The 65186-nt window shown below is 47.3% G+C and overlaps 1 protein-coding gene across 3 annotated transcripts; it reads right to left on the minus strand.

Moving 5' to 3' along the window:
* Window positions 1-7752: 7752 nt before the first annotated feature.
* ABHD17C (abhydrolase domain containing 17C, depalmitoylase) lies at window positions 7753-58104 on the minus strand. 3 transcript variants are annotated; one of them, XR_011438357.1, is made up of 4 exons: window positions 57438-58104; window positions 12726-12905; window positions 10925-12121; window positions 7753-9234 (listed from the first exon to the last, which is right to left on the minus strand). XR_011438357.1 is itself a non-coding variant. In XM_023649313.2 (4 exons), the coding sequence occupies exons 1-3, from the start codon at window positions 58007-58009 to the stop codon at window positions 11956-11958; spliced, it is 918 nt and encodes a 305-aa protein (XP_023505081.1). In that variant the 5' UTR covers window positions 58010-58103; the 3' UTR covers window positions 7753-9234; window positions 11954-11955. The 3 variants fall into 3 exon arrangements, 2 of the variants coding, with proteins under 2 accessions (XP_023505081.1, XP_023505080.1); XM_023649313.2 differs by having other exon boundaries at window positions 11954-12121; window positions 57438-58103; XM_023649312.2 differs by lacking the exon at window positions 10925-12121 and having other exon boundaries at window positions 57438-58090.
* Between the last annotated feature and the right edge of the window lie 7082 nt (window positions 58105-65186).

The raw sequence follows: 65186 nt of genomic DNA on the forward strand, positions 1-65186 counted from the left end.
CATGGCACTGCTTGGCAAGCCATGCTGTGGTAGGCGTCCCACGTATAAAGTAGAGGAAGATGGGCACGGATGTTAGCTCAGGGCCAGTCTTCCTCAGCAAAAAGAGGAGGATTGGCAGCAGATGTTAGCTCAGGGCTAATCTTCCTTAAAAAAAAAAAAGGCCCAGTGAAACAGGGAAATAGAAGTGGATTCTGTCTGCCTACTGGGAAGGTCGTCACTGGCTGTATCTTGTTATTTTATTCCACAGCCACGTGACTTGTTCTGAGCATATACCAAGAGTATAAGATAATTGCTCAGCTAAATGAAACAAAACAAAACAAGCTCTTAGCATTTCTAGGAACACAAATGTCTGCCTGTATGTCTGACAAGCCTTAGAAGAGATGGCGGTGGGGTGCAGCAGATGGGAGGATGACAGACCTGATTCCCTTCACAGCACCGGGTAACGCTTGGCGTGTTATACATTTATTTGATTATCGCCTCTTGTCCCACTGCCACTAGAACGTAAACTTCACCAGACGAAGGATGTAGTAAGCATGATTTATTTACAAAGTGCATGATACTTAGACCAATAGATATTTGGTGCTATTGAAATGGAGGTACTTAGCAATTTCTTCTTGTGGCTTTGAAAAAGATTTTAATGTATTTTGAGCCTACTTGTTCAAGTAGTCATGGAGCAAGAAACCCACTAATGTTGACCTGAGTAAGACGCCACGGAGAAAACACCAAGTCAAGGGGCAAACTGGGAGAAATAAAGGATTAGTATCCAGAATGTATAAACAATCCCCATGAAAAGGAAACAGTTGGAAATCTATCAGAAAAGTGGGCAAGAGTCGTGGAGAGACATTTCACCATGGAGAACTTAGGAATGGCCCATGTTTTTGAAAAGTTGCTCATTCTCATGAGTAACCAGGGATGGAACCTTTCCCATCCACTGTTGAGGCAAAAGTTCACAAGGTCACAGGAGGTCAAGTGCAGCATGTCAACTTCCGTCCATTGCTGGCGGGAGGGTAAACTGGTGCTCTTACTTTGGAAATGACTTGGCATCACCTAGTGAAGCTGAGCAGGCAGATCCCCTATCACCCAGTGATACTCAACTTGGGGCTGCGCGTCAGCATCACCTGGGAGCTTCTTGGAAATGCAGAATCCAGGCCGCCCTCTCCCCTGCCCCCTCCCACCCCCGCCACGGACCTGCTGAGTCGAAATCTGCTTTTAGATGCCCATTGGAAACCCCTGGGGAGACTTAAGAAGTCCAGGTGCCCAGGTGCACTCCAGACCAGTTAAATTGTGATCTCTGAAGGTAGGGCCCGGGCATCAGCATTTTAAAAAGCTTCACAGGTAATTCCAACATGTAACCAAGCTTAAGGAGCAGCAACCAGAAGTGTCTCGTCTCATGAGAAGGACAAAAATAGCTTTAATGGCAAAAATCTGGAAGACAATCTAAATGTCTGCCAACAGTGAATCACACACACACACACGATCTTACTGACTACACAGAAGGGGCACAGGGATGACTAACAGGAACTTCAGGACAGTGGGTACCCTGCGGGGTGGGGGAGGAAAGGGCCCATGATGGGAGGAGAATGGGGGCGAAGGTGAGTTCCTACAGTCCTGGTAATATTCTAGTTCTTAGGCTCAATACTGGCAATATAAGTGTTCATTGTTTTCCCCTTAAACTGTAAAAATATGTTTTCTCCACTGTTTTGGATAACATTTTAACATTTAAAAGACATTTTAAAAGGGCATTTATTGTATGTGTTCTTCTGATCCCCCTTCTTAAGTGCACATTAACCTCTCCCAGACATCCTTTGCTTCTCTCTTCTGAGCTGGTTTCTCTCCCGGGTTCCTGAGACATCAGAGTGGAGAGGCCCCACCTTTCTACCCATCTGGGTCTCTTTTATCCCAGAGAAAGTTCTAGATGGGCTCAGGAGCTACGCGTGCCTCACAGGTCCATCTAAGGGGCACCCGGAAGCCCAGAGAAGGGAGATTGGGGAGAATTCAGGCAGGAGACAGGCTCTGTGTATGTCTGGAGGCCCTTGGGCCCATCTCAGCCCATACCCACAGAGCCAGACAGGGCCAGTGTGAACCAGCTGGGACCAGCCAAACGGTAAATCATTTAGAGGCAGAGTAATGATTAAGTAACAATGTAGCCAGGGCAGCAACCGGGTAGACTGTCTTAACCTAGCGTTTTCAAAGTGTTTTGTTTTGTTCTAAACCCAGACCTCGCCCATCCATTTAAGGAGTGGTTCCGAGCCTGGTCACCTCTTGCAAAGCATTTCTGCCTGCAGAATTTCATCTGATCCTCCGGTGACCACGTGGTTGGTATCAGCAACACTGTAGAACAGAACAGGCTCAGAGCAGTCAAGAGAATCGCCCAAGGTCACACAGCCACCATGGCACAAACACTCACACCAGGCCTGCTGTCTCCATGCCCAGGATTCTTTGCACCGTCTCACCCGCCTCTGGGCCTGTAAACGCTTCTGCCCTCGACTCCTGCACATCCAGAGGTCCCCTCGCTATGCAGAGAGCTCTCACAAACCCACGCCCCTGCCTGGGCTTGCTTGCTGGGTAAATTCCAGCTCCTTGCCCTCTCAAAAGCTGCGCTCACAGTTCTCAGAATCCGAAAATAGCGGTTTTAAAAGAACCTGTAGATAGCATCTAGTTCAGTGTCTTTGATCTTTCAGAATCACTGACACCTTTGAGAATCTGCTGAAACCGTGGACCTTGGCATGGCATCCAATTTCAAAGGGGTCACAGACCCCAAGACTCCTGTTCAGAACTGCAGAGCAAGTAGGGTGCTTCCTCCAAAAATTAAAAATAGAATTTCCATTTGATCCAGCAATTCCACTTCTGGGTGTGTACTCAAAAGAACTGAAAGCAGGGTCTCTAACAGATATTGGCACACCCATATTCACAGCTGCATTATTCGCAAGAGTCAAGAGGTGGAAACGACCCAAATGTCCATCAATGGATGAATGGATAACAAAATGTAGCATATCCATACAATAGGAAATTATTCAGCCTTAAAAGGGAGTGAAATGTTACAACATGGATGAACCTTGAAGACATTATGCTCAATGAAATAAGCAGTCACAAAAGGACAAACACTGTATGACTCCACTTATATGAGGTCCCACAGTGGTCAGATTCATAGAGACAGAAAGAAGAATGGTGGGTACCAGGGGCTGGGGGAGGGGAATGAGGAGTTAGTGTCTATGGATAGAGTCTAGGTTTGGGATGGTGAAAAATTCTGGAGATGGATGGTGGTGACAGTTGCACAATAATGTACGTGTACTTAATACGACTGAAATGTACACCGAGAATTGGCTAAAAAGGTAAACTTTATGTTACGGACATTTTCCCCTGGCTGGGAAGGAATAGGACAGGACCAGGCCAGGCCTCCTTGTCCCAGGGCTGTGTCCCAGGCCCTCTGCCATGGAACCCACCCAGCTGGGCAAGCTCTGGCAGGAAGGGCTGTGCCTTCTCTGCGGAAATCCTGGTGGGCAAGGCCTCAGGGAGGAGGTGGCGCGGCAGAGCTGATAACGTGGGATGTGATGTTTACATGAGCTCCATCTGCGGCTTAGTAACCCTCACACACCCTCACACACAAGGGGGTGAGATCCACCCAGGATCACGAGTTTTCTCCAGTAAAAGCAGCATTTTCACGGGAGAGCAAGAGAGTGCCATCTAATGGGGTTCCAAAACAAATTTCAGTAACAAAAAGTCTTACTGATGCCATTTGGTACCCACCTCACGTGAATCCTGAAGGATGGGTCTGGACTCTCCTCCATCCACATAAAGACTTACTGACAAAACAAGTAAACCTCCACTGCAGAGACGTACAGCTGTTAACATCTGGGTGCACATTCGGCTCTTCGTTCCAGGTTGGAATGTGGGGAGGGGCAGTGGGAGAGGGGAATCATATCAGAGCAGCTATTTAGTAACCAGTTTTACCACATAACAAGAAACAATGTATCGTAAACACCTTGTCATGTCGCTAAATGTTATCCTATAGCATCATTTATGACGACTGCAGAGTAACACATTGTGTGGACATAATAACTAAATCCCTGTTGCTGGAAACTTAGCTTGTTTGCAAGTTTTCATTCTTACTAACACTGACATAAGCCCATCTCATCTTCTTGATTATTTCCTAAGAATAAATTCCCAGAAGCCAAATTGCTAGATTAGGCTTTTGATTCAAAGTATACTTTAGAATGTTTGAACCAATTTGGTGTGCAAAATTAGCAGTACAATTCTAAAGGGCACATTTATCCCCATCTTTACCACCAACGGGTATTATGCTTTAAATATTTATGCCAGTTTATAATTTAAAATGTCATTTTATTATTTAAATCTATTTATTTGGTATATTCATTAGATTATTTAAATCTGTAAGTGATTACTGTGGACAATAATCTCTTCAAATAAACGTTCCAAAGAACCTCTCCAAATAAATATTGAACAATCTCTTTAAATATTTATACTAACTTTATAATTTAAAATGGCATTTTATTATTTAAATCTATATTTATTTGATATATTCATTGGATTATCTGATTGAATCTAGATGCGATTATTACAGACAATAATCTCTTACGAATAGTTTCTTCACGTCCTGTGCTCTTTGACACTGCATCCGTTGATTATTAAGTATCTTTATACATTATCTGTCATATGCTTTATAATGTTCCCCTGCTTGTCACTAGATTATGCTTTTTTTTTTTTTTTAGAAAGATTAGCCCTGAGCTAACATCTGCTGCCAATCCTCTTTTTGCTGAGGAAGACTGACCCTGAGCTAACATCCGTGCCCATCTTCCTCTACTTTATATGTGGGACGCCTACCACAGCATGGCTTGCCAAGAGGTGCCATGTCCGCACCCGGGATCTGAACCAGCAAACCCCGGGCCACCGAAGCAGAACATGTGACCTTAACCACTGCGCCACCAGACCAGCCTTATGCTATTTTTTTTTTACTATGAGTTTTATATTTTTCATAGATCAAATCTAGTAACACATTCCTTTCTAGTTGCAAGCAGTAACGACAATGGCGCTGTCCAGGCGAGACAGAATCCTGAGCAGCCTCTGGGAGGGTCATTTAACCCAGAGTCCAGGGTCAAGAAAGGCTTTCTCGACTCCAGAACCTGGGAGGACCGGGACTTTTCACTCTTGACCTTCCTCACCTGCACTTCTTCATAGCCGGCCGAGCACCTCTCCACCTGCCGGTGCCCTGGCCATTCTTGGCCCTCCGTCCTCCTACACAGATTTCAGCATCACCTTGTCACGTTCCACACACAAAAAAACACTTTTGGGATTTTTATTGGAATCATACTGACTATAATCTGTTTTGGAAGGATATATTTAAAAAATAATGAGCCTTCTTATCCATAAACATGGTATAGATCTCATTAATTTAGGTCTTCTTTAACATCTTTATCACTTGCTCCAGAATATGCCTTGTACGTGATGTGTTGCATTATTCCCAGGTACTTAATATTTTTCAATGCTATTGTAAATGATATCTTTTTAAGTGAATTTTAAACATTTTTACTGATTTATAGACATAAGATGGATTTCTGTACGTTGATTGTGTGTCCAGCAACCTAAATTCTTGTTACATCTATTAACTTGTCGATACTTTCAGGTGGTGGTCCACACCATCGTAATCTGAGAATTACAGTTCTATTTCTTTTCCATTTCTTTTTAAAATTTTCATTGAGGTATAATCTACATATCATAAAATCTATCCCCTCAAGTGCACATTTGAAGGATTTTCAGTAAGTTTAGTGAGTTGTGTAACCACAATAATCTGGTTTTAGAACATATCCATTCCCTTTTTTCCCCCCATGTCTTCTACCCTTTTCATTTTTTTGACCCTGCTGCACTTGCTGGGGTCTTCCGTGTAATTCTGGGCAGAAGTGAGGGTAGTGGGGACTACAGCTAACTCCCAAGGTAAAGTGGAATAATTCTTCCAGTGTTTTACCACTCAGTACAATGCTTTTTGGTTGCTGTTTTGAATAATCTCTCTGTGTTGTTTCTCTCTACTCCTAGTTTGACCAAGTTTTGCCTGGTTTTCAGGTCATGAATGGGACACTGAATTCACCACATTTTGTCTGTGTCTACTGAGATGATCATATGATTTTCCCCCCAAAGAGGGCAGCTTCCGGTGAGTCTCCCCACCGCGGAGGGCGTTCTCAGATTTGTTCCCAGTCCCCTGAGCCCCATCAGACTGGAAGACCAGCGTTCAGGTCTTCAAAACCAACCCAGCTCAGTTCCTTCCAGGAGAAACGGGTTTCACTGCTCCTCTTCCCTCTTGGCTCTCGCCTTGACCTGGCATTTGACCTCCAAGGTCTTTATTTTCTTACCAGTTCATGCATTTTGAAGATTTTTTCCATTTTATTCAGTAGTGTTGCTTTTTTTTTCCCTGAGAGAGTTGGTCCACATCCCAAGTCCATCTTAGAGCAGAAAACGGAAGTGACCTAGACCTTTCAGGTTCATTACTAAGTGTGTTTTGCATCCACTACTGTTGTGAATTGGGGTCTCTCTTGGGGTTCCCACTGTGACCACACACCATCCTCAGAGGAGGGCTGTCCCTGGGTCAAACTCTGGCAGAGTCGACCAAAGCCGCCCCCCCCCCGCCCCCCCGATTCTGGAAAAGGAGTCAGAAACACGAGCTGCTTCAAATGGATATAAACCACCCCCCTTTTAAAACAAGGAACTGAAAAGGGCTTTGCCACCTCAGCTTTTGTTATTGTCAATCTTATTACGGTTTCCCATTAACACTTATGAAATCTGGCTGACAAAAGGGATTTGGGGAGGAAAAAAAGGGAGAGATGGTTACGGAATCTGCAAGCAGCAAACAGGATCAGAAGTCAGGTCTCTGTGAACCTGGGTTCGCTGCTCTCGAGACCCAAAGGCAGGCTGGTGGTTGTGCTTCTTTCCCTTCTAGGTCTCCTGGACATCCGGGACAGCGTCCCCTCTGGAGCTTCAGGTGAGCCAGCCCCACTGATTCCAGGCCAGGAAGCCACCCTCAGTGGGCTGGAACACACATTCTGTGAGCTCGCCCCGTCCTTACGCCTCCCGCGACCAGTGCCTTTTACTGCGTGCTCAGGAGGGGTGCCACGAGGTGAAACGAGCCCCCCTCAGCTGCTCTTTGTCTGGTCAGTGGTCAAAGGGCTGAAAAGCCCAGGGAACACGCCTGACAGGTTTCCAGACTCCAGCCCTGTTCTCCCTCCCAGCCCAGTTATGACAAGACTGCCTTCATCACTTTTGTTTCGTAGCCAGACTCCACGGCTCATTCGACTTGGATCCCACCTGCACTTTCCTACTCCACGGTTTGGACCTTGGGTTCTTCTGAAAGCAATCTAAGGTCTCCTATGAAACAAAGGCACACAGCTCGAGAAAGGCAGCAAAGTTTGTAAGCCCCAAGAGTTTCTTCTTAAATCAAGACAAAATGTTTTCTTTTTTTCTTTTTAAGATTTTATTTTTCCTTTTTCTCCCCAAAGCCCCCTGGTACATAGTTGTTTATTTTTAGTTGTGGGTCCTTCTAATTGTGGCATGTGGGATGCTGCCTCAACGTGGCTTGATGAGCAGTGCCATGTCTGCGCCCAGGATCCAAACCAGTGAAACCCTGGGCCACCGAAGCGGAGCATGCAAACTTAACCACTCAGCCACGGGGCCGGCCCCACAAAACGTTTTCTTATTCACTATTTCCCTGGATGGAAAGATGGAGGAAAAGACTGCAGGAGCCCACACTTTCTGATCCATGCATCCTTTATTCCACGACCCACCGCCGTGCCGCAGCTGGGCAACAGCACACAAGCTGACAATCAACCGCAGTCCAGCTGTACAACAATCTGAGGCTTACAGTACATTTAAGGCTTTGAAATTTGAAAAGAAAAAAAAATTCAAAATATAACCAAAGAATCCCCAAACCCAAACCCCCAACCGTACGAGCAGTGTAGCAATTTTAGGCATCTCACATTTTCTGATGCTTATTCGGTGCAACTCCAGTGTCAAAACCCAAATAACTCCTAAACTAAAAAGATTTAGTCAAATTCTAATTACATAAATTCTTCAAAGCATAAACTTGTTAATTTTGTTTTGTCTTGGAAATGTTATAAAATTTTTTAATAGCAAAACATAGGAATAAAAACATATTAACAAAATGTATTCAATCATTTACATTACAAGCAAGGAGTCCGCAGCTCATTGTGGTAGCCTGACGAAAGAAAATTACCCATTAAGAATCTATGCACAATGTAATTGCAACTATATACAGTACTTTAAAAAAGCCTATAAGAGGACTTTAAGAAAGAAAGTCTGCTAGGCTCTTTATTAGACCAACCAGACAATCAAAATATTAAAACTCTTGGACTAGTAATAAATTTACACTTAAAAAAAAGAAAACCCCAGATTCCTTTTGTTTAAGAATATTCCAGTTATATTTATACGGTTCCAGTTGGTGAAGCTGCTCATGAGAGTTCCACTAACCCACCCTTCCACTGATTTGTTTGGGGGGAAAGATCGGCATGTTAACGAAAATCAACAAAAGCATTTTCATCACAATAGTTTTCCAGTTACACTATCACAGCTTCACAAATGGACTGAACCCATGAATCCAGTGGCTGAAAGAGGGCTGCGGATCAAATACTGAGAACGTTGGTGGACAGAGGTCTGAGTCCTGCATAAATGAGTCATGAATGATGGGGAAGGTAGAGACGTGAGCATCCTTTATACGGCACGAGGGGACCGTCCCCCAGCCAGTCAGCTCTCACCCCCATTCCTGCAAGGAAAGGAAGCTGGAAATCATGACTGCTCAGTTGAACATGTTGTGTGAATCAGGAGACCCAGCTCTAGACAGAAAAGGCTGAGATTCCCCCAGATCTGTGAGGAGAACATCGTGCAGCCAGCACTTCCTCGTGGTGAGTGCGCCAGTGCAGCGATCCAGTTAAAGCATGTGCCAGACGGAGGACTCTTGTGTTCACAGTAAATGAGGTAAGATGGAGCGGTCTTCTTCAGGAGTTGGGAAGTTCGTGAGATATGAACTGTTTTAGTCTTTCTAGGTATTGTGCGTAAAGCTCTATGTCATTATGCCCGGCGCCTTCGACCCAAAGGGGCTCCACGGCCCGGGGACAGCGCTCATACATTGCCAGGCCGTGGGAGAAATCAATGACCTCGTCCTCTGTCCCGTGAATGACCAGCACAGGAGAGGTGACTTTAGATATCTTGTCGATGCTGCAAAACAGATGGGGGAGGGGGAGAGAGGTCTCCTTCAGTTATGCTCTCAGACAACACACATCACACTTAATGGAACCGAATCGGCAGCCAGGGGCGAGGGGGGGCAACACTGTGGGTTTTTCCCCCCCTCATTTTTATACTAATTCTTTTTTTAAAAAACAAACTTTTCATTATGGAATCATTTTGGATTTGCAGGAAAGGTGCAAAGATAATATAGAGTGCCTAAAAACCCTTAACCCGTTTCCCATATGGTTAACACTGTATACACCACCACCACGGTACATCTTCAGAAGCAAGAAACCAGCGTCAGTTCGCTGTGAGTAACTCAACTCCAGAGTTTATTTGGATTTCGTTAGTTTTTCCACTGATGTCCCTTTCCTGTTCCAGGATCCAACTGAGAATATTGCACTGCATTTCGCCATTGAATCTTTGTAAAGCAGTTTATTAAAAACAGAACTCTTCAAAACCATCAGACCAACAATCCGGTAACTAAGCTCTCTGATATATTCATGTTTTTGAGAGAGGATTTTTAAAAAAAATAAACAGGCTAGAACTTAACGGATCTGCATGAATGTCTCTTGTGAAAGCTGGACACTTAATCCAGGGCTATTCGAGTTCTCAGAAGTCTTCTTTGAGAGCTGTCTTCAGACTCGATCAACAAACTCCTCACAAGCCTCGCTCCATCAAAGCTAATGCCTCATTTTTGATAAAAACTGTAGTACTCAGCTTGAAAACGTAATGTAAGGTCGAGACTGGATTACAAATGATGTGACTGTTTACAAAAATCAAATGTACCCTTAGAGGAGGAGGAATGCGTGAGGATCTCCAGAAGAATGTGCTGCGGGCTCTGGAGGCATTTCCCAACGAGGAATTCAAACAACTCTGAGCTGGGCTGGGCTCTGCTCGGCGTAGAGGCGCCTTCTCTGAGGCCAGACAAATCTAGAGAGGGGAGTCTCTGTCCAGCCCATCCCTCCTACAGCTGATTTTCTCTCCGAATCTGATCCTAGTCAAAGTTACAAGAGGATACCAACTGGTACTACCTGTAGGGATCTCTTCGTTAAAAATAACAACTAATATTTATTGAACATTTCCCACAGCCAGGTACTTTCCATACAAAACCTCATTTAATCTTCAGAGACACAGTGAGAGAAGGAAGACCCTCTCTGTTCAACCAAGGAGGGAACTGAGGCTCAGAGAGAGGATTAAAAAACAGATATGAGGTCGAGGTGATAATAAAGAGCTCTGACACCAGTTACACGTCCCAAAGACCTACCAGCAACCATTGTATGGCCTTCATTAACAACCCACAAGCTGCCAACCACTTCAAGACATCCCGGGAGGGTGACAAACCCTCACCAGCCAAGGCACCTGCCACGATCAGAGGCACCGTGTGTGGCAGCATTCGGTCTCACAGACTGAGAGTCTTGTTTAGAAACCTGCTTTTCTCCTACGTTTATCTTTAAAGTGGACACTTCTTCTAAGAATGCTAGCAGCGCAATCATATTCAATCAAAAAGATTTTTACGGACAGTGAGAAGGGGCTCCACCCCGGAGGGCGCTCGTGAAGTGAAACGCCACGTCTGACTCTAAACGCAAAGGGACTACAAGGACATAAACTAGAAACCAAATAAGGATCAGGACTCCTTTTATTTATCTTTTTTTAACATTAAAAGGAAACGTGGACATACCTTCCTTTATAGAGAAGAACACAGACAGGACTCCTCTGTTCGGTGGCGACGGACCCCGTGAGAAAACCGTCAGCCAATTCAACTACTGATGAGTCACGCGACTGGTAACGGTCTGAAATCTGTCGTATTAGCACCGTACGGCACTGAAGAGGAGGAACGGCCTTTTTTGGCTGCCTCCACTCACCACCTCAGTCAGGCAAACTGCTTAACTCTCCACAATCTTTCTCCTGATCCACAGAAGGGGGGCTGTAACCTGACCCGCTTCTTAAGGCTGCTGCGAAGAGCCAGCGAGATGGCAAGTGTGCCACATTTAGCCCGACACCTCGTGCATCAGACCAACCCAGCAAAGATCAGTTGCTAGTTTACTATGAATTAAGAAGCTGCAATTCATCACCACGGCTGTATTTTAAGGTGATGCTGATTTAAGAGTCAGGAAATCTATTCATTCTGTTGCCAGAGTAACACCCGGCACTGCTCCCCACAAACACGCTAAGTCTCTCCCTTTCAGCACACTGGCCCCTCACTGCCAATTCGGCACAAACGAGGCCACGCTGGAGATGCACATTGGCCCTACTTAGCATTCTCAGCCACTCTGCTAGAGATGCCAGTCTTGCTCAACTTTCCCAGGAAGCTGAATTTCACCAAGCCCCGGTGCAGACCGCACAGGGCTGGGGTCCACCAAGGAGCCAACAGAGGTCTCTTCTTGGGAAACGAGACAGGCTGGGAACACACGTTTATGGAACCAAACGATGTTCTTTTTTTTCCCCCCAGCAATCGCAGAATGACTGCAATTAATGGGTCAATCAAAACCCTCAAATTGTACATTATTTCTGCTGAGGCTCTTTCTACAAAATGGCACTACCAGCCGGCCAGTCCTGTGGCCACCGGCTCAGACTATGGAAAAGTTGAGAGGGCAAATGGTTTTTATTAAAAACACTTTCCTCAGCTTAGATTAAAAAGAAAAAAAGAAAATTTTCAAACAGAAGTATTCAAGAAACAATGTGCTTGCCACATTTGCATTTTCAGCACCGTTAATCATTTCTCCTCCTTCCATCAGTGGGAACTAGAAACCAGCAGGGACTCAGTTGGCAGCGGCTCTGCCCGCTCTGGGACAGCCGGTGGGGGAGGACCCCGGCGTGGGCTCTTGTTCTTGTACCTCCGGTGGCAGGTGCAGGCCCCTCTGCAGGGAAGGAGGTCCTGGTGACAGGGGAAGGGCAGGAGGAAATGAGCGGCTCTCAGGGGTCCGGGACTACGGGTGGGGTTGGTCACTTACACTGTCCCCGTGGCCCGTTACTGCCTTGCAAGTCGCTCATGGCACCCTTCCCCTCACCTGTCCTGTCTGATGGAAAAGTAAGAGGAATATCACAGCTGTGGGTGCCCACAGTGTTAGGGGCATGCAGACCCGTCAGTTGCCTCACTGCATGTTTTGCATTTAGCTCTTTGTGATTCAACAATCACGTCCATCTGAGTGAATGAATGATGCTCCACTGTGTGCTCCTTCAGAACACATGGGGACTTTCCCCTTTATCGTGCACAGACAGCTGGATCAGTCAGTCCTGGGTATCAGGATGAGCGAGGTCCTTATAGGCCAGCTGGTGGATTTTCACAAATGAGCCAGCCCAGAGGACAAAGTCCCTCATGGGCATTTGTACCATCTTCACGTCCATGTCCCCTGAGGGGCCAGCACAGGGCCCGAAGTGCGGACGCATTCAGTGCACGTTTATCGGTGGCCCAGTTAACAGTGGCATCAGATCTGAACTCAGCTCACGGGACCCTTGGCCCTGGTGGGGTCGTGACTTACCTGGGGAACGCGTCGAAGCAGTAGGTTTTCCTGGTGTCGGGAAAAGCCACGCGCAAACCCGACATGAGAGGCGAGTGGAGGATCACGGCGGCGCACTCGTACCGTGAGGCCAGGTCAACCGTGGGCACCGTCCCAATGCTCTGACCGTACAGGATGATGTTCTCAGGGCTCACACCATACCTGGAGAGACCAGAGGTTCGAGCCATTAGCTCATGTATGGAAGGAGAAAAGGAGAGAGACCGCGATGTCTTAGACTAGCAAAACTCACACATCGACCAGTTTAAAAATCACATGATCTGACGTGTACACTTCAGCTTAAAAAGAACACGACATCATAAAAACAAACATCAGGGGCCTCGCTCAGAATTAAGGGGCTGAGATTATGTCTTCCACCACATTTTGCAAAAATAATGCACACGACTTTTTCCTGGAAAATCAACTAAATAAATGCATTATCGATGTCATTTCAGTATCTATAGTCATCTCACTTCCTGTTCTTCCCTCTTTATAGTTTGATAATCATAAATGTATTTCTGAAAGAGAAACCAAAAGCATGTGTGGTAAATTGTAATACTGTTATTAAGAACCCTCCAAGTGAAGTTTTAATAATGAAAGAGAACAGTTTTAATATGAAAGATAATAGCATTTATCAGAAACAGGCACTAGGAGATAATTAATTTGAAGACAAATGTACTTTCTCTAGCCTCTTCTCGGGGCTAAACCATCCCCAGTCTTTCAGTCCATCAGTTGTCTCCTAGTTCGTTCTCTTGCAACGTTTAGTTGGATAAACGGCTCTGCACAATAAAGACGTTTCCTGGCCTCCTCTGCAGCCTGGTGTACAGAGAACGAAGCTCTGGCCACTGGGATGTGAGCAACCTGTGGTCACAGCTTTAGAGAAAAGGCTGTGCCCCCCTTCCCCCGCCCCCCACTTGTTGGTGGGAGGCAGGCGTCGAGGTGAGCCAACCTCAGCCCCACAAGGAAGAATGTAGCACTGCAGACACAGTGATGGAACAACACAGAAGGGTCCTAGGAAAAGAGGTACTCATTAACCTACAATGGAGATCCAGAATATATAAAGAGCACCCAGAAATGAAAAAGAAAGAGACAGAAGCAATGGAGGCAGATGACAGGAGAGGAAACGTGAATGCCTGACACACATAAAAAGACGATGCCCAAACTCGTCAGCACAGGACACACAAATTAAATCCACGAGTTCTGGTTTCACACCCAAGAGAGGGGCAGGAACTAAAGTGAGACGACGTCGAGGGACAGCGAGGACAATGAGGAGGGGAGCTCTGTCACACTGCTGTGGAAGGATAAACTGGTGCAAACACTGGGGAAAATAACTTGATAGTCTCTGTAGAGGTGAAGCCTATGGTCCAACAAGTCCGCTTCTCGATGTAAACACCTACTGTGGCTTATACGACAACGTGACGCCCTTTCTGAGCTCAGCCGCCAATGACAAGAACTGTCGACCTACAGCTGAGGGGGGGTGGTGGTGGAGGATTTCGGCTCAGCTTCCTCCCCCTCAAGCTCCCTGAAAACTCCATAGGAAAATGGGGCCCTTAAGGAGGAATTTGGGGAGGGGATGGTTATTTCTGGGGGGTAAGCGTTGGGATGTGCTTCAGAGAGCCGACACCTGGCCTGTGCCGTGAGGGGCAGATGGGTTAAACACGTGGGGATGCACAGGGTCGAGCGCACACAATGCAGCAATGGGAAGCCCAGGGCGGGCAGGGAGTCCAGCGAGCGGCTCAGGGCGGCTGGGGAGCCGAGACAGAGCTGGGTGGGCCAGCGGGGGATGTGTCTGGGAGGAGCTCGAATGGGCAGCTAAAGGGTTAGAGCTTGTCGTGGAGAAGATGCGGGGCTCCTGGAAGTGTCCAAGGGTGAGAGACAGGAACAAAGTTACGCCTTGAGGAGATTCATCTTTCAGTGGCATGCAGGACGGAGGGCGGAAGCATGAAAAGGGAGCCAGGAGAAAGTTAAGGGACTATCAAGAATCATACAGGGAAGAGGAAAGAGTCTAAAAAATTTAAACAAACAAACAGAAAAAAAAGAGATGCTCTGTCTGCCCCAGACACAGGTAGAAAAACACCTGCTCAGAACCAGGATCCTCCTCCTCTTTCTACAGGGAAGTGTCTGTGTGGCCCCAGCCCCTGGAACATGCCACCATCCAACACAGCTGTGCCAGATGGAAAAGCGTCCCAGGATGCAGGTCCCGCCTGCTCGTCTTGCGTGGGGCTTCATTTCAGTCGGAAGAACAAGGTATCGAAAAACGGTCAGCAAAAGGAGTTATGATGCCGAGGTCTGAGGAAGGATCTTACGGCTGTAGCAGCCTGTGCCCAAAATCCCCAAGCCAGAGACTGTGGATTTTAAAACACAGCCCCCTCCACCAGAACTAAATGGGAAGAGACATCAGAAGGGAACACCGTTCTAGCGCATCCGCCAGCCATCGCACGGGAAAACGCCCTCTACTGAAGGACAGTTATCCCAGGACCTCTCCCAGCGCAGCTGTCCTTCCTTACGGGACAGGGACGTCCACCTCAGCAGGAGATTTTAAGCAAGTTCAGGGATCCTTGGGGAGAACATAAGTAAGATTAGGGGTCTCCTCCCTCCGCAATTTTCACCAGATTTTCAAAGTTGTCTATGACCCCCAAAAGCGTACGAGCCGCTGCATACAGCATGGTGGTGGTGGTCAGGAGGAGGGGGTCAGAAGGCAGAGGAGAGCATCCCCAAACCCCACACTCGGAGTGCAGGCTCTCTCCACCGTGGCCACTCTTGTCAGTTCATTTTGTTATCAGTTATAAAAAAAAATAAATCATCAATGAAAGAAAAATCTAAGAGGAGGGGAAAACTGAAAACGGAGGGCAGTACATGAAGAACAGAAGATAAGGGATGATTAATGCTAGAAATCAAAACTAAAGTAAAAGCATTCCAGCTCACACTGGCAGCAGACTGGCCCCGCCTCTTTGATCGAATCTGAAGGGTGGTGGGGAAGATGTGGGATAACCTACTGCGGTCACGAGTAAGTGTTAATCCCACTTACTGTGATGGTCAAAGCTGCTTTTCTGGTGTCCTGATCCTGTTTCTACGTGACACTCCTTCGACCTCGGGGGCAGCACTGAACAAATAAGGGAGAAATGGACCCAGCCAGCCAGGTGGGCGAGGTGGGTGCGCGGTTACTTGCACAGCCAGCCCTTTCTCGAGTGTCCTAAACTCGTCCTTCCTCAGAGATGCGGTCGCCTTTAAGTGCCTTAGGGAGAAGCTTGAGCTACTCCACAGAAGGACCCTCAGCTCCAAGCCCTCCACCCACAGGCACCAGGACACACCCAGGACCAGTCTCGGCAGACTCTACCTTTGATGGACAGACCCACGTTCTTAGAGACGTCCAACACTTTGCAACTCAAAGTTTCCCCTGGAAGACTCCACCAGGAAAACCACAAAAAATACTAACCAAAGAGGGAAAAAAAAATCAGCAAATTGTATTACACTAAAATCAAGAACTTTGGTCATCAGAAGACACCACTAACAAAGTGAAAAGGCAAACGGCCAAGTGGGAAAAGAGTTGCCACATCATATAACCAACAAGGGACTCTATCTAGAATATGCAAAGAACTACTACAAATCAATAAGAAAAAGACACACAACCAGACAGAAAGATGGCATTTCATACAAACAAGCATTTGATAAAAGAAGAAATCTAAATGGCAGGAAGGGAGAGGAGGAGGAGGGAAACAAGAATTACTCATCTTTATTAGTCTACAGGGAAATGCAATTTAAAGCCATAATCACACTTAACCAGACTAACAAAAATCTGAAAGTCTGACAAAGCATCAGCAAAGATGGGACAACAGGGGCTCTCACTCACTCCTGATGGGGGTGCAAGCTGATAGACCCACTCTGGGAAAAGTTCGGCAATATCAAGTAAAACCGAGGATACATTAACAGGAGCCCAATGACCTGGTAATGCTGCTCCCAGATACATTCGCCACTGAAATGAGCGCTTACGCACGAGAAATACACACACGATATCTGTGGGCAGACGTCTACACGGCTGGAGACAACTCTAACGGTCATCAACAGTGGGATGGATAAGTAAACCGTGGGATGGATAGTCGACCCACAGACCACCACACCACACCAACGAATCTTCAAGGCGTGCTGTGAATCGAAAGGAGCAGACGCAACAGAATGCACGCTGTGCAATGCTGTTTGCAAGAAATTAAAACCCACCCCAGTTAAACTTTATTTTGGGGGGACACTTAATTGGGTAGTACACCTACAAGGAAGCACAAGCAAGGGAGTGAAGCCCTACAATTCAGGAGAGTGGCTCAGGATGGGGAAGGGAAAGAGTTATGACTTGGGAAGAAGTACATTTGGCGGGGGGTGGAGAACGCTGGTTAAAGTCTGTCTTGTCACAAAAGTTCCTTTTCCAATTCATTAAGCTGAACAACTACATTTTATGAACATTTCTATCTGGCTGTTACATTTCACAACAAAAAATGTCTTTTAAAAGTTCACCAGTCACTTCAGATATGGAGGCAGCCCCCCGCCCCCAAAAGCTGTTACAACTCATGGTAGATCTTGGGCTAAAACTAAATCTTGTAAGAAAACATGAGGCCACTAAAAATTATGTCTCATAAAGAGCTAATGTGGGGAAAACTCATATTAAAATGTTCATTAAAAAGCAGTCTACAAAAACCAGCACAATTATGTTCCTGAAAACAAAATCTATATACAGAAAAGGGACTTGAAAGCTAGCTATTAAAATGGTAATAATGGTTATCTTCAGGAGGTGACACTGGGTAGTTTTTCTCCTTTCAAATTTTCATTTATAATCTCCTTTAATTATTAGGTAGTGACTTGTTAAAAAAAAAAAAAATAAGGAAAGCAAGATCGCCAGACCTCTTCACACGGAGTCATAAGCATTCTGCTAACTGCTGGTCTTCTTATTTTTGAAAAGGGTTTTGGAAACTGTAAAGTGCTAGTCAAGTGTTCAGATCTGTTAGCACTATTACGGTGAAGACTTTTCTGCTGCTGTTCCTGTCTTTTCTACACCGTCTGACAACAAATGAGGAGGTGGGGACAGGGTGGGGAGGCGGGTAATTCTTTGAAGGGATCAAAGACTTTCGGGGAGAACTCTAAGAGGCCTCTATTCCAGCACCTTCCTCCTGCAAATGGGGACACTGAAGTACGTCCTCTTCACTGCACCATTAGAGTTTGTTTGTGGTGGAAAAAATGGCAGAAGGTTGATTACCTCTACACCAATGGTTCCAAAATGAGAAGTATCTGCAGTTCTCAGGAATTTTTTAGAAACGTTAATTGCTTTACTTAAAAAATTTCCACACTTAGAGATTTTAACGGGTTTGTGGATTCCTCAAACTATCAATGTTGACTGATACTGAGTAAAAAGGGTGGATCCAGATGTTACAGCCCTTTCAGCTCCCGAATTAAACTAAAAGAGGAAAAAAAGGAATGGTAAACGGAATCTACTTACTAAGTCTGTGGTGAAACATGGGGCATTTTAAGATCACAGCTTTTTAAAAGAGAGAGCAGGAGCAAGTGAAAAGCATTTTTTCAAAAACATCAACAACCCCACAGTCCAAAACCTTTCTTCTAAAATAAAACAGAAGTTAAAACACTACCAACCTGGGACAAGACAGATTCACAGCAGGCAGAAACAACCCCGGTGAAACAGAAGCATTCCTGCAGGATTTTCTGCGCTTTTATTTACAATTTCCTATTTTCAGGTATCACGATAGCAAAGCGTTAGAAGCGATTCCTTCTCGCCAGCACCAGCCTTGTGGGTGGGACGCTGGGAACAGGAGCAAAGGCAGCAATGGATGCCCTGGAAACAATGTTTTCTTCAATGCCTCCAGCCCCTGAGACAGTCTTTTACAGGTAAACTTCCCCGTTGCCCAAATAGAAAGACACAAGACGGGGTGGGCAACTTCCAGTCAGGAAGCCACTGAGGCAGTTTCTCCACAGCCCTACACCCGGCCCATTTTCCCTCGTTCCCTGGCTTTTGGGGAAGAAGTGTCGCTTTTCCATACCAAGGCTGACCTTCCGCTTGCGTGCTGGATTGCGCCCTCCCATGACTTTGAGCATCTCCTCCCCCACCCACACAGAATTCGTCTTATTCCCAACACCACCTATATCCCCAAGTCCCTGAATCTAACAGACTGTCTTCATCAGTGCTTCATCCTCGACACTACGGCCCCATCTCCTACCTCGATTTCCCCACCATAAGGCCCCTGAAACCCACCTTTCACTCCTACAACATCCTGCAAGCTGCCACCAGAAGTACCCAACCCAACCACTTTTTCTTACTCCTCATCCAATTTGACTTCTCCTTGGCAGTTTACACTATAAATGATGACTTTCTTCTTAAAATCTATTCCTGGGTCTCTGGGACCTTGCGTCACTCTCAGCCCCTCCTCCACTCCCAGCACGGAGGGGCATGGTCTCCTTTACCAGCTGCGTCTTCCTACCGCATTCTTACATCTTTTCTCCAGATGATTTCACTGAACCCCATGACTTCAACTATCAACTCTGCCGGCAATTCTCAAATTTTTACTTCCAGCCTGCTCTTTCTCCTAAGATCCAGAGCAGAATGGCACCTGCCCGAAGGAAGCGAAGGTAAATGGAATGAAATGCCCCCTGTGCCCACCTACGTCCTAAGTGCTGTCACTGACCTCACATCTCGTTTGATCTTCAAGTGATCCTGCGAGGGGGCATCCTTGCCCCCACTTTGTACATGAGGAACTTGAGAGTAAAGTTAAGGAACTTCCTCAAGGTCCTACAGCTAGTAAGTGGTGGGGCTGTGAATTTAATATGGTTACTGGACAGGGGGAAATTTCAAACTCAACATGTCTAAAACCAAATTCATTATCTTCTCTCCTCAAAACCTTCTCAATGGCTTGATCATCAAGGTGGAATTCTAAAAACCACATCCCCCTCTGCTGCCCATTTAGTGTCCAACGTCAGGATGAAGACAAAGACAAAGTATGAAAAGTAGTGAACTGTTAAATGACAAATTCGGCTGAGGATCTAAACTTGGTTCTGGCAGTGATCTATCAGGTGGGTGATCATGGACACCGTGGGTTAGTTTCCACGCCTCGAAGATGGCACCTGTTTTTTTTTAATGTGGTCAAAAAATACTTGCTGAGCACATCCTTTGAATGAGGCCGGGACCTCTAGGGGATAGAAAGATGAATATAAAATGGTTGGCGGTCTCAAGGAGCATATAGTCCGGTTGGGGAGTCAAGGCACGTACAGGAAAACACCGAGGGACAGTCAGAAGTAAGGTCTAAACATGAGATGAGGGATAAGGACACAGAATGCCAGAGCAGATGAAGCAAGAGATTCAAGGTCAGGCCAGGTGAAAGCTGTGGGCAAAGGGTCTCCTTGTTTTGGTCAACTATCCATCTCCTTCCATGTCAAACTGACACACGTTTTTATCAGACTCCCCTGGACGTCCTCGTGAAATTGTGGTCCTGACTTAAATAAGGAGCTATTTTCTGCACACTGATCTCTAGAGAAAGCTCATTCTCCCCCAGGGAGATAAAATATATTCATTTTATAGCACAGCCACCATCAAGTCAGAGTGCCACCATCTCTTGCTGGGGTAAGTCTGGGGCTGCCCTGGGGTCCCATGGTGGGTTCTGACCCTCGGCATGTGCACACACAGCTCAGACTTCTATTTAAAGAAGGACTGCAACTGGGCCAGGAGGTCTGATCTTAACGATGAGAACTCGAGGGCTTTCAAAGAACCACTAAGAGGCCCTAGTTTCACAGCATCTGAAACACGAGCATCACATAAAACTAAGACCTGCATCCCTGAGCATCCCCTCCCGGGGACCATCTGTTTCCCCACTTCTCCACTCACCCTTCTTGGATGGGCTCACAGCCTCTAGTCCCGCAAATTTCTCACAGGTCAGAATTCTGATTCTGTCCACACCTAAGCACAGTCCATCCTCTGCAACCCCCAGTGGTCCAACCCCAGAATCCTTTGACCTCTGATCTTCCTACTTTTGCCAATCCCCAGTCCTGGGCCTGGGCTTAGGTAAGAGGAAGGGTCAGAGGAGGAGGCAGGGAGGCAGTCTACACACAGTTGAGGTCGCCTTCTCCCACCGCCAAGACCACGGCTCCATCCAAGCGGCCAGAGCAGCAAGCACAGCCCGGAAAATGGAATCCATGACGTTTCCGATCAGAGTCTACAGTAAGGGCCCAGAACCCATCCAGTCTTGGTACAAGCACCTATTCTCTCTAAGGAACTCAAGATATGGCCTCGGAGAAAAGATACCAACATGACCGGGTGAGGCTGCACCGTGCTGCACGTGGGAGGCCAGCAGGGGAAGTCACAGAGAGTAAGTAACGAGGTCAGATAAGCTCCAGCCTGAGTAGCTGGGAAGATGAAAGCTGTTGGCATCAAGGGGTCAGTTAGGCAGCAGAATCAGGAAGTCTGCGTTGCGTGGAACAGGTAGGACAAGAAAACAAAATAAAAGCAAACGTAGGCACAGACCAGGGGGCAAGGATTCGGAAGTCAGACAGGGGGCCAGTACAGCCCAAAGGTCAGAGCTCATGAAGCATCTGCAGATTAGGTACGCGGCCCCAGCGGTTTAAAAACAAAGAGGAAAATGCCCACAGAGGAAAAGACTTGAGTCAGGGAGAAGCAGCCAGGCAGCAGCTCACCCGTCAGTTCACAGGAATATCTGGATGACGCAGGGTGAGGGGGCAAAGAGCAGGGTGGGTTCTGATACAAACATGGTGGGAAACTCAAAGGGCAGAGCAGCAACTGAGGCTGTGGGGAGCTGGGGTCAGCGCGAGAGCTCACAGGTGGGCTGTGGGCCTTAAACACCTGCCATTAGGGGATGGTGCGAGGAATGAAGTGTCTGCATCAGCAAAGGTGCTTGATAAACTTCTGCTGTTCCTATCACGTCCTTCTTGAAATGCCCTTCTCCTTGGCCGTCCCCAGCATCATGCCAGCCAGACTTAGTCTCACCTTGCTGGGCACTCACTTGCTGACTCCTTTGCTCCTCTCCCACACTCCCTCCGAGTCCAACCCTCACCCGCTTCTGGAATCTTTTCTCTTCATATTTGTTTCCTTGTAGAGCTCTTCCAGTGCCAGAGCCTAGCACGGTGCCTGATACATAGCAATTGGGCAACAAATATTCATTACGAAATGAACACATGGGTGCCTAGGGTTTCTAAAATGTTTATTCGCTCCCAGCATCTCAGCTCAGCTCCAGCCCCACCCCCTTCCCTTCTATTGGCATTTCTTCCATTTCTTCCCGAGCCACCCATCACCTCCCAAACCTGACCCTTCATGCTCCCTCCCCAAATCTTTCCATTTCTACACATCTCCACACCCTTTACCTCACAGGCTTGAGAGTTAGGAGGAATTTTTCACTCTCTTCTCCCCCTCACATACACTTAGTCACTAAGTCTTGCCATTCCTATCTCTGAGATGTTTCCCAGACGGTCACCTTCCTGACACCACTTCTGTTGCTTGTGGCCGCATCTGGTGGTCAGTCGATGGGGATCTGCCTGTCAGTCCGGCAAATGAACGAGCGCAGTCTCCCCAGTGGTAAACATCACCACAGGTACCCAGAGCCTGTTACCGAGAAGTCTTTCTGGAACCCTCACCATCACTGCCTCCATCCATCCCCATGATGCTCACCCTGGTCCAGTGGGTCCTGACTGCTCAAACCACCCACCCGTTCTGCCCTATCCTTCAGTGTATCGCTCTATGGTTGGAGAGAGAGCAGGTGTTCTGGTTCCCGACTGACAACCTGGTTTGCATCCACTGCCTTACTCTGACTCACGCTAACTGCACGCATCCTGGCTTCTCCCTTCTCCCCGGGTCAGAGGCTGGGAGTCTCCTGGCCTAATCAACGCCCACCTCTGACCTCTCCTCTTTGCTCCCAGACCTGCCTTCTCCCCAGCTCTATCTATAGGAGCCGCCACACTCATTTGCTCCCCACTCCAATCCAGCCTGAACTTTCCCATCAGACAGATCTTCCTTAAACAACATCAACCAAAGAAACGTCTGTTACTTTGCTAATCACACCCTTCAGCAGACCACTGTCCTCGGGATAAAAGTCCATGCCACAGACTGACCCCACAGTCTGGCCACACCTTGCGATCCAACCTTCTCTCTGTGGGGACCTTCTGCTGCTGCGGTCGGACTCCTCACGGTGTCAGAAACACTCTGCCTGGAAGGTCCTCACACCTCCCCAGAGAAACTCTGGGTCCTTCAGGTCCACTCCAGTCCTGCCTCCTCACACACTTTCCCTCACCACCCAGGTCTACATGTGGCATGTTCTTTCCTGAGCCTTTCGCTCGAGTACTTACAATGTGATGGACTGCTTTGCGGCATTTCCTACACTGCCCATGAGATTTTAAGCTCCACAAAGGTATGTAAAATTGTACTATATTGGGGGCCAGCCCCATGGCATACTGGTTAAGTTTGTGCATTCTGCTTTGGCAGCCTGGGGTTCGCTGGTTTGGATCCTGGGCATGGACCTACACACCACTCATCAAGCCATGCTGTGGTGGTATCCTGCATACAAAATAGAGAAGGACTGGCAAGGAGGTTAGCTCAGGGACAATCTTCCTCAAGCAAAAAGAAGAAGATTGGCAATAGATGTTAGCTCAGGGCAAATCTTCCTCAGCAAAAAAAAAAAAAAAAAAAAGCACTGTATCCCTTTTGGAAAGTTAACAATACCCACACTCAGGGATTGGTACATTGGATGTATTTCTTGCTTTGAATGAAATGTGATTCTAGCCAAAGGCTGTTTTCAAACAAATTAAAACTAAATTTCATATATTGGTATCATTCCGATGGATATATAATCCACTTGAAGTTTAATACCTTCCCGGGGATCTGAATCTGAGCAGAATTTCTCATCTGCAAACTAGCAAAGCCGGGTCAGTCCATCAAGGATGACCATATTTAGTAAGCATCCATCTTTTTTAGGTTATGTAAGATTTACTTAAAACACAACACAAGGAACCAGTCTCCCAATTTCTGCCAGGGGGAAGCCGTGGCCGTGAATAATTGCCCCTGTGACAGGTGCAGTGTGTGGAGGAACCCTTGGAAACCCATGCTCTTGGTCTCGACTTCTCCAGGAGTCTATCGTCTTCAACAGTCACAGCTGTGCTGAGCTCAGGCTGATCTGCACCAGCTCAGGTTTTGGTTCCCACTCAGCTTATAGGGAATGGCCCACGGGCCCCTGCAGCCAGCGGTGAGAGTCGAGGGCTCTCGTGGAGGCTGAGAGTGCCAGGGGGATGGCGTCCCCAGGGAACGAGCACGTCACTGATAGGGTAAAACCTGCTTGCTTTCATTTTAACGTAATGCTTTTCTTTTCTGTCTACGAACACAGTGAGCTGAGCCCCCGAGACATGCTGCATCCTGTGTGAGTTCAGGACCCTGATGCGGCCGCGTCAAGAGCATTTCCATCTATTTCAGAAGAAGCATGCCTGGCACAGTTTCATTGACTTTGAAGTCAACATTTTAAATATTTCGGAGCTAGAATTCCCAGTGGAAATGCCTTTAGCTATAGGACAAGATAAATACACAAGGTAAGACAGATGTTAATTGAAGGATGAGATCTGAGGACAGTGAGAAACCCTAACAAACTTTTACAGCAAAGCCGCGGAGTAATGGGATTGCCTGGGGAGGGGACGCAAACAGGACCCACCCCTCAGGGAGCATCTAAATGGTAAAGCAAACTTTCACTTTCTGTAGCCAAAGCTTAAAAAACGGTGCCTAATGTTTTAATTATGAGAAAATAAAAAAGCCCCAATTGGCTGAAACATGCTTATTGTTCTTATTTAAAAAATACATCTTTGTGGGTTCAGACCTTTTTTTCAGCGTTATTCTGATGTTTCACAAACAGATTTCTATCAGTTGTTAATTCCAACGGCGAAAGCAAAGGAAACCCATTTTAAAGTATCTGCTATGTTAACACCGTGGAAGAAAATTAAAAACTTTAAAGGTCAGTGATATCAGCTGTGTATTTGTTTCTTTTCTTATTGACCAAGGGAATTTGGTTAAAAGGGACACTTAAAAACAAGGTAACAGTAACCTTTAGAAGTTTTAAAAGCATGAGCATGTTCAAGGTATTCTCTTGACGCTGGTTATAAAAGAAAATGTGCCAAATGCAACATCAAAAGTAGCCTCATTCACAAGAACCAACATTGACTATAATGGGGATAAACTATGTGCTCCTGGGTTATTAGGAGTCTTTGGGGAAAAAAGGAAGGAAGTGAGATTCAACCAAGAAATAACATGAAAACCAAGCATAAGTTTAGGCAAAATAAATACTACAGTCAGTAAGTTTACCAAAGGACAACGAAGGGAATAATCAAAATGGGGACCAGGAGGTCAGGAGGTGCAGAAGAGAGCTTGAAGCCAATCGCAAAGGAGGGGAGATGTGAAAACATCAAGAGAAGACAGACAACAGCTGCGGGGACTGGCGCCTGGCCGGATGAGGGCTTACCTCGGAAGGTGTAGCCGGAGAATTGTAGGGTCTGGGGAATACGCACAGGATCCCAGACTGGCGACAAGTTGCAGCAAAGGGAAGGAAGAAAATGGTTGGATAAGAGGTGTTTGAGTTGCTCAGATAAGACGTGCATGTAGCAAGTAGTGCTGGGGAGGGGAGGAACTCACAGGTCATTCTACAGCCAAGGGCTGAGGCACCTGGACAAAGAGGGGAGCTGGGAAGGAGATAATGGGGCGGGGGGTGGAATTTTGTTTTGCTAGGAGGTATGTTCAGTTTGGGCAGAACTGAGTCTCAGGTACTGCGGACACCCTAGGAAGGCATGTAAAAGTCAGACTCTCAGGGGTCATGGTAAGAAAAGTCCTCCTGAAGTAGTTTTGATGTCTATGCAGGACCGACCAGCCCCCGAGCGCTCCTCATCCTGCCTCCTGCCAGGGCACGGGGCTGGGGGGCAGCTGGCCGGGGCCGGGAGCACCTGCCCAGGTGAGCAGCGACAGCACTAACGCAGAGGCTCTGGGAGGGACCAAATGGTCCAGGTCCCACGGAGATGGACAGATCCAAACAGATCTGTAAACAGAAAGATAACGTGTCCTTTTCTCACACAGACAACTATGACAATAACATAATGCAGAGTAACGGGCATTCAAGGAAAACACAGCCGGCCAGGAGGGTTGGTGCGCTAATCAATGTGGGCTTTCCTAAACTTACTTATTTCAAAACACATCAAGACGTACATTATCTAATTTTCGGAAAGCAGCATCTACCCTCGTGTGGGATGTTTCATTCTATCCTAGATGTCTGAAATTTCCTTCAAAACAGGGGTCTAAACCCACCTGCAAAACAACTTAATTCTCTGTGACCTTGAAGGCCGTTCTCTCCTCCTACAATGCTCTCCGTGTCAAAGCAAAAATAAACAAGACCTGCTCTGATGACTGAATTTTAACTTAAGAAAAATCATCTCTCAGAGGAAAAGTTACAGTCCTAAAGAATATAAAATCAATTCCTTAGATCCGTTACAATTAAAACAGAATAATTTGGTTGAGCTTGTTTGAGTATAATTGTGGATGAAATTGTTCTAATGATAATTGAGACTCTCTTGACATTCTGTAATTATCCGACATGTTGGTAAAGTCAGAAAATGCTGCCCCCCCCGACAGCTGCGCACACACCTGTGAAATGTTTAGACTACCGCCTACCCTAGTGTTTTTTTTAAGATCACCGACCTTTTTTTTGGTAAAGATTGGCAGCTGAGCTAACATCTGTTGCCAATCTTCTTTTTTTTCCTACTTTTTCTCCCCAAATCTCCCCAGTACATAGCTGCATATTGAGCTGTGGATCCTTCTAGTTGTGGCATGTGGGATGCCACCTCAGCATGGCCTAACGGGCCATGTCTGCGCCCAGGATCCGAACCGGCGAAACCCTGGGCCACCGAAGCAGAGCGTGCGAACTTAACCACTCAGCCATGGGGCCAGCCCCTACCCTACAGTTTTCGAGAGGTTTCCATGAGCTGGCTTATGTGAAGCATCTAGCACAGGCATCTCACAAAAAAGGTCATTTAATAAATGTCACTTCTGTCCACATGAAACACAGATAAAGACAGACACTTGACCAAACTAAAACCCTAAAGGAACCCATACTCCACATCCAAGAGACACAGCCCAGAGTACAGATCCCATGAAATCTCTAGGATGGGGAAAAACTTTAAAAATCTAATTTAATTATCCACTTGATCACTACGGCTGAAAGTTATTAGAACTAGAAACTCAAGAATCCAATTACTAATTATTTTCTCTCATCGTAACATGAGTTCTTACAACAGCTGTTTAGCAGACAAGACACTAGATGGGGGGGTGAGAATGCCACGCTTCACAGTGACTTGTAAATGACTGCAGATCTGGGAATGCAAGGCCACAAATCCCCTTAGTTCTTGCACTAAACCTGCTGAGATGTCCACTAGGAAATTTTTGGATGTCCCCACATACTGGGGACAGAGAGCATTTTTGACCTGCTGTATCTTTTCAGAGCATCTCTCCATCTCACGCACCCAGGTGTGGCCAATGAGAGCTCTGGATCCCCTTGGCCAGGGTGCCCGCTTCCGCGATGAGCACAGTGGGAACCAAGATTGGTCAACCCCAGTCCTTCCAGGATGTCCGCACCCTCTTCTGCTGAGCCTGGGTGAGGTCACCTTTGTCAGCACACAGAAAGACGCTGCTTAAGAACTACTACAAAGAGGAGAAAGCAGAGCCAAGAGAGGGAGGGAGCGCTGGAGACCCCACATCCAGCCATGGGTCTCGGTCATGAGTTCTGAGCTGCGCAGAGCTTAGATGAGTCTCTCTAGAAGCTGGGCTAAAACTAGTCTTTTGTGCGCAGCTCAGAACATGTGGTCATGAGTCTGTGAGATCTGAGGGCTGGGATGGAGGGCGGAGGTTTGCAGAATGGCTAAGAGGGAAAAGCAGGCTTTGAAATCAGACAACTCAAGGTCAGAGTCCCGGCTCGGCCTCACATCAATGATCTGACCTCTCCTCAGCCCTGTTTCCTCGGCCACAAAGAGGTGTAAGTCTTGCCTCCTGGGCCTGTGATGAGAATTAAATGAGGTAATGAGTGAAACCGCACAGGCAGCCCCTCCACTCCCCCTTCTAACCGGCCTTCCTGTCCCCAGATCCAGACAGGAACATGGCCCCCGGACAGAAGATGACACCTAACCTGAAACCAGAATGCCAGCTCTGCCCAACTTGGCTCTCTCCCCTAATGTCTTCTGCGTCCGCTCAGAACGGAAGTCTGTGAAATACACACTTGCCCTGGGCAGACTCAGGGAAGATGTCCTTGGCCACTCCCTGATGGCATCTTCGGGTCCTTTCTCTTGGGTCTAATCCCCTCTTTGTGCCTGTTTTGCGTCCTTTTTCCTTGTTCCCCAACTCTTCATTCTGCTTCCAGAACCTTCCATTTTCCCTTCATCCTTCTTAAAAGCATAAAAAGGGGGCCAGCCCGGTGGCACAGCCTGGGGTTTGCGGGTTTGGATCACAGGTGCGGACATGGCACCGCTTGACAAGCCATGCTGTGGTAGGCGTCCCACATATAAAGTAGAGGAAGACGGACACGGATGTTAGCTCAGGGCCACTCTTCCTCAGCGAAAAAGAGGATTGGCGGCAGTTGTTAGCTCAGGGCTAATCTTCCTCAAAAACAAAAAAAAACTCAACACTCTGTTTAGTGGGTACGGAGTTTCCATTTGGGATCATGAAAAGTTATGGGGATGGATGGATGGTGGCAAAGGTTGAACAACAACGTGAATGTGCCCAATGCCACAGACCTGTACGCCTAAAAATGGTTAAAACGGCAAATTTTATGGCTTGAATATTTTATCAAAATAGAAAAAAGTGAACATTCCTCTTAAATCTGACTTACATTAATTATTTCCTTATTAAAGGGGACAGAAAAATTCCAGCTCTCGTGAATTCTAAATGAGATTTTACTATAAAAGTAAACAAGCAGTAAATAAAGCAGTAACAAACAGTAAAATTTGCGTTTTTACTGTAAAATCTCTAAAATCTAAAGGCATTAAAATTTACCAGTAACCCAGAAAAAAAAGACGATGAAGACATGCACGTCGCAAATACCATGTTCTTTCACAAATCTGGCAGAATATTCTACTCAAGACCTGTCTCTGCAGGAATGTACCAGCTTCAGGAAAGCTCAGCGGTGATCCCGAAGCTGGGGTCTGTGACACGACTCGGTCTCATTTGAACGTAGGTTTGCCCTCCCTGTCACAAAGACCTCATGATCCTTTCCATTAATGCTCCACGTTGCCTGCATCTTTTAAAAAATCAAAACAAAGGAAAACCACTCCTTAGGACAGCACAACAATTCCGCCATCCTTTTTCTCTCTGGAGATGAAAGGACGCCTTCAGAACCTCACAAAGGAAGCGGGCGCAGTAAGTGGCAGTGTCGACACACTTCCTCTAGCCGCACTTTTCACTTGAATGAAATCCTGACAGAATCCCAGTGTCTGCATTTGAACACTCAAGGGCATCGTTACAGAGCCCGGCGGCATTCTAAAGCATCACTCCGTGGGTCTGTCCTATGTGCCAGATCCAGCCTCTGTGGCCTCCAAATAGCAGCCGGCGACTGTGACTCAGAGGTCTGACCCACAAGAAGCCTTCATTTCCTTTCTCAAGTCAGTCTAAAATAAGGCCTTGAGGTAATTTCAACATTGTATTTTAATTAAAATACTATGTTGCACATAAACATAATGAAGCAAATGCTATGTCCTTATTTATCGTAAACAGGAAAGCTTTATTTGGCCACTAAGAACTTGGTGTACCGTGATATTAATAATTCAAAAGTACGCAGCTAGCCACATTCCATTCCATACACTTCACTGTATCTGTTACTATATCCTTATAACCCCGTCTTTGAGTCTCATGCAATAACCAGAGATGTGGCAACATAAATAGCAGATTCTGCTTCTGCAGGCAACATAAGCCTGCAATTGCGGAAATTCGCAGGCTTCTTCCCCAAGTCCACATGTCCATCCACTCTTGACCCCCTGCGTCTTACATTTTTCCTGTTGTGGTCTTGGCTTTTCTTTGGTGGGATATAAAATACTATGTGTCTCCTACTTGAGATCATTTCAGAATTGGAGGGACTTCATACAAGCTGCACGCCAGTGATGTTCAAACGGGGACAGACGTAGACCCAGATTTTTCTTCGGAAATGAAACTTTTGTCACTGTAAAAACTTCAGGCTGTAACAACATCTAGACATATTTGTCACACACACCAAAGAGCCAGGTGGCGAGGATCTCTCCCTCCTCTTCTGTCCAACAGGAAATTCGGGGAGGGCAGAGTAGGCCAGGCCACCAGAAGAAGTGGCTTCCATGTGCTGTGTGGGACGGGGACTTCAGGACCCATCAGCAGACCCAGGGACTGAGATGCTAAAAGGGAGGAAGGGGATGAAAGAAGAGTGGTGGGGTTGGACACAGTTGGGGTTCCCCTGACTTGGGCAACGCTCCCAGAATCTCCTGCTGGATCCATCATCCTTTCCTTTGTTCCGAGCCTAAAAAACGTATTCCCACTCTTCTGAGCAAAGCTTCCTATATCCGTCATACGTCTGCTCCTGGGTGCGCACCTGACTGCTGTCCCAGCTTTGGTCCCTCTGTTCCAAATCCGGTTCCCTGGCTGGGCTCGCTCCTCTTTCTAAGCCCTGTGGGCCTCAACAGTCCCCGTCTCTCCAAAAACCATCTAAGACGCCAACGGGGACTAACATATTAAACTTTCAAATCCCTTTCCTCGGCCCTGGAATGTTCCCACATTATTATTTCTAATACATCTGACTCCCTATTGGCAATTTACCGTGGTTTCCGAGTTTCCATCAAGTCACGGCAATTTGGAAAAGGAGAGTTTATGTTTTTTGGTTTGCGTTTGTTTTTGGGTTTTTTTTGAGGAAGATTAGCCCTGAGCTAACATCCTCTGCCAATCCTCCTCTTTTTGCTGAGGAAGACTGGCCCTGAGCTAACGTCCATGCCCATCTTCCTCTATTTTATATGTGGGACGCCTGCCACAGCATGGCATGCCAAGTGGTGCCATGTCCGCACCCGGGATCCGAACCGGAGAACCCCGGGTGCCGAAGTGAAACGTGTGAACTTAACCCCTGTGCCACCGGGATGGGCCCTGGAAAAGGAGAGTTTATACTTCAGAATTTCAAAGTTAGTCAAGAATGATTTTTCTTTCACTCAAAACTTGAAAGAAATCAAAATGATATAAAATCTAAAAAAACCCCTCTGTTTTGCATGCACTTTTATCTTGAAAGAGAAGCATATTTTCACCCTCTCTTACAACATGTTAGAATCCCTCGGATTTAAGAAAAACGCAAAACAGCATGGCCAAAATGTTGATGAAAACATTAAGATTTTTATCATGACCTCAAACTCGCCACTTCTTCGGCACAAAGCAAAATTTATGAGCGAGGTTATCCCTTTTCATAAGATGAATACTGGATTAGAGTATTACATGATAAATACCTCCGTTAAGCTTTGGTTCCCCACTGGTCACATGCAGACACTCTGCCTGGGTTCCCTGTGGGGCCTCCCAGGAACCCGAGATGGAGGAAGGAGTAATTTACTCCCCAGTTACTGAGCGCCCTCATCTGCCTACGGGGCTGCGAACTGAGGGCACAAGAAGGAACACGGAGGACCTGGGTTTTGCCCTCGTGAGGTTTATAGTCTGATTCTGCAGGCTACTTTTATTCTAAAACAAGAATGCCTGATTTTAAAGATCCGGACAGGGCACATCCGGGTCTAATTCATTCTGTTCACTGGACAGATAGAAATCCAGAGACAAGGGAACCACCCCAGTGCTAATGTCCCCACATGATCAACGCCCCCAGGCATTTCTAGGGGGCATTAGAGCCAGGCTCTGTGATTTGTGGGCTGAGGGCCCTTGAGCTCACTTTCCAAGGGGATTAGGCCCAGATCTGCCTCCTCCAGCCCTGCCTCTAGTCGCTGTCCCTCCCCCGCCCAGACTCAGCCGGACCAGGTCATAATCATACCTGATCAGGCCAGGCCAGTGTCCCCTCCAGGGAAAGCTGAGCTCTCAACTGCTTGTGAGCAACAGCCAGGAACCACTGGGGGTCCTCCTGGCCAAGCTCAGGAAGAGCTGTGCTCGCTCTTGTACATCGTTAGAAGGTGCTCGGCACCGAGCAGGCCACACTGTGGCTCACGAGGATGCGCCCCACATGCCTCATCTCCAGTCCTAATAACAACCTGCAAGGTGCTGTTTATTATCAGTTCCTTTAAACCAACTTCCAGGCAGCCAGGCCATGAAGCTGGCAGGTGGCAGAGTTTGGCTCTGAACCCACATCAGTTGTCCTCCCATCAAAGCTAAGCCCCTCTGCCCTGAACCCCACGTCTCCACAGAGCCACCCACAGCCAGGGAGGGGCAGTGGCAGCCACGCTGTTGCTTGGCGGCCAGGTCAAGTCAGGAGAGCAGGAGGCCAGATGACCCCACCCCTTCACCAAGGTACTTAAGGAGGTCATCCCGCCCTTCCTCTAACACCACACTCCTATCTTTAAATGACAGAGCACCAGAACCTTACCAGGAAACCCCAGAAATCATGGCGCAGCAGGAATCAGCACACACAGTGCCAGACAGGTCACTGGTTCCACGGGCCTCGGGAACACTCAGACCCCCTGCGTGCAGACCCACTGTGTGCAGACCCACTGCGCACAGACCCGAGAATAACGTGCTTCGTACCACAGTTCTCACATGTGCTCTTCCATCTCCTCCCCCTTGCTCTCACCCAACACTTTCCCAATTATCTCAGGAAAGTTGTCTCTATTTTTGGAGACCGATTATATTCTAATTTTTAAAAGAACGCTGATTGTCTCAGGATCGACAGTGGCTCACAAGAATTGGGCCTATTCAAGACCTCCTAGGACAGAAAGGTCAGTGAAGGCACAGGGGACATTCTTCACCAAAGGTGCCATGAAGACAGGAAGTGCCACCTGCCAAACAGCCAGATAGCTGGAATTCTCAGCTGAGCTTTCTCCAGTAACCAGACGCCACAGCACGCCCTCCGCTGGCTGATTGCCCCAAATCTCTACTTTAGTGCACGTAACTGCTGAGCCAAGGAGGGGCTAACAGACACAACAGAAACAGAAGCAATTAACCAAGAGAGGAGGGACCACCCTCAAAATTAAAAAACAGGGAAAACTTCCCTATGCAAATCCCAAATTAAAAGAGAAATCAAAACCACAATGATAGACCAGGTAAAAAATAATGAGATTACTGAAAGAGTATTGAAAAGCAAAATAATAATAAAATCATCCTCATCACCTCGACCAAACTAGCCAAACCTATAACACTAAACCAGAATATGAAATTCACAGCTTAAAGAACATGCAGATCCCCACCATCACTAACACACAGAGCAGAACCTCAGCCTCTCCATGTCTGCGACAGTCCACCGTACCCACAGAAGGTCTGAGGAAGAAGAGACCACAGATATTCGCTATTCCAAGGGTCTGTTCATTCTTAGAAACCGCAGAGAAAATGTTCTGTATATAGGGGTTAAGTTTTGGTTGGTTGGTTCTGTTTCTTTTTGTGTCCTTTCTTCCACTGAAACCTTGTACCCAGCAGACACAGCCTCTGATTGAAACTCTCCCACAGACCAGCTGGTGCTGGGGAGGCCCATCCCTGGGTGCCTCTGTGCCTTCTCTTTGCAGTTCACTGACTGTTTGATTATTCTCCAAGAAACTAGAGTCTAAAAACACAATAACAGTGGTTACATAACTAAACGAATACTATTAACTCAGGAAATACTACTCGGTACAGGATTTAAAAGATAATCGGACTTGTAATAAAAATTGACAAAGTAAAGGCACGTTTCTCTATTCTCCCCTTGAGACTCGCTCAAAACAAAAAGAAAAAAATTTTAAAGAAGAAGAAGATGAAAAGCAAAAAGGAAGCACTCCAGAGCTTGGGGGAGAGGCATCCACGACCCCACAGACCCAGAGCCAGAGGGCGACCCTCCAGCAGAGACAGCACAGAGCAAGCAGCAGGTGCACTTCTGAACCTCATGCTGGCTGCATTTTGTGTTTCCATTCTTGTTTTTATTTTTCCCTTATCATAACTCATCTCCCTTTATATTTTATACATCATAATAGACAAGATATAAACCAGCCAAAAATCACTATATAGCACCATACCCAATTTCCACAATGATGTCGTTAACATGATCTATTTCCTGGTTAGGATGGAAAAGGAGCGCAAAATATATTCTTCCCAGGCCACCGTGAAGTTCTGCAGTCCAGGACCAGACAGTGGATTCCTGTCTCGCCCGTCTCTGAACAGCGCCTCAAATGCCTTCTGAGTGAAGGGACCTGCTGCAAGTCCCAGATAATCAGGACTTTAACTCCATTTCAGTACGATCACCTGGCTCAGTGGAACGTTACACTTACTCAAACGTCTGTCTGGCTTAGAAACTGCGTGTGCTAACTGTTGGGCAAGAACTGACGTGGGGACTCGGCCTAGCTGGAGGTGAACAATTACCGGCCTCCCTGCCTTTAAACCTCCATCTGGATGGAGGTCACGTGGACGTGGGTCACATGGATGCGGGTCATCTGGATGGGGGTCATCTGAGTGGAGGTCATGTGGATGGGGGTCCTCTGAATGGAGGTTATGTGGTTGGGGGTCATGTGGATGGGGGTCATCTGAGTGGAGGTCATGTGGATGGGGGTCATGTGAGTGGAGGTCATGTGGATGGGGGTCATGTGGATGGGGGTCATCTGAATGGGGGTCATGTGGATCGGGGTCCTCTGAATGGAGGTCATGTGGATGGGGGTCATCTGAGTGGAGGTCATCTAGATGGAGGTCATGTGGATGGGGGTCATCTGAGTGGAGGTCACCTGGATGGGGGTCATCTGGACGTGTCTCCAGTCAGCTACTGGCTTCTCGTCCTCAGCTCAGGACGAGATTCGTCTGTTCCAGAGTCCAGCAGAGGGTGGGCAGCCCCACACGCCCCAGCAGGAGGGACACAGCTCACATCAGCTCTGAGGGTCCCCACAAGTGCCAGGCCCTGGGTGTATGACATTCTGTCCTAGGTTCACAGTGGAACCTCCTCCAAAATCACCTATTTACAACCTCTGCACTGTAGCTGGGAGAGGTGCACGGAGAACAGGGGGAGGTGCAGACCACCGGGGGCACCTGTGCAGGAGCACTGCAGGGTGGGGTGCAGGGGGTGTGTGTGTGTGCGCGCGTGTGTGTGTGTGTGTGCCCTCCTGTCCTGCCACAGGCGCTCACGGGCCCTACCTCAGAGAGTCGTGGTTTGAGGACGGAAGAAAGAAAATACGGCGCATGTCCCACCAACACCAGCCCCTCACGTTCCCCCACCCCCTTTCCCTCTGCAGGGGTGCCACAAACCACCAGGGTCAAACTTTCAAGCTGCTGCACTTTTTATTATTTAAACACATCTAGAGCATAATGCATAGAATACTTTCTAACACTTTATTTTAAAAACCATTTAAAACGAACTCTGATTGGAGGCCTGAGCACCACCAAGGGGACAGGCCTTGCTGGCGGGTAGACGCCCAGTTCACCCCACCTGTGGGATTACACAGACTCAGACTTCCAGCTTCTCAGTAGAAGCGATTCCTTTGGTGGTGACTTCATGTGTCCCGAGACACCTTTGGTAACGTGGCTTTCTTTGAATTTCGCTTATATAGAGACAATGTGTTCATAACAATGCAAACAGCTGCTTTACCTAAAATTTCTCATCGAAAATTAATACAGTGTCTCTCGACAGCCATTTGGTGTGTACGGGCTGAGTGAGATCAACTCCGGACTGTCATTTTGGAATCCCCAGCGTGACTCATGGTGAATCCTCCTTGGATGTGGCAATTCAACAAGATACAACCAGCAGAGGCCCTGACAGTGTGATCCAGCCGGCTCCTTCACCATCAGACACCAAGGCAGCCTGGAAGGGCTGTCGGTGACGACAGAATCACGGAAAGGCTCGCCCGTGGAGCTCCCTCTCCCAGCGCGTGGCGCCCCTGGGGCCATGGGACGGGGCAGCTCACAATGAAAAATGCCCGTTTATGACACTGTTAATTAAAAAGACACCTCTGGCTTCTAGTTCAAAATGAGCACCCAAGCCCGTACATTCACTTCCCAACCAACCCAAATCTCATAGAAAAAGTATAAATGTTCAGAAAGGAATAAACCCACAACAGCAGGGAAAGTGGGAAGATGGGGCAAAATCAGAAGACAAAGATTTCCACCCATTTCTAGGTGAGAGAAGCTGAACGGGAAGGTGTTGATGGATGAAATGGAGAGGAGACAGCCGTCCAGAACACACTACGAGAGGACTGTGGGGCAGGCAGGAGCCACTGAGTCGCAGGATGGTTTCTGGCTCAAAATTCGCTTGCAACTAAAAATAGGTGAGTTATAGAAAGTCTGAACAGGGAACCCACAAATGGACTCCCCTCCCCAACAGGGAGTTGAAAGCCCTCTGGGGTTTCCAGTTGATGCTATCAAGTGAAATGGTCCTCAGTCAGCCCTCGGAGGCCTCCTTTCTCCCAAAGGCTGCCAGGCAACACACCCAGGCTGCCCTCCCTCTCGGGGGAGACCAAGGCAGGAGCAGACCTGTGTACACCACACGGAGGAAACCCAACCTTCCTTCTCCAGTGTAGACAGACAACCCAAAAGGAGGATGAGGACAGGTGACATTTACAGAGCATCCACTATGTCCCGGGCACAATTCTGCAAACTTTAAAGGTCCTGATTCATTGAACCCTCAACCCCCCTAGCAGGTAGCTACCATTATTACACAATGAAAATAGCAAAAGGGGGTCAGAAGACTGGATAACTAAGAAAAACCCCCATGTTTCTTAGCAGAAAGTCAGTAACACTCTCTAAAGTTGCTCCTGAGAATTGGGTGCTGGGAGTAAGGAGGAAAGAGGGGTGACTGTGGCTTTTCATCATAATCTCTTCCTTTTGATTTATTATTGTATGCAAATATTATTTGAGGAAAAACGTTAAATGCTGTCATTAAATTGTTATTCACTTGTCATGTCATTTTTGTTGTTGTCAGTGCCCTGGAGTGGATTCTGACTCCTAGTGACCCTGTGCTCAGGAGAGCGGAGCCCTGCCCAGTCTTTCTGTGCCATCCTCTCACCTTCCAGCGCTGTATCGGACAATGCTCTGCTGCTGTTGACAGGGTTTTCATGGCCCATTGTATCGGCAGTGGGTGGTCAAGTCTTTCTTCCTAGTCTGTCTTCGTCTGGAGGCTCCACTGAAACCTGTCCACCATGGGTGACCCTGTTGGTATTTGAAATCCTGGCAGCACAGCTTTCAGCATCACAGCAACACCCCACAATATGACAACCAACCGAAGAGGGGTGTGGTCCCCAACCAGGACACAAACCCAGGCCTTGGCGCTGAGGGCCTGAATCCTAACCACCAGACATCAGGGCTGCTCTCGCCTCATTTACTACTGAGGTTTCTCACCAGCACATCGGCACAACTTGATTCAGCCTAACGACATGCCTTACTGTTTTCATGGAGGCGCACTCTCCATGAGCACCCCAGTGTCACTCCATCTTTAAAAACACGAGGGGAGTGGCTCCTCCCTACATTTCACAGTCATACCTGTCCGAGGACACAGAACGCAGGCATTATTCAGACTGATTGGCAAAGTTATTCTATTCTTGCGTCTACCTCACTCTGTCCTTGACAAATCAATGATGTCGCCAGCTGAACAAGATGACGCCACCGTCCTGGACGGAGGCCGCGGCCCTCCGAGTCACCAGGTGCTCATTTGCAGTAATTACATGTAAGAATCTGATCTAAACATCGAGACTGAATATTAGTAAGGTCAGTGGCAAGGAGATATCAATGGGCAAAGCATGGGGCTTAACATTACAAGAAGAAATTTAATACAGATAAATAGTAAAAAAGACAAATTGAGGGAGGGTATTGAAAACAATCAAAAGCTTTACATGCCGCAAAATTCCAGTGGGGCTGTTGAGAACGCTCCCACAGGCAATGTTCAACTCCAGAACAAGCCGACTTTCCTAACCTAAGCTGCCTCCTGACAACCCGGGTGGACTTCCCCATCCTAGGATGGTGATGCGACCAGCTAGCTGTTCAGGCTGGGCCAGCAGCATCCTTACTCAGCAGTTCTTGTGAAATCATCTGAATATATTTTTTTGCAACCACTTGGGAACTCTGCTCTACAGCATCTGAAGCTCCTCAGGAACCAAGACAAGGGGAGAAGGTGGGGCCTCCTACTTGGATTCAAACCTAATTGCTCTGCGGAAAAGGGGTCAGCTGCCAAATAATGATTTTAAAACCAGTGTTTAAATGCACTTTGCTCTCATTTTATCCAATGAGTGGAAAATGGAACAGGTGAAAGTGCTAAAATTCATAAGAAGCACAAGTCTCATATTACGGTTGAGGCAAAGATGAAAAGTATCCGATGTACCAAAACGTTGATTTTTTTTTTTTTTCTTTTTGCCTCCATCAAATGCCCACCTGCCTCTGGGTGATAAGAGTGTCTGTTCAATTGTAAAGGGAAAAAAGGACACTTAATGAACATACATAAAAAGTAAGGAGTGTCATTTTAAAGACTATCTGAAAATTGAGGTACAATTAGGACATTTTTAAAAATTAGCTCTCAATGAATGAACATCTTCCTTATATAAGTCTATCATTCTGCTTGACCCAAAATTTTCAGAAATGCACATGCATGACAGCAGCAGGCTGCCTGTCCAGTCAGGTCACATTAAGTAGCAAGCCTGGGCCATGGGAGGGACAGTCCCATTGCACCTGCCTCTGGTCAAACCACACCTAAAGTGCTGAGGTCAACTCTAGGCCCATCTCAGAAATGGCACCAAACAAGAATGCGACCAGAGAGGAAGACCAGATGGTGAAGGATCCAGAAACACCTGGTACAGAGAGAACTGGGGATATTCAGCTCGCGAAAGAGATGAGGAAGCCAGAGAAGAACTGACTTTAATTCAGCCCGCGTTTACGGAGGCTCTCCCTGGTGTTCAAGTCTGTAGGGAATTCAGCTACAAACAAGATGCCACCTTTGCCCTCGTGGAGCTTACCTGATAGTGGTTTCCAGGATCTGACAGATGCTAAGAGGAAAGACAACCAGGAATTAGGACCAAGGAGACAAAAGTAAGAGACAGCTGAGCTTAACAGAAGAAAAACTGTTCTCCTTAGAAAGATGTGAATGTTGATAGCCAGATATTAATTCAGTTCTTCATTCAACAACATTTATTGAGACTGAATGGCTATCAATAATAATGGAATTATTGGCAAAGATAAACTCAGGATTTAGGCGTTTGGCTACCTGGGGATTGGAGAGAGCTGGTGGGGGTGGTGGGGAGTGAGAAGGGGACCAGGTGATTAGTGGTAAATTATTATCATTTCCCTAGCTTTTAACCTAGGGTAAAGGTTTGGGACACTTACCCCACTATTAAAATAAACACAAAAGCTAAACAAATTAATTAACAGCGAGTCATGAAAGTGTACCAAGAATGTAGGATTTTGATCAAATTTTGCACTTGATGCTAGAGGGTTTTTTTTAAAAAAGAATAAAGAAATTTTTGAATCAAGTACGACAGATTCAGTGAATAGATATCCTACACTTTCTAGATTACATACTCTAGCCAAACTGTTCCTTCCTTTTCTCCTGCAATAAAATGGGGAAATGACTTAGGTGGCCAAATAAAACATTTTTAGAGATGATTTTAACAACCAAAAGTAGAAGTGGCCAAAAACCTCAGAATACTGGACCTACTGAAAACATGTGGCTTTAGGAAACCTCCATTGTGTTTAGGGACCCACTGGGCTACTTCAATCTTCATGTTCCTCTCAAGGACCATCTGACTGTATGTACTAATGGTTTGGTTTCCTTGGCAATGGAAGGACTAAAATCTTAAAATTCATTGATTTTAATGGACTTTACAGAACATAGCACAGTTACCTAGAGAAACGACCATGTCCCCTTAATATCTCTGGCTGTAATTCAAGAAGACCGAAGTTTAGTGGGGGTGGGAGGAGAGGGGAAGTTTTCAAGATGATTTTCCTTATTCAGGCTGTTTTACACCATCTATCCATTCTGCCAAGAAAGAAAGATGGTCTGGACGGCACTCTTCTCCTGCCAGAGCTTCTCATTTTAGGGCGAAGGAGACCTCTCCCTTCCAAGAAATTGTAAGGGCCCTAGAGACTTGTAAGAACTCACAAAGCAGAAGTTCCCAACAAGGTCACAGGACTTATCGTATTTGCTGTCCCGTGGTCTCTGAGACAGAAGCATGTCAAGAGCCTAATCTGGGATTAGGTCAATGAACCCTTATTGCAAACCGCCAAGCGCTAGACTCTTGAGCAGCGGGTTATGATAAACATCCTATATTCACGGAGTGGGTGTGACTCCAAGAAGCCACCTGCAATGACAATTCAAGCTCCTGGAGGCTCAGAACCCCTTTCTTTAGTTATCCCTAAAGATAGACACATTGCAGAGGCTCCGCAAACACATCAGATGGATTTTCAAGGATTTTCACTTCCCATCTAAAAAAAGAACTCCTGGGATTTGGTAGGAAAAATGAGCCCAACTTTAAATGTTCAGGAAGAAAACACTGTTCCAGATTACTGAAAATAGGTTATTGTGGCTCTGTAAATCAATTTCAGAAATGACAATAAACAGAGGAATGAGAAAATTCAATTGCACTAAAAGAAAGGTCAAATACAGAAAGACTATATTGCTGGACCATTTGTACGCAACTGCTTTATTGATAGACTGACAAAATCACTAGAAAGCAAACCACAAAATAACTACTAATGGCAACAAATTGAGAGAGGCCCCCAAAAATTTAAGTCAAAAGAAATACCCTGAAGCCTTGCACTCACTACTTAACAGCGACATGGGCTGATGTAAATCATACTCTCCAGACACTTCTTTCTACAAATGTATCAAGTGGGAATAACTCTGTATCACCTTTCTCACAGAACTATTCTCAGGAACAAAGAGAGGGAGTGTGTGAAAGTGCCCTGGAATTACGAAACCCTTTAGAAATACAGTGGGTTGCTATCTTTCCAGTCTTCTAAGGGTATCTACTGTAAACTTTTTCCCTTTTTTCCCTTTCTTTTCAGTGTTTTAAAATTCACTTTATCAAACCAACATATAAGCACTTTGCAAACACTGACTTATTTATTATTCATGACAAACACTACAATGTACATACACCACCATTTCTCCATTTTAGACAAGAGGAAACTGAGGCACAGCGGAAACAGCACAGGCAGTCTGGCTGTGTCGTCCTTGCTCTTAACCTCTGCACCATGCAGCCACCTAAAGTTATCACGGGTTCTGTTTACTTATCCTTAGCCATCCTCATCTTATCAGAATCCACAAGACAAGCGGCCAGGCAGTCAGAACACTCATTCCAAGTGTTGAAAGGAATCTGAGTGGCCACCTCACGAGAGAAGAAATGTTTCTTTTCTTCCTTTCAAATGATTTCCAAACGTTCAGGAGACATTTTGTCTTCAGAATAGTGTTAGACAAAAGCACGCAATTCCATGGGAGGAAGTCTCCCCAAGGGTACTCAAAGTCATCTTTTAAATGCAAATTGAAGATTTTTTTTTTTGGACTGTAGAAGATCTGGCAACAATGAAAGATTGTACCAAACGTCTAGCCCAGGACCTGACAAACTGTCAGGCGATTCGCTGAAGGGCAAACATTTCTAAAAATTTAATTTCTCCTCATGCTCAGATCCTGTAATTCTGAGAAAAGAACTTTAAGAATATTAAGTGACAATGTTAATCCAGAGCACTGGTGCCTGAACTTCTCAGCATGCATCCTTTTTCATAAAAACGAGAACATATACTCCTGATGTGTGTGAAGATATAGATTTATACATATTAGTTTTTAAACACTATATAAATCCTAAGGACGTTTAAAACAAAAAAATAAACACTGAAAAATAACTAAGGAGAAAAATCTAAGTTCTGGTATGTTTCCTGCACCACAGTGTACAATCTCAGCATCTTCCAATACGCTCACCCCATCTCCTTGAGAGACAACAGTGTCGGATTTCAGAAGATGAGCTCCAGGGTCAGGCTGCCTGTGTCCAAATCCTGGCTCACCTTTTAACTCTGTGACCCTGGGCAAGTCATTCACCCTTCCTGGTCCTCAGTTTTCAAACCTCTAAAATGGGGATAACAACAGTGACTGCCTCAAAGATGTGGTGATGATTAAAATTATGTCACGTGTGAAACCACAGAGATATTACATGACTATCCAGGCCACACAGCTGTGTAGCTCAATGGTTGGCTAGAAGCCATGCCTCCCAGCACCACACCAGTGATCTTTCTACTGCCCCCACTAATTCCAGATAAATGAGACACAACCCTGAAGTTCTCAACTTACTTATCTATTTTTGAAAAAAATGGCCAAGACTCCAGTGCATCTCCTCTGATAACTATTTGATGTTGAATCTATTTAATATCTCCCTTCAATCTATTCTCATTGCGATCCATACTCCAATAATGATACGACACCACAGTGCACCAAGGAAAGGTCGGGTCTGCAACAGGCTCACCACCATGCCTGAGTGCTGATACAGACAGGAAGAAGATACTGCTGGGAAATTAAACAGTTAAGATTTGTGCATTTCAACGAGGCAATTTTTTTCCTTAAAAAAAAAAAAGACCTACACAAAAGCAATAATAATAGAGTGGGGGCAGGTTTGGGTTGAGGTGTAGATGCTACAAAAATGGCAGAATGTTGATAACTGTTGAAGGTGGGTGATAGAAACATGGGTTTATTTTAATACTCTATTTACATTGTATCTAATAATAAAGTTTAAAAAAAAAATAAACAACATGGCAAGGGAAAAAAATATGGCTGGTCTATAAGTCTCAAGGACCTGAGGCAATGGAGGCAACAGTCAGTAGAATTCCAGATACAACATTTGATTTGAATTCTGCATTCTTTTAACTGTCAACTGACACAAAGTATATGAATATTCCTCAATAACAATAACCACAACCACTTTTTGCTAGTCTTATAAAAACATCCGAGAATGAGACGGACTCTGGGTTCTACACCGATAGCAGATAGACGCGTATACACTTCTCCCCCATAAGCAACAAGAAGGACAAATGTTCCCCCATCTTCTCCAAGCTACGCTTCTTAGAATGGCCACACAGTCAGGCGACTCTTAAGAAAACAGCTTTGCCTTCCAGAAGGAAGGCCAGGTATTTATTCGCAGGATCAGATGGCGGGCCGTGGGGAGGATCTCAGTTCCCCGGGTCCTTCTCACCTTCTCCCTCCCCTGGGCTGGGTTACACATTTGCACCCAGCCCTGGAGAGAGACCTCAGCAGGAAGCCAGGGCTACCAGAGGCCTCCATGCCCAGAGTCAGAGGGGATCAAGACCCAGAATCTTGAACCTGAAACAAAGAGCCCTCGATGTAGACACCCACTCTCAGTGACTCCACCCATTCCTTCAGCCGCAGCTCCAGGGCCTTCTGTGCAAGGGGTGTCGTACTGGGCTCAGGGCAAGTCCAGACGAATCAGAGACGGCCATCCTCAAGGAGATGGCAATCACGTGGGGAGTCAGATACAGTCAGAACCAACTGAAGACCACGTGGCAGATGGAGAAGAGACACACACTCAGTTATGGGAGCGGAGGACGGCCACCTTGTTGGCAAGGCTCTGCAAGGAGATGGGGGCGGAGACTCTGAACAGCCAGTGACCGCCGGAGAAGGGCATTCCAGGTAAAGAGCACAGAAAAGCCAAGGCTTTTCTTTTTTTTTTGGTGTGGAAGATTGCCCCTGAGCTAACATCTGTGCCCATCTTCCTCTATGCCGCCAAAGCATAGCCTGATGAGTGCTGTGTAGGTCTGCGCCCAGGATGTGAACCCGTGAACCCGTGAACCCCGGGCCACAGAAGCAGAGCACGTGAAGTTAACCATTATCCCACCAGGCCGGCCTCCATGTTTTTTCTTTCATAAATATCCAGAGTGTGGTCTTTTATTCTAAGTAGCACTTTCCAGAAAAGAGTTGCTGATGGAAAACTCCTAGGCGACGTAGATTCCAATTGTTTTGGGTGTGACTTAATTACCTTTGCAGTTCTTTAGTAAATGAGAAGATGAAAGGACAACTCAAAGATCATACAAGAATGGATTTTAGAAGGTTACAGATGCCTACAAAAAAGTTCCCAAGAAACTCCTGTCCCATTTTCAGTTCAGAGAGGAAATAGAGAAACAGTCAGGTGGGAGGAATTAGGGAAATTAAAACTGTAATCTTCACCACACTTAATCCTGCAAAAGCAATCACAGTAGAGAAATGCTGGACCCCCCAGAGTCAGTACCAGAGTTTGAGCAAACAGCCCAGTGGAAGCAAGGAGGTGTGAGGAACGGGGGGACCCCTGGAGAACAGCTGCGCTCGGCCCCTCTTGGGAATCGCACCGGCTGCTGGGGGGCTACAGCAAGCACGGGGCAAGGCACTGCTCTCCCGGGGCCTCAAAAGAGAGCTCAGGGAAAATCAGCGGTCACTCTCCAGGCACAGAAAGTGACCATACGGCCACGACCCAAGCAGGTGGCACACACATGCCGAGGCCAGGAGGCTCTCCCCCAGGGAGAGACGTCATTCCCTGAGCGTCTGATCCTCCCACACCAGGTTCCTGCAGAGGCCTGGGGGAAACGTGGATCAAATGCCCAGGAACCAGGGGAATGGACTGAACAGAGCTATTAAGGGCAACTCTGGCAAGGGTGCGGGCAGAGGCAGAGCAACCCCAGGGTCAAATGCCAATTCCCCCACGTTCATTTTTGGTTTAACCACTTTCCTCCTTTGACGGGAAAATTCCCAAATCTGCCTCTGGCCCAGACCCCGATCCTGAGGTCCACACTCACATCCTATCGCTTGCTCAACATCTCCACTTAGATGTCTGACGGGCATCTCAAACTCACCAACCCAATCCAGCACTGGACCCCCGCTCCCCGCCCCAGCCGAGAGCCGCCCACAGCCCTCCCCCAGCTCAGTTACCAGCAACGCTAGGTTTCCTGTCGCTCCAGTGGAAGCATCCTTGACACTCGCCTTCCGCTGGGCATCAACAAACTCTGTTGCTTCGACCTTTAAAAAACATCCAAAATCTGAGCTGCTCACCACCTCTGCTGCCAGCTCTCTGATCCGAGACACATCATCTGACTCCTAAAACACCGGACGTGAATCCCAACTGGCTTCTTCCTTCTTCCCCTGCACACTGGCCCCTCCAACTTATCATTAACACGACAGCCAAGGGGATCCTTTTGAAACCTACGTCAAATCAAGTCACTTCTCTACCCAAAGCCCTCGGAAGGCTCTGATTTCACAGAAAAGCCAGCAGCCCTCCAATGAATGCTCTGTGGTCCTGTGTGAACACCCACCCACCCCAACCCATTCCTCTCCGTCCTCATCTTCTATCATTCTCCCCTCCACTGCACCTCATTCGCCCTGTTCCAGTCACTCTGGCATCCTTGACGTTCCATCTGCTGGGGCCAGATTCATTCTCCAGATGAAGCAGATTCTAAGCATGTTTTTAAAACTGCCATCCACACCTCCACTCATCACGTTGCCCTGTTCTGCTTTTCTCCTTTTTCTATAGCATTTATCATAATCGAATCAACTCTTGTTTACAAAATTATTAGGATTAGTTTTTCATTGCTATCTGCCCACTCCTGAATGGCAGCTTCATAGGAGCAGAGATTTTTGTCTGTTTTATTCTGGAACAATGCCTGGCCCACAGCAGGCCCTGAATACACCTGTTAAATAAGCAGATCCAACAGGATGGGAGGGTGAGCAAGAAGCGGTATTTCATAATCCAAAATTCTGGAGTGGAGCATTCCAGGAGATCACAAGGTGTGAGGTGTGGCCACAGATAAGGGCTGTGGAGCAGCTCAGAGCGAGAGAGAATCATGACAAGGGGGAGTCCAGGAACTGTGAAACAGGCTTGCTGAGCAGGGGATCAACATTCTCGAATATTCAAGCTGCACGGGATGAGAACAGAAGGCGGGATGGTAAAGAACACTGATCCAGATGCAGAAATCTCTGAGGAGCATGCAGCTGAATCCTGGAGGCCAAGAGCTACCAACAGCTTACCGAAAAAAAATATCTGCTTATAATATATTTATATTTACAATAATTTTGTAAAATTAGATTTATATTTACTTCCTATATATAACATATATAATATAAGAATCTAAATGGATGAAAGGACCACGAGTCGCACGACGGGCATCAATGCTCCAGGAAAAGCAGAATCCCACCAATTATAAGAAGGAAGCACCATCACACAACCATGAGTCACTATGGGGTACCCCAATGGCCTCCTAAAGCACTCTCAAGTCCCAATGTTCCTCAGACGTCCCACCTCTACACCAGGCCTGCTGGTTTACGGTTTAATCTGGGTCTGCTCCAGATCCACTTGGTCAGTCTCTGAGGATCGGGTCCAGAATCTATTTTTAACACGCTCCCCCCCGACCCCAGTAATTCTTACAGTTAAGTCTGTGAACTCTGTCATCACCATCTCATTCACTTATTCACCCAACACACATTCAACGAGTGCTCGTCACATGCCATCATCTGCTGTTCCAGGCGCTGGGGACGAAGCAGGGAACAAAGCCAACTGGGGGGATTTAAGCAGCACCGGGTCCTGGACAGATGGCATGAGAAGAACGTGAGGCAGGGAGATCAGGCTGCCACAGAGACGCAGGTATGAGTTATCAAAGGCCTAGCTTAAGGAAAGGAGATGGACAAGCAAAATGCAAAGAAAGAATAATAGAAACTAGTGGCTGACCAGATGGAGAGGAAGGCACCAAAAGGGGTTGTAGCCTGAACATGTGTAAATGGAGGGTGACATGTGGTCAGAGTGATTCGGAGGAGTGGCAGGACTGCCCGCTGCGCCCCCAGGCAGCCAGAACCCCAGGACTGCAAACTCCCTCTGACCTCAGGGATGGAGACAGACTCTGGGAAACCCTCTGCAGTTATGACACGGGCTCAACACCAGGTTGACACAGGGGAAGCCATATTGTAGAAAAGAAACCATATTGTAACATTGAATGACTTCTGATTAACTAACCCAGACATCCTCTGTAGATTTTGTGGCCCCTCCCAGCTGCTTTAAATGATAACTTTGTTCCTTTGAGTTCCTTAGGAATGTGATGACCCCGGGCAGAGTCTATGCTGATAGCCATCAACAATGACAACTGAAAGATCAGGGTATAGGGCGTTGCTCCATTCTCTGACACATGTCCAGTAAAATAAAGGACTATCAGCAAGAGGGACCTGATGTCTGCCCCACCCAGAAACCAGCTCCCTATATAACCATCCTGTGGCCTTTATTCTAGAAGGTGGTTCTTTCAGACATGAGTTGGCCATCTTCCCCCTTGCTAGCAAGCTGTGATAAAACCCTTTCTCTCCTACCACCTTGCCTCCTGACTACTGGCATGTCTTGGGGTGGGCAGATGACTCTTCTTGGGAGGTAACAGTTAAATGACAGCCCAAACTATGTTAATCCTTCTACTGTAATTATATTTTACATTATATAATTACATTCTACTGTAATTCTATTTTAGCTTAGTATGTTCTTTATCTTTCTAGTGTTTTCTTGAAGTTTTTAGTAGGAAAAACTAATTTATCCCAATTAAATATGACTCCCAAGTTCATTTAAGAAAATTATTTTATCCAGCCTAGTTACAGAATATAAAACGTGTTTAGAAGTGATTAACACGTCAACGGTCCTTTCCTAATACGTATATTCAAATCAAAATGGTATGAATGTTACAAGTCACAAGGACAACAGCGATCGTTAAACCACACAGCAACCAAACAGAGAATCTGAAATAACCTTGGGTTTTTATGACATTAAGGATGAATCAAACTATTTCAGTTAAACCAGAGAAGAGGAGCAGATTTTGCCACCCCAAAATATGCCTCTTTGGCATACTGGTTATTTTAGGCTGTTTTTTTTTTTTTTTTTTTTTTTAAATAACAGACACAAGAGAAGCTCTAAAAACTGAGTAGAAGTTATCCTTTTGTAAGGAACATTTACATTTATAAGGAAATCTCCACTGGTAAGGGTGTCTCCCTCTCTGTACCTGGAAGAGGAGGATGCTGATAAATGAAACTCTTATCCACAGAGAAGGCAATGACTCTATCTGCATAACAACCCTACCCTTGTTTACCGTGCTTTTCCTGGTCACCTCCCATAACTGACTCCCCACCCAAACATCTTAAGATGGTACTTAAGGCGATGGCTTCAGCCATTCTGGTGAGTTACTCAGTTTCACAGGAGGTTATACATGTTATTAAACTTTTATTTCTCTCCTGTTTGTCATGTATCATCTTAATTATTAGACCAGCCAACGAACCTAAAAGGGAAGAAGGAAAAATGCTTCCGCCCCTACACCAGCATACAAAAAGTCCTGTTCTGGTATCACGGACCTATGCAGGCAATATAATCACGACACAAGGCTTGGGACACTAAAGACAGTGTGGGATAAGCTGGAACTCTCATTTGATTACCAACCATAATAACAAAAGTGTTAGCCAGCAGAGTAATAATTAACATCCAGAAACTCACTCTTTCTGGAGATATTCTGAATACAGGCTTGCTTCACATTTTTTCCCCCAACGTAACTGCCCAGATTTCATTTTTATCCATTTAAAAATAGGAACCTGAAGGAACAAACTAATAATCAGTCCTGGAGGTTGCCAGACCTCCTTTTGCAAGTGCAAATTTAAGCAGTGCTCAGTTAACAAGTAATCCGGAGGGAGGCCAGACTCTGTTCAGTGATTCAGCAAGTCATTGAGATGCAACAGTGAACCATTAGTCTGGGCGCTGCATCTGAATGACCTGGACTTCCTGGAAACAGGTTTCCAGTTTCACCACAGTGCCACGGCCCTTGAACACTCAAGTAAATCAATAACATGGAAGTTATCAATGAGCTCCACGACGCAGAGCCCTGAAAACTCAAAGGGAATTGGAGGTACAAGGCATCATGGGAGCATTCCTATTCTAAAAGGAAGTGTGCGACTCAGGTTCGGCGACCTTTAGGAAAAGAGGAGGAGAATTATCCGCTGAAGGTCATCCCATCAGAAAAGAGCAACCGGATGTCCTGAGCGGTAGAAAGAGACGGGGTCGCCTCCTCATCCTCTCCATTCCCCACTCGGTGCCCCAGTCTCCGGTTGCTGCCTGAACGCAGGTCGGGCTGAGCCTGGAAACAGCGCCGTGGAGGTTTACAAAGTAATTGCCAGGTATTGGATTACAGGTAAAGTTTCCTCTCCTTTCAGGATCTCCTTTGGGGATATAAACACCTTGGGAGATGAAGTGCTATCGGATTTAAAATACTAAAAGCCACCGCTCCCCAAACTAAAACAGGATACACAGAGCCCTCAGGGCCAGGGAAGCACGTTCAAAGAGCCTTTTCCCCCTTCGAAGCAAATAAAACCAAAACATCCTCACTGTGCCTCTCCATCCACACCCACCGAGCCAGGCTCCCCTGGGTACTACTATTTACTCTGCAGAGTGGGGAAGGAAGCAATTTCTTTAACACGCCTTCTGATCTAAAGCATCTGTTTTCTGGCATGATCTAAGCATTTGGTTATTATAGCTCTAATAATTTTATTAGTAATCCAAAACAGCAATAACATCCTATTTGTCGCGCTCTTACTCTGTGGAAGGCATTGTACCAGAGCACCTGAGAGACAGTGGTTGCTATGATTATCATTGGTCCCATTATTATTGTAACTGAGGTTCAGAAAGGCCAGGAAACTTGCCTGAGGTGAAGCAGTTAATAAGTGGCACAGGCAGGACCTAAACTCTGTCTGTCTGACTCCAGAATCTCTGCCCTTGGCCATGAAGAACATCAGAGAAAGCTAAGACTGACAGGAACATTCCTCTCCAGCTTACCCTTGAGAAAAGCTTGCCTGGGTGACTCTGATATCAGAGCCAGGAATCAGTTACGGCTGCAAATCATCTAAATGAAGAGCTCAATCATTAAATCATTTCAAGCTGGCGATCTCTAACCCGAGTCACACAGAAGGCCGCTGGCAGCCTGGAGCGCTGGCCCTCTTCTCCTGCCTCCGTCACCCAACGTTCGCCCTTTCTCCTCCCCGCCAGGGGCTGTTCAGAAGTGCGTCCACCCCACAGACCACTTTCCACAGCTGGCCCCACTGTCCTGGGCTGGAAGGTGCATCCGCTGTGGGGAGGAGAAAGGGGACGCCACAGGAAGAGGGGAGCATTTTTCTAGAGCCTCTCATTTCCAGGCTGAAATGGGAGCCCAGACGCTGGTCACAAAAAGGCAGTGACATCATTGCTCCACTGACCTGGTTTATGGAATTAATTATGGTCTATTCTTCAAGGCCTCTGCTCTCTTGTCAGAGTGAACTGTCACACACAAGGGGCCAGGTGGAGCGGAGACCGTCCCACGCAACCCCTACACCTAGAAGGAGGCCCAGAAGTGCCCCGGAGTGGATGTGGCAGGGCAAGCTCGTCCTGGCCGTGCTCCCTTCTCGGGACTGCCATGGCCCCCAGCCCCAAGGAGGTCGCCGTGTTTATTATACTGCCTTAGCCTAACCCGGGTACATACCAGGTATCTGTGGGCCCGAGGGAGGCCAGCTCCTGGCAGCCTGGCCAGGGGTGGGCACAGGTTCTGCTGCGGGGAGAGGTGATGCGCAAAGACCAGGAACAACAGGAGAGGCTCATTGTAGAGAGAGCGATGGAACAGGCAAGCAGAGGGAACAGGGCGGGAGACCAGGCCAGCCCAGGCAGAGGAAGTGGAGGGGAGGGCCACGGGCCTCCACGGCTCCTGAGTCCCCACTTCCAGCTCCCGTGGGACTCAGGAATCCCGCACGCGTGAATGTGGCTGTCCTTTGAACAAAGGACCCAGCATTTGGTCCATGCTAGTGGTTCCTGGCACCAAGGTCTTTGGCTAAAAACATCTATGTAAGTGTAGAAAAGAACCATCTCTAACATTCTCTTTTCTTCAACTCTTAACCAATTAAAGTGTGGCCAATCTTTCACCGTACACTGACTTCTGGATGTTTCTAGGCCAGTGCTTCTCAACCCTGGCTGCCCACACACACACACACACACACACACTTGTACATATATGCATACAGACGCACATATATTTGAATATACGCACAAGTACAAGTGTAAACACACTTGTACACATGCACCTAGACACACATGCATGCACACATATGTGTCTAGATACACACCCACACCATTTTATAAAACCCATCTGGAAATGCTGACGTGCAGCCATGGTTGAGATCCACTCTAGAGACTGAAACCACCGAGTTTCCCAGTGTGGTCGAGAAAAGCAAATTCAAACACATTCGATGCTCCCCTGAAAATCATGAACCAGCCTCCCAGAAGGCACATCGGAAGCCCCGCCTTTTGATGCAGGGGAGAGCGAAGCCCCACAGGGTGGGGGGTGGGGGTGGGGGGGGCCTGGTTCAAGGAGACCTGACGGACCAGAGGAAGTGCTGCCATTAGAACCCGTCTCCCTAGTTCAAAAGGCTCTGTGTTTGTCCAACTTTCGTAAATTAAATCTCCTAGACGAAGCAGGAAGCCTATCATTTAAAGCAATCCTGAAAAAAAAAAAGGCATTCTGATATCTGAGTACTGCAGCCCTCAGTGTCATCGGTGTTGAGACTCTGGATTCCTAAAGTGGAGCAGGTTTACAGCCTCTACACCAGAGAGAGCAAAGTCCAACAGAGAAGGTAACTCTGCTACAAGGCGAACACAGCAACTCCTACAGCCAGATCCTGGGGGCTTCTGCGGGTCATCACCCCTGACTGGAGTGGAGGCGGCACTGAATGTGGGCAGCAGTGAGGAGCAAGAGCAGTGACGGAAGGCGGGGAGTGCGTGACCTTAGGGGTCACTTCGAGTGACTGCAGGACAGTACAATGTAAGCGACTTCTCCGGGAAGCGACAAAGGCTTCTTCCACCAACATGCCATTATGCAGGAGAGTTTTAAGACTGAGCCTCCAGGGGCCAGCCCAGTGGGGCAGTGGTTAAGTGCACACGTTCTGCTTTGGTGGCCGGGGGTTCGCCAGTTCAGATCCCACATGTGGACACGGCACTGCCTGGCAAGCCATGCTGTGGTAGGCGTCCCACATATAAAGTAGAGGAGGATGGGCATGGATGTTAGCTCAGGGCCGGTCTTCCTCAGCAAAAAGAGGACAATTGGGAGCAGATGTTAGCTCAGGACTAATCTTCCTCAAAAAAAAAAAAAAAGACTGAGCCTCCAAGATGGCCCTAAATACAAACAAATACACTCAGAAGAGAAGCACATCATGGAGTTATCGCTGCTAACACAGAGACGTGAACGAGCTTGTCAGGTCTTCTGCAACTGGACCGCCAGAGCAAAGCGAGGCCCCTCCAAGCAGACCCACGGGTAAGTCCGCGTGTGGGATGGGGCACGAGCTCAGAGCCCCAGCTAGAGAGCAAATCTACACGAGGACACCGTGAGGCGACCTGAAGATGCGAGCTCGGCACAGGAGCATTTGAGGGAGAGGGGACCTGTAAAACACACTTCACCCCCTTCAGTTTCAACAAGTCCCTTCTTAAGAGTTAATTCTTCCTGATGGGATATTCTCATAGTGGCTGCCTTGAACCCCAAGCAGATATTCTATCTCCTTTCTAGAAATATCCCTGTGCTCTCACCTTATGTCAAACCTTATTCACAACACCTTCTGTTTCTCTCCTCCCTGGTCAGCCCAACTCAGGCAGAAATCCTGAGCACTCTTCCTTAACGGCATCGTAGTAGTCTCTCTGAGAAAAGTGAGAACAACGAGGTCGGGGTATTAACTTCAACACGCCTGGGGAAGCAACTGATTTGCTGCTCCCGGGAGAAATCCATCCTGCGCCTCACGACGGTAAACACCTCTCTCAACCAGCAGAAGGTGCTTTTCGAGGGCCCCCCTCCCTGCGGGTGTCCACCACAGCCTCCCCGCCTGGTGGCTTTCCTGATTGTGCATCCTGTGATTCACAGGTGCACAAGTTACAACACAGCAACACGTGGCTCCACACTCACAGTGTCTCTAAGATCCATTCCATCCTTTCACAACAAAAAGAAACGGTTTGGGAATCACGACACTCAGGGGGAACCTATTGTAACGTCTGGTACAAGCACAGCATGGATACATGTGTGTTTAACGGTTAACGGTTTGTTGGTCAAATGAATAAACGAGTGAATGAAATACTGTCTTTGTAGTTGCCTTTGCATCCAGGCACCAAAAGTCTCTATTTATCTTCCTCTCTCTGCATTTGCTTCTCTGATTGGGTCAGTGTTTCCTTGTCCATGTTACTGAACACCTCTCTCCTCCACCATCCCTGCAGCAAATAGAAGGATCAGACAACTGCCGCGGCTGGCATTGGTGAACACTCACAAATTGAATCACAAATGCCCTACTCGCCCATTTTTCTAGATTAAAACGTTTCAGCAAAAATACTCTCCACCCATCTCATGCCTCATTCGCTGGGTTATTTGGCTTGTTTGGGTTTACACTTTCACATCAGCTTGATTCACCGCCTCCTGAATCACAGGTCTCGTTTCTGCACAGTCCGTAGCTGCTCATGTCGAGAAGCCCCTCCGAGGGATATGTGTGGAGGAGACTTCATCCACCTGCTCCCACCGAGCCACAGGCAGCCCTTCCCGCACAGATTAATCACTTCCCCGGCTCAGGTTGCAACACCACCCTCCAGTAGGGCCACCTGATTCTCAGTGTCCTTTCCACAAACACTTCTAAGAGATTCCAGCGTGTGCCCTCAACTGCTGGTATTCACAACACACTCATGATGTACGTCAGTGACACAAAATGTAAGGCCAGTCCCAACCTTTGAGCTCTCCATCACGCTCAGGATCTCTGCTGTCTCTTCTCTCTGTTCCCACACCAGCTACTGGGGGACTATTTGTGTCCCTCTCCCCAAAAAATTCATATAAAGAAACCTAACCCCCAAGGTGATGTTATTAGGAAGTTGATTAGGTCTTGAGGGTGGAGCCCCTATGAATGGGATTAGTCTCCTGATAAATCAGCCCAAGAAAGCTCCCTCGCGCCTTCCGCCACGTGAGGACAGGACAAGAAGTTGACAGTCCGCAACCAGGAAGAGGGTTCTCCCCAGACCCGGACCATGCCGGCATCTGATCTCAGACTTCCAGCCTCCAGAATTGTCAGCAGTAAGTTCCTGTTTCTAGGCACCCAGTGTGTGGTACTTTGTTAGAGCAGCTGAAACCCACTAAGACCCTAACTTACTTCTTCCACCATGAGTCCACACTCTTTCCGGCTCCTTCAAATCCTAGCTCTCTTCTCACCTTTTCCAGTAATTTTTCAAATGCTTAAAATAGTCATTTCTTGGCCAAATAGCAATGACCACCTTCGTTGCCTTCAAATTTACTTCCTCTTGAAACACTTATTCTGGATAATATGCCCGCCTTACTGCCCATCATTTATGCAAATACTTGGGAGCATTTATGAAGTCCTCATGAAGGACTGGGCAGCTCACCACAGCACGGCCAGGAGCTGGCACAGACAGGTCATGGATAAAAAATGAAGAGAAACACAAAGGAAAGGTAAGTGTTACTGTTTTGTTCAATACAGACACTTCAGTGCTGCAGACACATGCATATAGTGGACACAAGGTGAATCAGACCTCAAGCCGATACATCGTAACCCCTTTTCTGTCTATGGTTGTACCCATGGATGTACACTCTGGAGATAAAGTAAGATGGAAGGTTTGTAAGAATCTAACTTAGGAAAAGTTGAGTTTATCCCATTTATTTATGGGGCACCCATATATGCAATCCATTAATCAAGCATATAATGAGTGTCTATTATTTTAAGGCACTTTGCCGGTTGTTGGGAATACAGAAGGTGTGGAGTCCTTGCCCTTGAGGAACTTTCACTTTAATGGGAATACAGTTAACTAACAGGAGGCATCGACACAGAGTGACAAGCGCAGGTAAAGGGGCTGAGTGCCAGGTGCACAGGCATGTGAGGGTCTCCGAATCCAGGCAGGATCAAGTGTTCCTGGCAGCAGAAAAAGGCGTATACGCAAGGCCAGACGTGAGCACAAGGAGGGGGGACGAGCCTTGGGCCCAGTCTGGGCCAGGTACCGTGGGGACGCACACACTGACACACCCTACAGTCCTCCTGGGGGCACCCTGAGCTGAGACAGAGCTGCCCCAGGACAGGGCAGGCTCCCCAGTCACTGTCCTGAACAGCGTGGTTAACCAGGAGGTCAGAAACAGACCGCTCCCCAAAGAGGACATGGGGCCGGGAGGTGGAGAGGGGATCTGACCCAGCCACAGAAGGGATGGGCACGCGCCGTGGAAAGACTGCTGCCGGGACCGCGACCTGCACGGGGCTGGAAATGGGCAGAGAACAGGGCCCATTCCAGGCAAGAGGAGACCAAAAGACCAGAGAACAGCGAGGAGACTGATGCGCTTCAGAATCAGGGAACTCCCGTGTAATTAGAATAAGTCACACACACACACACACACACACCCCTCTTGAGAAACCTGACAAATAGGGCTAGACGGCATAGGGGAGCGAATCCTGAGCCAGCAGTAGAGAGACCGAGATCCTCCACTGTGAGGTTATCTTCCCCAGGCCTCTGGCAGGTGAGGTGGGCGCCAAGAGCACCGTCCAGATTAGGAGTTGGGAAATATACGTGGTGGTTCACAACTGGCATTCTTTTTCTTTTTTTTATATTATATGAAGTAAAGCAGAACATGTTCTGCTGTGTGCATTGCCCAGAGAAAAAAACAACGTTTTATGAAATGTTTGCTTCAGATATATAGACACAGACGCATATGTGAGCTTAATCAGGATGTAAGATGCTTCTTACTATGGGGTCACAATCAAAAAAGTTTGAGAAAGCACAGGACAAGAGGATTTGTAAGGTTTCTTCCAATTCTAAGATTCTCATTTAACCTTTAAATTCTAACCCATTTTACAGGCGTGTAAACCCATCTAGGTATGAGTTCTGGCATAAAATTAAATAAACCATGGGCAAAATTTAGACATACCATCAGATCATTCAAAATGGAATTGAATTGTTTATCCAAACCAGTGACCTTAAACTGTGACAAAAGTCTCCAGGAAACCACTATGCTCACACATGTTGTAACAGACACACCTGCACATTCAGGGCAGAGGGTTTCCCCCGTTCTGAAAGGTTTTAACAGACACCCACACCGAGGACCAGGCCTCCACAGAAATCTCAGGACAAAACCTGATACTCAAGGTAAGATTTTCAAAGTTTCATTACAAAAAGATCTAATGCCAACCCTTATTTTTCACACCTTTACCCACAGTAAATGCTAGCCATCTATTGCTTGTGTGACACACACTTCTGAAACCCTTTAGTGGGACAGGTAGCTTCTAACTACTTGTGTACTCTGACTCAACGTATTCACATGACACATTCTCACCCACCTAAACCCCTTTCGAAAAGCTATATAATGCAAATGAAGTCCTTCAGGAGAACAGGAATAAGCAACATATCTTATATCTTAAGTCCTAAGTCCTTCCTTGTTGGACAACTCGTTTTCCCAGAAAGGCAAGGAGTTAATTTATGAGCCTGTGTATTAACAGGAAAGGAGACGAAAATCATGAACGTGGGGGATCCGCATGAGCCGAGCAAACACATTTCAGAAAAAAATTATGTAAGTGTCCACAGCCATAATAGTGTCAATTACACTTATTCTGGGGGCCGTTTCACCTGAAGCGATGCGAGGTCATTACAGGCATGATCTCAGGTGTTTTCACCACCACTGCTATGAGGTGAGTCAGAAATACCAAAACTGGAGCACAAACAGGTGACGTGACTTGCCCAGACTTTTGTCTGAGTTGAGAAGAAAACTCAAGTTTCCTGTTTGCTTGTCTTCCCAGGTTTAGCCCAGAAACCATGCCCTCACAATTTGTGCCTTGCACGTTAAAGTCTGCCCCAATCCTTCTGTAAATGCTAATTCAAGGTCAAGAGAGTCCTCAAACCCCATAACCTAAGATTCGAACACATCCTGGGGTGTTGCTGAGGCCTCGCAGAAGGTGCCAGGCCAGCAGGCACCACTTAACCTCCCGGCCACACAGTGCCAGCTACTCTGCCCACCAGGAGGCCAACTTCGCACCGCGCGCCCGGCCAGCCGCCTCCACGGTGGCCAGGACACTGCCCCGCCGAGCACTTTACAACCAGAAAGTCCTTTAGAGGTCACCCCGTGTCGCCCCTGATTTTACAAGGAAAGAAACCGCTCTGGAGCCTCCTGCCGCCTTCCCCAAGGTCACTTCGGCCCGAAGACCTTCAGTCTCTGGCTGTCAGCTCGCACAGAGTAAACGCGAGCCGAGTTGTTTCTGCCCGTGCTGAAGCACCCCCACGCTGCCACGTGCGGAGACCACAGCCACAAAAGACCCAACCGGTGGACCGGGGACCCCAGGCATACCGAGGCAGGCAAACCCCCCGAGTCTGAGCTCTCCAGGAACCTGAGGGCCGGCAGGGGTTTTGGAGGGGGTGGGAGAAGGCCAGGGGAAAGCGAATCCTCAGCGGCTGGCCCATAGCCCCCGAGGAGGGACCCCTCTCCCCGCAGGCCCCGAGGGGACCCGGGGACCCCCGCCCCGCCCCCCGCAGCTGGAGGCCGGGCCTGGCGACCCCCGGCCAGCTCACCGGGTGCGCAGCGCCTGCCACGCGGCGTCGATGTCGGCGTAGAGGTTCTTCTCGGAGGGCCTGCCCGAGCTGACGCCGTAGCCCGAGTAGTCGTAGGAAAAGATGTTGCAGTTGATGCGCGAGCCGAGCCCGATGTAGAAGCTGCACATCTGGCCCAGGTCCACGGCGTTGCCGTGCGAGAAGAGCAGCGTGTAGCGGCTGGAGGGCGCGCAGCGCACGAACATGCAGCCCAGCCGGTTGTCCCGGGCGGTGCGCGAGAAGAAGACCTCGACGGCGTCCAGCTCGCGCTGCGAGTACTGCCAGTCGGCGCGCTCGCTCAGGTGCAGGCTGCACGCGCCGGGCCCCGCGCCCGGGCCCTCCTCGGGCTGCGGCGCCGCCGGCTGGGCCGCGGCGGCCGGGGCGGGGGCGGGCGCGCCGGGGCCGCGCTGCTCGGGAGCCAGCACCGTGTAGGTGGGCTCGGGCGGCAGGAAGGCCAGCTTGGCGGCAATGCGGCTCGGGCAGGGCGGGCAGCAGAAGAGCCAGCACAGCTCGCCCAGCGAGAAGCCGTTCATCCTGGGGCCTGGCTCCGGCATCGGGGCGGCCTGGGCCCGCCGCCGCCGGCCCGGCAGGCTGGCTGGCTCGGGAGCGAGGGCGCGCGGCGGGCGCGGGCGGGCGGGGCGCGCGGCGGGCGCCAGGGGCGGCGCGGAGGAGGCGGGGCCGGCGGCCGGGCGGGGCGGTCAGCGGCGGCCCCGAGGCCCGGGTGCGGCGCTGGGGGCCCGCGCGCGGCACACAAAGCCGGCGGCGGCGGCCATGCCCGGCTCCAGCGCCGCCCCCGCCCGCGCTGCTCCCGCACGCCCGCCGCCACTTCCGGGGACCGCGCGGCGCCCCCGGGACTCGGCGCGGGGCCGGCATCGGGGCGGGGCTCCCCGGGACACGGGGTGGGCCCCCACGGCTCCCGCCCTTCCATCCGCGCGCGGGGGCGCCGGCACCCTGGCTCGTCTCCGAAGCGCATCCGCGTTCCCGGGACGCACGGGGGCCCGGAGGAGCCGGCTTAGGGGTCCGCATAGGGGGCAGGTGCGCAGATATCCAGAGGGCCGCGAGCCCCCTCACCCGCCTGCGAAGCACGGCCTGGGTCCGGCAGGGGCCTGGAGGAGCGGGGCGCCCCGGCGGAGGGGGTGTGCATGGGGACGACGGTGGAGGTGGCGTGGGAGTCCTCCCGGATCGGACTATTCCGCCCTCGGAATTCCCTTCTCCAGATCCGAGTGTGGTCAGGCATGGAGGTTCTTGGGAATCTACTGAAAAGAAAATTAATGGGTGGAAGAGAGTTTGAATGAGCCTTTAACATTGGCTCTTGGTGTCTGTGCAGCTTTCTGAACTGCCCTTCCTGAAGTCTCAGTACCACAGGGGGTACTTGTCTTGTGGGGTAGACGGTCCGGTCCTCGCTGTATTTCCCTGTCACCTGAGGCTGCTTCTGCATGTGTAGCAACAGTGTTACCTTCCCAGGGGCGTCCTTGGGCCTTTGGTACATCCATGTATCTGTACCCACCGGCTGTTGTCACAGGGCTGCGCTGTCTTGAGCTATGTACCACGACTCAGTTATCATCTCCAGTCCCACGTGCAGACTTTCTACTAGTAACTAGGTGACCTTTACATTGCTGTTTTCTCTAGACTTGCTTTGGGTCCGGGTTTCTTAAGTGGTCTGTACCATGAGAGATCCCTTAGAATGGTTTAAATCTGCTGTAATCTTGTCATTCACCTTTAAGTGACTTTTTTTTTTCAAATGTTACTCTCAGTGCCTTGAGACAGTGCGCTGGTGCCAACTTCACAGAGTCTTCTGTCCTACTTCCTGTTTCCCTCCTGATTTGGCAGCCGGATTCCCTTTCAGGAATTGAGGGAGATACCCTTCCTGGATGGCCCACAGGGCAGGCTGGATGGAGACAAGAGGTTGGCAACATCAGCATCCGGACCTGCTATTTTAACCCGCAGATGTCCTGAGAAGAACTTTACCTTTTGTTGTGGTTTGTGTTCCAGATGGCCTGGAGGCAGCGTTAACTGTTGTTAGGAAAAGTTAAAAGTCAGATATTTGTTTATTTATACCCTGCCTCATCCGACAAAGAATTTGTGGAGTGTCACGTGGTATAATACTAATAAATTAATAAAAACCTGGTTTTTATTTTCATCCTCTTAGAAGGCTACACAGAGTTGGGCTGAGAGGGCAGGTGCTCCCCCGGAAGATGTGTTGGTTCAGGTTGATGAGAATGTTAAATTGAGGCTACAGTTGTGTGCACAGAGCAAAGCCACCAAACCTGCCCGCCTCGTGCCACATGCCATCACCGTCAAGTTGGTGTGGCCCCCTGAGATGAGAAGATGTGCTGCCCAGGGCTCAGCCCCGAGGCCTAAGGGGTTCAAGATCTCAGGACACCTCTAACATATCCACGACGAGGCCGTCAGTGTGCCTTGGCGTGTCGTTTGGGAAACTTCAACATGCGGCACAGAAGGAATAAATTTGCCCTGTAAAATGCAAAGGTCAGGGATTGCTGGCGGTTCATTTTGACCTTAAGGAATTTCTAGGAGGCTCCTCACATTCTAGTAGAGAAAGGCCTGACTTGGAGTTTGGGTCAGCACACGTGTTTACTAGGTGCTTACGGGAGTCAGTCTCTGAGCTGATCTGGGGAGTGCAGACGGTAGCTGAGACACGGCCCCTCCTGCCTTCGACAAGCTCCTGCAAGGTCTGCAACTCGGAATAGCTCTGCGTCCTGCTAGGCCAGCAAGGACTGCTAAACTGAACAATATTCCGAGGAGCTTAATGCGCTGGTGTCTGTTATTCAATGTTGGCCCTTTTACACGTGGAACTTTTCTTCCGGGTGAGTTTGCCTGATGTTGAGTTGCTCAAGATCACCTCAACTGGGAAGAGTAAAGCAGTCTCAGCCGTGTAGAGAAGGATTTCTTTTTTCCTGACCATAAAAGAAGAATGTGCCTGGTTAGAAACGGAATCTGGTTGTTTAGATGGAAGGTGAAAGAGAAATCTAAGTTAGATTGTCCTGTTTTTCTTTTCTTTCTTTTTTTGCAGTTTAGGACTGGATGCTCTGTGAAGGTGAGGATTGTGTCTATTTTGGTTACCACTGCTTCTCCCATGCTTGGCACTAATTAAGTATTAATTAAATGGGTGAATTAAAGAATGAATCAGTGACTTGGTGAGTGCATCAAGAGACAAGCCTGTTCCTTCAGATTTGGGCGGTATTATTGGAGCACGGGCTTAGAGGAAGATGCGCAGCGGTCCAAAGTGAACGCCACCATCGCACTGCGTGAGTGTGCAGTACGTGTTCCCCGGCCGAGAAGCGGGGCATCCTCCCCATCTTTCTTACTAACAGACCTCTGGTGACAGTGTTCCCAGTTAAGGTGCACGGCCACCTCGCCTCCCCTGCTGTGAGGATGGTCACATGGCAGTTCTGGCCACTGGTCTCTATGTGGGGAACTTTGGGGAGCTTCTGGAAAGACTTACCAGAGCCGGACTCATCTGTAATGTTTCTCTTCGCCGTTTCCCTTCGTTCCCACTCGGTTGGCAGCATTGTTATTAGAGCTACGGCAGCCACGTTGCAGCCATGAGGGTGAATTTCATAGCTGAAGATGCTGGAGAAGAAAGACAGGAGTCTAGATCCTTCCTGGCGTTGCTGAGTAGCTGCCCAGCTGTGCCTCTGTTTAGGCTTCTTGTTATGTGAGAAAAATAAGTCACTTGATTTTATCTCATTGCAGTTGGGTACTTTGTTACCTGATGCAATGACTAGGACTCTGATTCAGGAATCAAAAGCAAAAGGTATGTTGTCTTTAACTGCCTTCTCAATAAGGACAAAGAATGTTTTGTTGATCAACAGTAGAACAGTTAGACCTAAATCCTTCTTGTTCCCCCTAAAAAAATATTAAAGTGTGGCTAAAGATGGGATAGATTTTTGAGGAGATATCCATTAAACAAACGTATCCGAGGGCTGGCTGGTTGGCATAGTGGTTAAGTTCACATGCTCCGCTTTGACGGTCCAGAGTTCGCCGATTCAGATCCCGGGTATGGACCTACACACCACTCATCAAGCCATGCTGTGGTGGCATCCCACATGTAAAATAGAGGCAGATGGGCACAGATGTTAGCTCAGGGCCAATCTTCCTCCCCCCCCCCAAAAAAAAAACTCACCATATCTGAAATGTGAAGAAAATAAGAGCTTATAATTTTGAAAATAGTATAAGTGACACTTTGAGTCTATTCCAGGGGATCTATGCTGATGTTAATTAGGGTAAAGGGCCTGCCATTCAACTAAAAGCTTTTGGAGGCAAAATATCTTTCCCTAGAACCTTTTTCAGCCTGAGGGCTCTTATCAAAAGTGTTGTTAATGAGGTCACTGGAGCTCTGCTTGGGAGATCTGAGAGAGCCACAAAATGCTGAGAAAGCACTGCAGAGATAAGGACTGAAAGAAATAAAACACACCCACCAAGATAGGCTTTCCCAGTTCCCTTCCTTGCAGAAATGATCACGTCCTCAAACCTGCATTTCTTACTAGTCTCAACCTATCACCCATTTGTGGATTCTTGACGGGAGGCCCAGAGGCCCTGAGGTTGATCCCTGAATTTGGACTCAGTGAGCTACTTGAAGTGGGAACCGTGTCCATCTTGATTTTCCTGTATAATCAGAACCAAACGTTATGTCTTAGCACATTGTAGGGGACTGGAATTGGCCACCCCAAGATATGTCTCTTTGGCATGAGGATTATTTTGGGCTGGTTACTTTTTAAAAACTGCAGACAGGGGGCCAGCCCAGTGGTGCAACAGATAAGTTTGCACGTTCTGCTTCAGTGGCCCAGGGTCCACTGGTTCAGATCCAGGTTGTGGACATGGCACCGCTTGGCAAGCCATACTATGGTAGGCGCCCCACATATAAAATAGAGGAAGATGGGCACAGATGTTAGCTCAGGGCCAATCTTCCTCAGCAAAAAGAGGGGGATTGGCATCAGATGTTAGCTCAGGGCTGATCTTCCTCAAAAAACACAAAACTGCAGACAGGAAAGAAACTCTGAAAAGTAGAATTTACTTACCCTTTGTTAAGAGACATTTACATTGTAAAGGAAATCTCCATCTGTAAAGGTGTCTCCCTCTCTGTACCAGGAAGAAGGAGGGATGACCTTATCTCTAGAAACTCTTATCAATGCGGAAGGCAAGGAATTAAATCTGCATAGTAACCTGACTCTCCTTTACTGTGCTTTTCTGGTAACCTCCCATAACCGACTTCCCACACCCCAACAACCTCCTTTGTCTTTACCCGAGGATGGTATTTAAGGTGGTGGCTTCAGCCATTTTGGCGAGTTGCTCAGCTTGCCTGAGCCTCTCCCATGTATACATGTTATAAAGCTTTGTTTAATTTTCTCCTGTTATTCTGTCTCATGTGAATTTAATTCGTTCTCCAGCCAGAAGGACCCAGAGCAGGTAGAGGCAATGTCTTCCTCCCCTACAACATAATAGGAACTCAAAACATATTTGTCAATGGATTGGAATTCGATTTCTGATGTTTTCTAAAAGCTTTTTTTAAGTGTGCAGAGAGATAATAGAGTAGGTTAAATAAGTAACTTTTTAAAGTGGAAAATGGGAAGGACCAGCCTTGTATACACTGAGCTTGCAAATCTAATTTTAAGATGATAATGAACAATATCCTGGCATCAGTTTTAATTTTTTTTGTCAGAATTTTGGATAGTTGCACATTAAAACAGGGTACATGAGTGATTAATCTGTAGTGTTATTTCAGGGAATTTACAATAATGAATATTAAATGTGTATTCTAAAAAACAGTAATACCAGCGTAACACCAGACAGACCCAGCTATGTATAGGTATTTCATATATGATAAGGTTGATATGTCAAATCAGTGGAGATGTATCATCTTATAATTGGTTAATTATAAGTTAATTGTAATAATTGTTTAAATATTTGGGTTGAAGATAGTAATCTCTCTACTTTTGTATATGTTTGAAATTTTCCATAATAAAAAATCCCCATTTTTTAATTTTCAGGATTTTGAAAAACAAACTAGGCCAAAATATTTGCTATAAATCCATTAAAAAAAAAAAAAGACAAAACACCACAGTGGGGAAAATGGGCACATGGCACAAGTGTTTTATAAAAAGGAGTACAAATGGCCAATAAGGATATGAAAAAAAGGCTTAGACTCATTTGTTGTAAAAAAGCAAATTTTAAAAACATGTTTAACCTTCTTGTATTGACCCAAATTTAAAAAAAAAAAAAAAAGGAATAAAGAACACTAGTCCTTTGTTGGACATGATGTGGAAAGGTAAACACTCTCACACACAACTTTCTGGCTGGAGTGTTAATTGGTATAACTTTCTGGAAGGAAACTTGACAGTGTGTATCAAAAGGTTTAAACACATACCAAACTTGTAACCAAGTGATTCAGGTTGGAATTTCGCCTAAGGAAGTAATTCATTCTGCACGTGGATTTTAAATACCAGGATGTTTATGACAGCATAGTTTAAATAAGAAAAAAAATTGAGAACATCAGAGTCTAAAGTCTAAAGCAATAGTACATTCAGACAATAGACCAATACGTGCCATTAAAACTGAAATGGAAGAACCGTGTTTGTTATTATAGGAAAATGTCCACAATACATTGAGTAAAAACAGAACACAAAATATGAACAATATGTAAATATCCTTTAAAAGTTTAAGCCCAGGAAAAACTTCTACCCCTGGCTGATAAGATTATGGGGCTTTTGTTTTGCTTTGGTTGGTTGTTTATTTCTGGTGTATGTGTATATTCTTTATGTTCTGGGCATGTATTATTTTATAATTAAAAGGGAATAATAAAAGATCATTTTAAGCCAAACAGAAAAAAAAGGAGGAAAAAAAGTCCTTTAGAATAATGAAGATGTTCTTCTAGCTATTTTAGGGTACTTCAAAAATCAACATCCCAAAGATAAGTAATTTTCTATTCACATGAGAACAAAACAATGTTATTACAGTTGAGTTAAGCAGGGCTTTACCAAAACATACTGTGTCCCAGAAATGTGGTGGTTTCTGCAGGAAATACGAAGATGACAAGATAACCCGCACCCCACCCACAAGGACCTTTTCTTCAGCTTCCTCTTTTGGAGTCCGTATGATCTGGTCACATGACCCTTCCCGGTGTTTGTATGTCCCACGCCAAGGACGTGCGTTTCTTGTGGATTTTACAGTGGGCTTGCTCTCTACGCCTCCTCACTTCTCTGCCTTCCTTCCCTAATGATGAAGGTGGTACTCCCAGCCGAGGCACTCCACATGCAGACCCTGCCCTCACAAGTCTCTATTCCCTCATCTCTCCCAACCTTCTTCTTCTCCGATGAACTACCCATAAACGTTGTCACGCCCTGGTCCGTGTTACCACGCGGCGCTGTGTCATTCCTAGGAGGTTCTTCCATGCTTCTTCTTCCCTCCCATTGAACCTCTTTCGGATTTTCTTGCTGCTCACTCCATCCTTGATCGGACAGCCTGGAATGCTTGTCCTGACCTTGGTCTCGTGGATGGTAAATCACGCCAGTAATGTTCTTGTTGGTGCCTTAATATGCGCCCCCCGTACTTGTGGTCCTTCTGCTGTGCACTCTTTGCTCATCTCCTTCCCTGGTTAGCTCAAATATTTAACAAAATATTGTTGAGCATTTACGCTGTGCCATGCAGATCAGTAAAGAGCTGGGACATCCAGAGCTCGTCATGTTTTTAAAACTGCGTTTCTGTTATGAAGTT

Source organism: Equus caballus, chromosome 1 (genome assembly GCF_041296265.1).
Source record: "Equus caballus isolate H_3958 breed thoroughbred chromosome 1, TB-T2T, whole genome shotgun sequence".
Lineage (NCBI taxonomy): Eukaryota > Metazoa > Chordata > Mammalia > Perissodactyla > Equidae > Equus > Equus caballus.

Coding starts and splice junctions, on each gene's coding strand:
- ABHD17C (XM_023649312.2), bottom strand. CDS start 58,009: ATGCCGGAGCCAGGCCCCAGGATGAACGGCTTCTCGCTGGGCGAGCTG. Junction 12,906..57,437: donor TGGCAGGCGCTGCGCACCCG/GTGAGCTGGCCG, acceptor TGGTCTCTCCAG/GTATGGTGTGAGCCCTGAGA. Junction 9,235..12,725: donor TGCTTCGACGCGTTCCCCAG/GTAAGTCACGAC, acceptor TCTGTTTTGCAG/CATCGACAAGATATCTAAAG.